Source organism: Coregonus lavaretus, assembly GCF_964263955.1.
Source record: "Coregonus lavaretus genome assembly, chromosome: 8".
In the NCBI taxonomy this organism is placed as follows: domain Eukaryota; kingdom Metazoa; phylum Chordata; class Actinopteri; order Salmoniformes; family Salmonidae; genus Coregonus; species Coregonus lavaretus.
This window is the reverse complement of record NC_139995.1, coordinates 43,224,752-43,296,840: the sequence shown is the minus strand read 5'-3', so window position 1 is coordinate 43,296,840 and position 72,089 is coordinate 43,224,752. Positions and strand designations below refer to the sequence as shown.

Genomic DNA, 72,089 nt, shown 5'->3' with positions numbered 1-72,089 from the left:
AAATAAAACCAAATAAAAACATCTGTCTTGTCCAGGACTTGAGTCTACGCAAACCAGTGCGCCATAGCCAATCAGAGCTATAGTAGGCCTATATGCAAATAAGCCATTTGCCACACAAGCCTGCCATCATTCACTTTGAACTGGACTGTGTGTTTACAGGCAGTAGCAACAGCGCGACTTTAGATCATTAGAACGCATTCGCATTCGCCAAAAGCAACAAAATAAACCTGAATGGATTTCTGCAAATACATAAATACCATGGGTCCTCTTACATTTGGGAACTTCAAAGTTATATTGATCAAACAACCATGAAAAGGTAGGCTCCCTCTCCGTCAGTTGCCCATGCACATCAACAACATCAAGATCAACAGCTAATACTAGCCAGAGCGAGATAAGCTAAAATCTAACGAGGGAACATTAGATAAACCCTCTCAAACTTTTTAAGCTAGTTGGCTGTCAAAATTGCACTGAAACGATGGGGAATAGTAGCCTGCTCATCCTTCTGCAGCTTGCCTGCCAATGCATGCTTGTCCCAACCCACGTTTTGGGTCATTAAAAGTTTTTCAACCACTCCACAAATTTGTTGTTAACAAACTATAGTTTTGGCAAGTCGATTAGGGCATCTACTTTGTGCATGACACAATTAATTTTTCCAACAATTGTTTACAGACAGATTATTTCACTTATAATTCACTGTATCACAATTCCAGTGGGTCAGAAGTTTACATACACTAAGTTGACGGTGCCTTTAAACAACTTGGAAAATTCCAGAAAATTATGTCATGTCTTTAGAAGCTTCTGATAGGCTAATTGACATCATTTGAGTCAATTGGAGGTACCACGTTCATCTGTACAAACAATAGTACGCAAGTATAAACACCATGGGACCACGCAGCCGCCATACCGCTCAGGAAGTAGACGTGTTCTGTCTCCTAGAGATGAACGTACTTTGGTGCGAAAAGTGCAAATCAATCCCAGAACAACAGCAAAGGACCTTGCGAAGATGCTGGAGGAAACAGGTACAAAAGTATCTATATCCACAGTAAAATGAGTCTTATATCGACATAACCTGAAAGGCCGCTCAGCAAGGAAGAAGCCACTGCTCCAAAACCGCCATAAAAAAGCCAGACTGCGGTTTGCAACTGCACATGGGGACAAAGATCGTACTTTTTGGAGAAATGTCCTCTAGTCTGATGAAACAAAAATAGAACTGTTTGTCCATAATGACCATCGTTATGTTTGGAGGAAAAAGGGGGGAGCTTGCAAGCCGAAGAACACCATCCCAACTGTGAAGCACTGGGGTGGCAGCATCATGCTGTGGGGGTGCTTTGCTGCAGGAGGGACTTGTACACTTCACAAAATAGATGGCATCATGAGGAAGGAAAATTATGTGGATATATTGAAGAAACATCTCAAGACATCAGTCAGGAAGTTAAAGCTTGGTCGCAAATGGGTCTTCCAAATGGACAATGACCCCAAGCATACTTCCAAAGTTGTGGCAAATTGGCTGAAGGACAACAATGTCAAGGTATTGGAATGGCCATCACAAAGCCCTGACCTCAATCCTATAGAACAATTGTGGGCAGAACTTGTGCGAGCAAGGAGGCCTACAAACCTGACTCAGTTACACCAGCTATGTCAGGAGGAATGGGCCACAATTCACCCAACTTATTGTGGGAAGCTTGTGGAAGGCTACCCGAAACGTTTGACCCAAGTTAAACAATTTAAAGGCAATGCTACCAAATACTAATTGAGTGTATGTAAACTTCTGACCCACTGGGAATGTGATGAAAGAAATAAAAGCTGAAATAAATAATTCTCTCTACTATTATTCTGACATTTCACATTCTTAAAATAAAGTGGTGATCCTAGCTGACCTAAGACAGGGTATTTTTACTAGGATTAAATGTCAGGAATTGTGAAAAACTGAGTTTAAATGTATTTGGCTAAGGTGTATGTAAACTTCCGACTTCAACTGTACATTTGATTGACAACTAAGAAATATACTAACTGTTCAAGTTCAGCATATCTAGCTAACACATTTCTTGCTAGCTAACTAAATGACACTTTCATCTCTAGCTGTAGCCAACGAAAAATTATATGAGGGAAAAAAGTTGGTCACTCACAGTGGCGTGTATTCATGGATGCTAAGGGAAGCCAGGCTTCCCCAAAAACTTGACAAAAAACCCCATAAACAATTATCTTTCGTCTCTGTCTTTCATAATTTTCCTTCAATTCACAAGAGGCTGAATGTATCTCACCGGAGAAAGCGTCCGAGCGAGTGAAAAAACGCCCCTCTGTCTCAGTATGTGTAGGCCATCTATCTGATGCTGTCTGGTTAAAAAGAGTATGACATTGTTGCCGCCCGTAGCATTGAATGCAACGGAAGCCAGCAAGCATTTGGCTTCCGTTGATAAAAAAATTAATAATAATAATAGCCAATTGAAGTTGAATTCACAGATACGAGCGCATCAGGCTGTAATTCCATAAAGTAGATTACTCAACTGTTGACTCATTTATACTTGCTTGTGTGTCCTATTCGGCCTGCAGGCCTTGTGTTTGACACGTGCATTAGCCTATTAGCCACGTTATGACTTGTGATAATTTCCCTTTGCCAGTTTGATTGTATTGACATTCCCAGCCTTAGTTACAGTCGTCCATTTTTGTTCAAAATATTGAGTCATTGAAACTGAAACAGTGCATCCCGAATGGGTGGAGGCAGCAAACAATGTACCCGGCCAGCTGTGATTTACAACCTGATAGCAATATCTTTTGGACTACCAAGAAATGTATTGGTGAATTATATTAATCATGTATTGAACTGCATCCATTTATTCTGCCAACAATGTCAAATATAACCTATTTTTAAAACTTCTTATTAATTGGTTTTGAAGCATAAACTGGGAATTTGATATTTTTTTACTAATATCTGCAAAGTAGTTAAAACGCTGTCAGTTCCACTTTAACCTTACTTTAATAATTTTACATTTCAACTTCAATGGGGTAGGGACGTCCCAAGGATCCCTGATAGCAAGGACCAAGACTCCAGAGCGAAGTGCTATCCCAACATGCACCGCGATATGTTTGGAGTTTGTGCAATTTCATACAAAATAATAGAGTGGCGTGCCTAATTGACACGTGTGTTGTTTGTGTCTGATTTCGAGGCTTGACACATAAAACAATGAAATACCTCCCAAATGAAATGTTTAACTATTTCTGAGGTTTATATCTTGTAAAACGACAGGGGAATTTGAATTTCATGCCCGTTTTAATATTTAAATGTGGAGCATCGTTCAAGTCACGAGTGTGTCCAGAAATTGATGGGTTTATTGATTTCCTCACCACACTATTGAAGTCACCCTCAAGAGTTTCGTCACCAACACATGACAACGGAGGGCCCCCTGAACGAGTTGGTAGGTGCCGTGGGGCTGGTTTGGGATTCACCGTTAATGTTACTGAGAAGAAGGGCTTGAGGGCTCACCAGTCACAGGGCACATTAATTGTACAACAAGTAGGGCAGTATGAAGACTAAATTACACAGTCAAACATAATCCCACTTTCACTGGATAGAGATAAGAATCTGTTACTTTCACTAGAGACCCATGGCACTAGAGACCAAGTCCTGGTTCTGGAGACCCACAGGGCATAACACAACACCCAGTACTAACACACTGGAGTCAACTAATCAAGGGTTTGATTAATAGTTGAATTAGGTGAGTTAGTACTGGGCTGTAAAAAAAAGCCTGCACACCCTGTGGGTCTCCAGCACTAGGACTGAGGAACAATGTGTTAAAGACAAACTCTCAGAGAGAGGTAAATATAGAAATGTGATAGATGGAAAATAATGGGGAATGGTTGATACGCTCAGTCGGCCTAAAGTTAATTTGGCATGTTGAATGGAAAGTAAAGAACCATATCTATTCCATATCTCTATCTGACACACTCCTAATGCTGCGTTAGAACAACAATTATCAACACAGAGCAGAGGTGGAGGGAAATTCAGTGTACCATATCATCAGTGTGTGAAACATTCTTCAAGTGAACACCACTCACTATTATCCTAAGACAAAAACAAGACAACGCATGACATGTCATGCTCCCTCCGTCCCACACAGTAACCAACAGCTGTCAATCATCCTGTCATCATCTTCAGGCTCCAGGGGCTGTTAAAAGCATCCATTTTGTTAGCATGTCCTCACAGAACCGTTTTAAAACATATATTATGATCTGTATTGCCTCATCGTAACTTGTTTGCCTTGGTAGTCTATTCTCTATTGGATTGACGCATGGCAATTAACTTGTTAGTCTTTGTCTTTATTGTCTCTTTAAGTGTAGCACGTCTGTCACTCATGTCACTGTCAGGGAGTTTCTGGTGACTCTTTTCTGTCTTTTCCAGAATTGAGCAACTCCACTGGGCGAGGCTTTGTAGGCTTTGCAGTTCCTTGTGCCCATATAGTTTGTGTGTGTGTGTCATGACAAGGATGTGTCATCAATCACACTCACATGAGCGTATACTATGATTTGGAAATGGGAGTGTGCGTCTATTGGTTTCTTGCACATTGACAGAGGTGGAGAGTGTAGACTACAACAACATCCTCTTGCAGGTGTGAAAAATTGTGTATTTCACAGTGCACAGACATTTTCAACTCTCTCTGCTACTTCCTCTTCATGTTCCTAACACGGTCATACCAGACACTTTTATCCAAAACGACTTCTAGTTAGCACATGTATTTAGTATATGTAGTATATTAGTATTAGTATATTAAGTACGACACCAATAGTCCCTTTGCACTGACTCTTCACACCTTAGCACACACACTTGCTCACACATTAACTCTCACACACAATATGCACAAACACATACACACACACACACACTGGGCGTGCGCAATCTCCGTACAGGGCAGACCAACAGGCACAACCAACTGACTGGGTGGGAGTGGAGTGCGGCAAACTTGACATCACGACGACTTGCGGGCAGTGGGTTCAGAACAACAAGGACAAAAACTGTATACATTTTTTAAAATATATATAGTGCTGTGAAAAAGTATTTGCCCCCTTTCTAATTTTCTCTACTTTTGCATATTTTTAATACTGAATGTTATCAGATCTTCCATCAAAACCTAATATTAGATAAAGGGAACCTGAGTGAACAAATAACACAACAATTACATACTTATTTCATTTATTTCATAAACAAAGTTATGCAACACCCAATGCCCCTGTGTGAAAAAATAATTGCCCCCTTACACTCAATAACTGGTTGTGCCACATTTAGCTGAAATTAATCCAACCAAACACTTCCTGTAGTTGTTGATCAGTCGCTGTGGAGGAATTTTGGCCCGCTCTTCCATGCAGAATTGCTTTAACTCAGCGACATTTGTGGGTTTTCAAGCATGAACTGCTCATTTCAAGCCCTGCCACAACATCTAAATTGGGATTAGGTCTGGACTTTGACTAGGCCGTTCCAAAACATCAAACTTGTTGCTTTTTAGATGTTTTCATGTAGACTTAATTGTGTGTTTTGGATCATTATCTTGCTGCATGACCCAGCTGCGCTTCAGCTTCAGCTCACAGATGGATAGCCTGACATTCTTCTGTAGAATTATCTGATACAGAGCATAATTAATGGTTCCTTCTATTAAGGCAAGTCGTCCAGGTCCTGAGGCAGCAAAGCATCCCCAAACCATCACACTACCACCACCAAATACTTTATCAAGGCACTCCTGAGTGGCGCAGTGGTCTAAGGCACTGCATCGCAGTGCTAACTGTGCCACTAGAGATCCTGGTTCTAATCCAGGCTCTGTCGCAGCCGGCCGCGACCAGGAGACTCATGGGCGGCGCACAATTGGCCCAGCGTCGTCCAGGGTAGGGGAGGCAATGGCCGGCAGGGATGTAGCTCAGTTGATAGAGCATGGCGTTTGCAACGCCAGGGTTGTGGGTTCAATTCCCACGGGGGGCCAGAATAAAAAAATATGTATTCACTAACTGTAAGTCGCTCTGGATAAGAGCGTCTGCTAAATGACTAAAATGTAATGTAAATGTATATACCACCACCCAAAAGGGCACTTGGTGAGTGGGAAGGCAAAGTGGCATGTGCTCGGCACAGCTAGACCCCTATCTGTGCACGTGCCCACTGATAGCTGTGGATCACGTGTAAAATCAAAGTGGCTGCTCCTTCTCTACCTGCCTGATCAAACATTCATCCCTCCCACACAGCACCAGTAATTGTATTCTATCCCAGACTTTATGACTGTTGACTTCAAGGGAGGCATTGAGCCGTGACCTAATTCATATATTGGTCCGGATGTACCTGAATGCCCATTTTAGAACAAGTAAATTAAGGGTTGGGAAATTAACTCTAGCTAAGTGCCAATATGGGTTAGAGTTAGAGTAAGGGTTAGGGGTCAGGGTTCAATGAAGCATCAGGAGAAACCTTGGTATATTTAAGTAGCCACGTTACTCCTGACAACAATCCAAGTTAAATGAGTACAATCAGGGTGTTCCTGCAGCTCATTCAGTTGACCTGAACGGGGGACAATCAGATACCAGGTAAACACACAGTGGACATAAAGAAAGATGAAGGGAGGCAAAGGACATCTGTAACCAGTGGGCCGGACAGGATATTGGGGCAGTAACCACTCACGTATATTGAGGTGTATTGCACATCTTTTGGCTGCTGGGGGGCAATGAGACCCTCAGCTCCGCTAAAACTATTGACAACTATTTTGCGGTTTCAAGGGATTGTTAAATTAGTTTTATAACTATTTGGTTTTAATATCACCACCTCTTGAAGAGCACATTTCTAATTATGATATGTGAGGGTAGCCAATCCATTTGGCACGTAGCAAGCTAGTTACCTAAGCAAACAACATGTGTCATTTAGGTCTGTGTATCATCCAATAATTGGTTATTTTATTTAAAAGATGAAGTGGAAAAGTGGAAAATGCCTAGATTTTCGTTTTTGGTTTCTGCATTTAAAAAACGAAAATCTGAAATTGCCTTGATTTCTTATTTATTGTGTCAAAACTGGACATGGAATAACAGAAAACAAATAACAACACATTTTATTCAATTTTTTATTTCTCGTTGGCTAAGATACAGAACTTATCATGAAGTTGGCATGCCAGTAGAACAAACTTAACAACAACTGAACAAAGTTGGCTGGCTACTGACTAGCTAGCATGCTGGCTAGCTCTACCTGGCTACTGGCTATAGTCATGCTAGCTAGTAGTAGCTAGTGGAAGAAAGTTAGTCCCTCAACATGCTACAAGATGAAGCTGCCCGGCCAGAGCTACTTGCTGAGGAAAGGTGATATTTCTCCATTACTTTCTGTAGCTTACTTTGCTAGACCTTCTGGCTGGCTGATGGTGCTTATTGACTGAGTAATAATCAACTACAGTTACTATCTGGCACTTTTACCTATCTGGCACAATGCATAGCTAACGTAGCTATTGCTTACACATGCAACAATATCCAATTAAGCTAGTTAGTGCTGATGTGTGTGTGTGTGTGTGTGTGTGTGTGTTCTCAATGCTCCCACAGGAGAAGGGCACAGTATGGCATCTGGGCAGATCATCATGAACTTCATGTAGTTACAGTAAGTTAAAATCAGCCTTTTTATTGGTATGGTATACTTCACAAACATCCTTTCCTGCTCACTGACAGATGTAGGCTACACTCTTCAGTTATGAACAAAATGATTGCTAAGACAATTGGCTTTCTTCTCAGAATGTACACTCTAAAAAGAAAAGGTACTTGGAAGATCTTTTAGGGGTTCTTCAAATTGAAACTGTGGGGGAACCTCTATAAGTTACTCAAAGAACCCTTTAAAAGGGTTCCTCAAAGAACCCCCTTTAATGGTTCCTCGAATAACCTTTTGGGGTTAATGTTTTACCCTCCCCCCATTATTATTATAATTAATCAGCATAACAACAATAACACAATCATTTAGTTGTCAGTGTTTATTATGATTTTAATGGCAAAGCAGAGTTCAAAAATCAAAATATGAGCTAAACTCCCATCAGAGCTCCAAATTCAATCAGTACATTCTCTGGCGTGTTAATGTGTTGATATCCTTCGTATCCATAGCCAGAATGATTTTGCAGTGCATGGTGATCGAACAGGTTTCCAGTTATATTAATCAGCGGTGTAAGGAGGGTGAAGTCTGTGAATACAAAAATAATTTAGATTTTTGATTAACAAAACGTGCACACACACACGCACGCATGCACAGGCACACACACACACACACACACACACACACACACACACACACACACACACACACACACACACACACACACACACACACACACACACACACACACACACACACACACACACACAGTTTCATTCACTATCCAGTGGACATGATGCTCTCAAGGTCCTGTACTACCGCCTCCTACAACACCAAGATGAGAAGCAGTAAGCCTGGCCCCATGACTGTAAGTCAGCATATCTCTGTAACCCTGCTGTACCATACTGTGCTGAAACAATATGACTCTAGAACAGTTTTACACTATTTTAAATGGAATGCTCAACAGTGATTATTGATCTCTTTCTCTCTATGTCTCTCTCTCTCTCGCTCTCTTTCTCTCTGTCTTGACCATCCTCACACTTCACTCACAGATGGTATGTAGGCTGGTTGGTGGCACCTGCAAGCCTGTTTGAGGGACAACTGGACAGAACATATCAGAATGCTTGGACCTCAGCTGAGACCCTCCTCTCCTTCCCTGTCCTAGACATTTTCAAATTGTTTGCCTGTGAATAGTTGTCCACATCAGGGTGGGTTTGGTTGAATAAACTATCTCTCCCCCTACCTCCCATCCTTCTCTTGACGAGTAATAAAAGTGAATATAATTGCTGCATTTTACCTGTGATCCAAGCTAAGACAAAATTAGATTTCATGACATTTACTTTCTTTACACATCTATTCACTCCTGCCCAAATGAATTCACCATCCAGCTAGCATTACCTTTTTTTTTTGGCCTGTTTGTAAGTCTTAAGGTAAAGCATTTTGGATGAAGTGTTAAAATATGATACAGACTGTGTTATTATGCTTATGTACGCTCTTTAAAAAAAAGGGTTCCAAAAGGGTTCTTCGGCTGTCCCCATAGGATAACCCTTTTTAGTTCCATGTAGAACCCTCTGTGGAAAGGGTTCTACATGTAACCCAAAAGGGTTCTACCTGCAACCAAAAGGGTTCTACCTGTGACCAAAAAGGGTTCTTCAAAGGGTTCTCCTATGGGGGCAGCTGAAGAACCCTGTTAGGTTCTAGATATCACCTTTTTTTCTAAGAGTGTACAAGTAACTGCCAAAATAAAGGAAAAACCAACATAAAGTGTCTTAATAGGGCTTTGGGCCAACACGAGCCAGAACAGCTTCAATGCACCTTTGCATAGATTCTACAAGTGTCTGGAACTCTATTGGAGGGATGAGATACCATTCTTCCACAAGAAATTCCATAATGTGATGTTTTGTTGATAGTGGTGGAAAATGCGGTCTCAGGCGCTGCTCCAGATTCTCCCATACGTCTTCAATTGAATTGAGATCTTGTCACTGAGACAGCCATTTACATCATTTTCATGCTCATTAAACCATTCAGTGACCACTTGTACCATGTGGGTGGGGGCATTGTCATCCAATGGGGGCATAGCCATGGTATCCAAAATAATGGTGTGCCTAGCATTTTTATACATGATCCTAAGCATGATGGGATGTGAATTGCTTAATTAATTAATTGCTTAATTAACTCACACCTGTGTGGAAGCACCTGCTTTCAATATACTTTGTATCCCTCATTTACTCAAGTGTTTCCATTATTTTGGCAGTTACCTGTATGTGTTGTTACTGTATGTACAATAAGGTATCCAATTTTAAATCTGAGATATGTTGAAGTTACATCATTGTAAAAAAAAAAAAGATGAATTGTAGTGTATGTGCAGAATACCGCTGTGTCGTACACATTTTCATCCAGTAGAAGGCAGTAATGTGCTACCACCTTCCGTTAAAGAATTGGCCTGGTACAGAACCTTTGTTCTTTGGGGCTAGTTTGCGTTAGCCTCAAATGCAGATTAATCCTGTAGGCCACTAGTAACCATACACAATATATTATAACCTAAATAAACTGTGTCCCACTGGGCCTTTTTGAAAGAGGTCTAATGTGAGAGGTTTTCTGCAGCTCTTTATGATTATGGAGTAGAGTGAAAGAGATTTATAGCCAAAGGCTCGAACCTACTAGTCTAACACCTAAACTTGAAGTCCTCCTAGCTTCAGAGCCTGGAAAGGCTGTTTTGATGTTGTCGGCACGATGCGCTGATAATGAAGGGGGCTGTGCTTTTACTGGTTGGTTCTCCTCAGTGTCTTTCTCACTCAAACACCCACATGCACAGTCACACACAGCCCCTGAGCTCCACCTCCTTCCATTACAACTATTGGATTTTCAAATCCAAACAACGATGTTGACAGAACCAATCAATGATTTTGAATCAATGTGATTTTCTGGATTTTTTTTCTTCTCATTTTGTCTGTCATAGTTGACGTGTACCTATGATGAAAATTACAGGCCTCTCTCATCTTTTTAAGTGGGAGAACTTGCACAATTGGTGGCTGACTAAATACTTTTTTTCCCCACTGTATGTGTTTTTTTTATTTATTTTTGTATAAATAAGATGGAGGGGAGTAAATTGGATTACAATGCCGGAAGTAATTTGAGGAAAAAAGCAGCAAAGAGGGTGAATCAGTTAATTCTGTCAGCCTAGAGAGAGGTCCTGGAAGGTGTTCTGGAAGTTGATGGCGCAGGTCAAGTCCCTAGCGTGGAAGATATGGACATGTCTGATGTAGAAGTGGCAGATTGTGAAGGGTCAGGTGTTGACAATTTGAGCCAACAGAGTCTGTTTATACCGAGTCAACAGATTTGAGAAGGTATGCCCTCTTTTCTGGAAATGTTGCACCAAATAAATACATTGGTCAATATGAATATGTAGGAACATGGTTTCAATTGACTTTTAACTTCATTTGAGAAAATGTATTATATGGCAAATCTATTGTTTTTTATTGCAGATGTATAACAGGTTAGTAAAAACGTTTTTGTTTTTTTCACCTTTATTTAACCAGGTAAGCCAGTTGAGAACAAGTTCTCATTTACAACTGCGACCTGGCCAAAATAAAGCAAAGCAGTGCGATAAAAACAACAGAGTTACATATGGGGTAAAACAAAACATAAAGTCAAAAATACCACAGAAAATATATATACAGTGTGTGCAAATGTAGCAAGTTATGGAGGTAAGGCAATAAATAGGCCAAAGTGCAAAATAATTACAATTAGTATTAACACTGGAATGATAGATGTGCAAGAGATGATGTGCAAATAGAGATACTGGGGTGCAAATGAGCAAAATAAATAACAATATGGGGATGAGGTAGTTGAGTGGGCTAATTTCAGAAGGGCTGTGTACAGGTGCAGTGATCGGTAAGGTGCTCTGACAACTGATGCTTGAAGTTAGTGAGGAAGATAAGGCTGAGATTTGCCTAGCAGTGATTTATAGATTGCCTGGAGCCAGTGGGTTTGGCGACGAATATGTAGTGAGGACCAGCCAACAAGAGCGTACAGGTCACAGTGGTGGGTAGTATATGGGGCTTTGGTGACGAAACGGATGGCACTGTGATAGACTACATCCAATTTGCTGAGTAGAGTGTTGGAGGCTATTTTGTAAATGACATCGCCGAAGTCAAGGATCGGTAGGATAGTCCGTTTTACGAGGGCATGTTTGGCAGCATGAGTGAAGGAGGCTTTGTTGCGAAATAGGAAGCCGATTCTAGATTTAACTTTGGATTGGAGATTCTTAATGTGAGTCTGGAAGGAGAGTTTACAGTCTAACCAGACACCTAGGTATTTGTAGCTGTCCACATACTCTAGGTCAGACCCGTCGAGAGTGGTGATTCTAGTCGGGTGGGCGGGTGCCAGCAGCGTTCGATTGAAGAGCATGCATTTAGTTTTACTAGTGTTTAAGAGCAGTTGGAGGCTACTGAAGGAGTGTTGTATGGCATTCAAGCTCGTTTGGAGGTTTGTTAACACAGTGTCCAATGAAGGGCCAGATGTATACAAAATGGTGTCGTCTGCGTAGAGGTGGATCTGAGAGTCACCAGCAGCAAGAGCGACATCATTGATATACACGGAGAAAAGAGTCGGCCCAAGAATTGAACCCTGTGGCACCCCCATAGAGACTGCCATAGGTCCAGACAACAGGCCCTCCGATTTGACACACTGAACTCTATCTGAGAAGTAGTTGGTGAACCAGGCGAGGCAGTCATTTGAGAAACCAAGGCTATTTAGTCTGCCAATAAGAATGTGGTGGTTGACAGAGTCGAAAGCCTTGGCCAGGTCGATGAAGACGGCTGCACAGTACTGTCTATTATCGATCGCGGTTATAATATCGTTTAGGACCTTGAGCGTGGCTGAAGTGCACCCATGACCAGCTCGGAAACCGGATTGCATAGCGGAGAAGGTACGGTGGGATTCGAAATGGTCGGTGATCTGTTTGTTAACTTGTCTTTCAAATACTTTCGAAAGGCAGGGCAGGATGGATATAGGTCTGTAACAGTTTGGATCTAGAGTGTCACCCCCTTTGAAGAGGGGGATGACCGCGGCAGCTTTCCAATCTCTGGGGATCTCAGACGTTACGAAAGAGAGGTTGAACAGACTAGTAATAGGGGTTGCGACAATTTCGGCGGCTAGTTTTAGAAAGAAAGGGTCCAGATTGTCTAGCCCAGCTGATTTGTAAGGGTCCAGATTTTGCAGCTCGTTCAGAACATCAGCTGTCTGAATTTGTGTGAAGGAGAAGCGGGGGGGGGGGGGGCATGGGCAAGTTGCAGCGGAGGGTGCAGAGTTGGTGGCCGGGGTAGTGGTAGCCAGGTGGAAAGCATGACCAGCCGTAGCAAAATGCTTGTTGAAATTCTCGATTATTGTAGATTTATCGGTGGTGATAGTGTTTCCTAGCCTCAGTGCAGTGGGCAGCTGGGAGGAAGTGCTCTTATTCTCCATGGACTTTACAGTGTCCCAAAACTTTTTGGAGTTAGTGCTACAGGATGCAAATTTCTGTTTGAAAAAGTTAGCCTTTTCTTTCCTGACTGCTTGTGTATATTGGTTCCTAACTTCCCTGAAAAGTTGCATATCGCGGGGGCTATTTGATGCTAATGCAGTACGCCACAGGATGTTTTTGTGCTGGTCAAGGGCAGTCAAGTCTGAGGAGAATCAGGGGCTATATCTGTTCTTAGTTCTGTATTTTTTGAATGGGGCATGTTTATTTAAGATTGAGAGGAAATTACTTTTAAAGAACAACCAGGCATCCTCTACTGACGGAATGAGATCTATATCCATCCAGGATACCTGGGCCAGGTCAATTAGGAAGGCCTGCTCGCTAAAGTGTTTTAGGGAGCGTTTGACAGTGATGAGGGGTGGTTGTTTGACCGCGGACCCGTTACGGACGCAGGCAATAAGGCAGTGATCGCTGAGATCCTGGTTGAAGACAGCGGAGGTGTATTTAAAGGGTAAGTTAGTCAGGATGATATCTATGAGGGTACCCATGTTTATGGATTTAGGGTTGTACCTGGTACGTTCGTTGATAATTTGCGTGAGATTGACGGCATCTAGTTCGGATTGTAGGATGGCCGGGGTATTGAGCATATCCCAATTTAGGTCACCAAGCAGTACGAACTCTGAGGATAAATGGGGGGCAATCAATTATCATATGGTGTCCAGGGCACAGCTGGGGGCTGAGGGGGGTCTGTAGCAAGCAGCAACAGTGAGAGACTTATTTCTGGAATGGTGGATTTTTTGAAGTAGAAGCTCAAACTGTTTGGGCACAGACCTGGATAGTATGATAGAGCTCTGCAGGCTATCTCTACAGTAGATTGCAACTCCACCCCCTTTGGCAGTTCTATCTAGACGGAAAATGTTATAGTTGGGGATGGAAATTTCAGAATTTTTGGTGGCCTTCCTAAGCCAGGATTCAGACACTGCTAGAACATCAGGGTTGGCGGAGTGTGCTAACGCAGTGAATAACTCAAACTTAGGAAGTAGACTTCTGATATTTACATGCAGGAAACCAAGGCTTTTGCGATTACAGAAGTCAGCAAATGATAGCACCTGGGGAGTAGGAGTGATACTGAGGGCTGCAGGGTCTGGGTTAGCCTCTACATCACCGGAGGAACAGAGGAGGACTAGAATAAGGATACGGCTAAAGGCTTTAAGAACTGGTCTTCTAGTGCATTGGGTACATAGAATAAAGGGGGCAGTTTTCCGGGCGTTGTAGAAAAGATTCAGGGCATTATGTACAGACAACGATATGGAAGGATATGAGTAAAGTGGAGGTAAACCTAAGCGTTGGGTAACAATGAAAGAGATAGCATCACTGGAGGCACCAATTGAGTCGGTCTCCGCGTGTATGGGGGGTGGGACAAAGGAGCTATCTAAGGTAGGTTTAGCTGGGCTGGGGGATCTACAGTGAAATAGTACAATTAGAAATAACCGAAACAACAATAAGCTAACCATATTGAGATGGGAGAGAGGCATAAAGCAATCACGGGTGTAATTTGAGAGAGCTAAGACAACAGCTGGTAATGACGACACAGTTTGGGCTGAGGCTAAACATAAACAGGATGCGGTACCGTAAAAAGGAACAGTCCAGCAGGCATCAGCTGTATAGCTGAGTTATCATAAGGTCCGGTGAACAGCAATAGGATAGTTCGGAGGTAGTTCGGGGGCTGCTAAAGCGCTAGCGAGCAAGAGGCCACGGCTAGCGTGTGCTAGCGGGCCGGGGCTAGCAGATGGAATCTTCGTGGTCGACGTGGTAACGGGAAGCCTGTTGTAATCACATCAGACGATTTCGTCGGCAGACCAGTCGTGTAGGATCGGCGGGGCTCCGTGTCAACAATAGGTGGTCCCGTCCGGTTGACATAGAGGTAGATAGCCGGGAGATGGGCCTAGCTCAGGATGATTAGCCAGACCACAATGTCCATTTTGTTGCAGCTAGCTGGTAGCGATGAATCCGGAGTTAAAGGTCCAGTGATTCAGTGATTCCGGCAGAAAAACTGATATGTTCTGGGTCGATAACGCGCTGTGCAGACAGTGCAGACTGGCCGAATAATAGTCCAGACTAGAGCTGGCTGGTGGGTGGTGCAGGCCACGGACAATGGTGAAAAACTGCTAACGGTAGCTGATAGCAAGCAGCTAGTTGGCTGGCTACTCCCGTCCAGTAGACCTAGAGGTAGATATGAGCCTGGCTCTAGGCTAGCTCGAGGCTAACTGGTGCTTGCATCGGGGGCAGTGGTGATTAGCCAGACAGCAACATCCATTCGGTTGCGGCTAGCTAGTTGCGATCCGGTGATTAATGTCCAGTGATTAAATTATTCCAGCAGAAAAATCCAATGTTCTGGGTGAAATACCGCTAACTGTGGCTAATAGCAAGTAGCTAGTTAGCTGGCTAGCTAGTTTCAACTGGAGATTCTAGATAAAAGGTAAGTCAATAATAGAATCCGTTCCACATTGAGTGAGGCGGGTTGCAGGAAAGTATATTTTGTAGAAGGATGAAAAGTCTGATAGGGAAATATGTACGAAAAATACAACAAAAAAAAAAACAGGGTATTTACAGGCTATTTACAGACACACGACAAAAACAGGACTGCACTACTACGCCATCTTGGATTGACACAAGCAACTTAACTAAAATAATGATGTGTGCGCTAGGCTCTCTCCAGCTCTCTCCAGGTTATTGTGCTGCTTGGCTGGCTAGCTGCTCAATGGTTTCCTCCAGATATTGCCACTGTTCTCGCTCACACAGCAGTGCACACTGCTACCATCAGCTGTGTGTCTGCGCCAGTTCCAGAAAGTCCTCTCCTTGATTGGCAAGGAAATCCTCTTCATCTTCACTGTCCAACTGCATTGTCACGGAGCTGGAACCAGCAGAAGACGATGGAGTGGCCTTAAAGCTGTATGCTGCTGTGGTGCCAAACTGCTGCAGAACTTCACTTGGTAGTTTATGCTGGTAACAGGTATCACCAGCCAGCTTCAGTCCATACCGCACCAGGAGTATGGAGTTGAGAGTGTGCAGTGACATTCTATTTCTTAACTTTGACTTGACCACACTCATTTGGCTGTACAGCCGTTCAACCTCCGCATTTGAGTGTGGCAAGGAGAGGGCAGCGAGTGCAGCTCTGCGCAGTTCTTCAAATGGATTTGACCCAGAAGAGTCTGTGTAGTTATTCACTACACTCCAAAACATGACTGTATTTTCAGTTGAGTCCCACCTAAACAGATGGATGTTTCTCCATTGGGAAACAATTTTATCACTTGTTTGGGGCTGGTAGCCCAGTAGCTCAGCTACTTTAATAATTTCAGTGGTGCCTTTATTGTGCTTTAGTGTTTCCTTAACACTGAACAAGGCCATGTTTCACAAGGCTTCTAGGTTGTCTGGGAGCCTTGCTTGCAGCTCTTTGCTTAAAGCAACAATGTAGTTGATGCACTGTCTCAGAATGACACTGTGCTCTCAAAAAGTTACCCAAGGTATGGTGATGGACTGAGATGTGAATAGGGTTGTGCCATAGGGTTGACTACTCTGCTGCAAATTGATGTTAAGAGGTGTACCAGATTTTCCAAAAGCTTGACAGGATCTGTTTGCTCTCCCTCAAATGACTTCACTGCAACTTGTACGTCGGACAGGATTGATTTCAAGAATGTCAGGTATACATAGTTGGTCTTGTTCATATACATGGCGTGGAGCACATCCGCCATGTAGCAATGCTCACTGGCCTTGGTCAACTCAAAGTGGAGTTTCAGTTCTTCCCACTGGCTCAATATATGAGTTACCGCAGGCTCAATCGATAGCCAACGTGTGGCACACACTTTGGTGATCTGCAGGGGTTTCTTGCCACAATTAATGGTGGCATACACTGCTTTGTATGCCTCGTGCCGCTTTGGGGAAATCGAAAATCAGTTGTAGGTTTCCCTGATTAAGTACTCAACACTCCTAGGGATGGTTTCTTTGGATGCTGCACTGACAGCCAATTGTAAAGAATGGCACACACAGCGGATGAGTACCACATTGGGCAATGCACATTCTTCCTTTAAAATCTTGTGCACCCCAGTCATCACGGACGCATTATCAGTGCCAATACCCTGAAGATTCTCTTTTTGAAGGTTACACTTCTCAAGAAACTCAACTACCGCCTTTGCTATTGATCTGGCATCGCCCCCTCCAATTCAACCAGAAATGTGGACACAATGGTTCTTTTTTTAGAACTGAAATACCGAATCACCACACCCAGGTATTTCGAAACACTGACATCAGAGGACTCATCCAAAAGAAGACTGAACTTCTCATCCCCCATATCTGATGTTACCCTTTTGAGAAAATAAGGAGCCAGTACTCCCCTAATAATTTCTGTGCACTAGGTAGTTTGTTGCTGCCACAGAATCTGAAAAGTCAGCTTTGCAAGCCATACCTAAATGGTCGCATGCTAGCAGCTAACAATGCTCCGCAGTGGCCATTGCCACAGTAGCTTCTGCGCTTTTGCAGTTATCCACTTTCTTAACCAACTGTGGTAATGTAGACTGTGTTGCAGGGTTGTACGGTTTTTATTTATTTATATGCTTTGCTGTAGCACAATGTTTTTTGATGTCATACATTTTTGCAAGCATATCTGATTTGCAGTACGCACAGTATGCCCGACAATCATTCCCAATTACTGGCTTCAGCCACCCTTTAAATTCAGGTACAGACTCCCACTCTTTTCTGATTGATGTTGTAAGTTCTGTTCAAGATCAAACATTCGTGACCAACTATATTCATTGGGTTTGTCTCGAACGCATACTGCTGCTGCAGTCAGCCAACAATGATTTGCAATTTTCTGAAATTGCTGCTGGCCTGCTGCTGCCTGTGCACGAGCTGAGCGCCTGCTGCTGACGTCACTCACAATACACTTTTGCAGCCACACTGAGTGTGTGACAGAGAAAATCGTTTTTGTGTCATTTAGAGGGAAAATGCTTGAATTTTAGTGTTTGAGTCACTTTTCAAAAGTTGCTAAAAGTTCCAATAAAAAAAAAAAGTAACTACATTTGTTGCTAGGTGCTGTTTGAAAAAAAAAAAAAGTTGCCAGGGTAGTCTGAAAAGTTGCTAAATCTAGCAACAAAATTGCTAAGTTGGCATCACTGCTTCTACCTCCTTCCAGTGTCAACAACTCCATCATGGAGAGGTGTGGCCTTCGGGACCAGGGGGCATGTCTTAGCAGAAACCGCTATATTTAATGATGACGTCAATATACTGTAGGTTTATGGGAAGGTGTGATAAACCACTGACAGGTGAGTTTAACATTCCTCTCCTGATTACCAGAGGTATAGTATGTATTGTAGGTATAGTATGTATTGTTGTGATTGATTACCAGAGATATAGTGATTGTTGTGATTGTGGAGAGATAAGACGTGATATTGAAAAAGGTCATTTAACAGAAACATTTATCAAAATAACAGACTGTGTGCAGTCTGTGTGGCCCATGTGGGTCTGTAGTGTCGAGTCAATGTTGCTAATCATTGCTGCTAAACAAAGGAGTCCGCCCATACTGAACTTTGATCATAAGTTTTATTCATATCACAAGATTTCAGCATGAGTTTACAGATGTCATGATCACCCGGAGAGCAGTGTCCTCCAAATTACAATGTCTGCTCTAACGTTTTTTGTCTCCAGCCTATACTTATAAGATATACAAAAATATGGGTGGCTCCCTCTACTGTCCAATCACCTGTCTCCAACGAACAGGCTTCTCTGTCCTATGTGGCGTCACACTAAAACAATTCCCTCTGACACTAAATAAACATCCTCTCAGGTTCCACTTAAAAACATTAACAAAGTCATAATCTTAATACACTACAGGTCAAAACCAATTGTGTATATAAACCCTGGATTGCTGATGCTATGTATTGGCCACTGAGAGGCTTTGAAGCCACAGGTTGGTCATATTGGCACTCCCCAGTAGGAGCAGTCCTCCATAGGAATTAATGGAGTTCTACAGTATTTAGGCCCTGTGTAGCTCAGTTGGTAGAGCATGGCGTTGCAACGCCAGGGTTGTGGGTACGTTTCCCACGGGGGGCCAGTATGAAAAATGTATGCACTCACTAACTGTAAGTTGCTCTGGATAAGAGCGTCTGCTAAATGACTAAAATGTATTTAAATTGAATGTTTCATGTTTGTCACACACGTTGAGATACGGGTCGGACCAAGGTGCAGCGTGAAAAGCGTACATGTTTATTAACTAAATAAACATTCAACAAAACAAGAAACAACGTAAAGTGAAGTCCAAAGGGCTATACACATACTAGCCTAACAGGAACAAGATCCCACAATACACAGTAGGCAATGGGCTACCTAAGTATGATCCCCAATCAGAGACAATGAGCGACAGCTGTGGAGCAGACTACTCTGACTCCGGAATGGAGTCGCTGACCGGAGCTGGACTAGGCACCGGTGGAGCAGACTGCTCTGACTCCGGAGTGGAGCCGCTGACCAGAGCTGGACTAAAAAACCGGTGGAGCGGACTGCTCTGACTCCGGATTTGAGCCGCTGACCGGAGCTAGACTGGGCACCGGTGGAGCGGACTACTCTGGGGCAGACTACACTCAATCATAGGACCTACTAAAGAGATGAGTCTTCAGTAAAGACTTAAAGGTCGAGACCGAGTCTGCGTCTCTCACATGGATAGGCAGACCATTCCATAAAAATTGAGCTCTATAGGAAAAAGCCCTGCCTCCAGCTGTTTGCTTAGCAATACTAGGGACAATAAGGAGGCCTGCGTCTTGTGACCGTAGCGTACGTGTAGGTATGTACGGCAGGACCAAATCGGAGAGATAGGTAGGAGCAAGCCCATGTAATGCTTTGTAGGTTAGCAGTAAAACCTTGAAATCAGCCCTAGACTTAACAGGAAGCCAGTAATATGATCAAATTTTTTGGTTCTAGTCAAGATTCTAGCAGCCGTGTTTAGCACTAACTGAAGTTTATTTAGTGCTTTATCCTGGTAGTGGGAGAGTAATAGTCTAATCTAATCTAGAAGTGACAAAAGCATGGATTAGCTTTTCTGCATCATTTTTGGACAAAACGTTTCAGATTTTTGCAATGTCACGAAGATGGAAAAAAGCTGTCCTTAAAATATTATTGATATTTTCATCAAAAGAGAGATCAGGGTCCAGAGTAACGCAGAGGTCCTTCACAGTTTTTTTTTTTGATGACTGTACAACCAACAGAAGATCTCTTTGTTTCTTGGGACCTAGAACTAGCATCTCTGTTTTGTCCGAGTTTAAAAGTAAAACATTTGCCGCCATCCACTTCCTTATGTCTGAAACACATACTTCCAGGGTAGGCAATTTTGGGGCTTCACCATGTTTCATCGAAATGTACAGCTGTGTGTCGTCCGCATAACAATGAAAGTTAACATTGTGTTAACTTGACATCACCAAGAGGTAAACTATATAGTGAAAACAATAGTGGTCCTAAAACGGAACCTTGAGGAACGCTGAAACGTACAATTGATTTGTCAGAGGACAAACCATCCACAGAGACGAACTGATATCTTTCCGACAGATAAGATGTAGACCAATTAAGGTTTCCAATCTCGCCAAAAGAATGTGATGATTGATGGTGTCTAAAGCAGCACTAAGGTCTCGGAGCACCAGGACAGATGCAAAGCCTTCGTCTGACACCATTAAAAGGTAATTTACCACCTTCACGAGTGCAGTCTGAGTGCTATGATGGGGTCTAAAACCAGACTGAAGCGTTTCGTATACATTATTTGTCTTCAGGAAGGCAGTGAGTTCCTGCACAACAGCTTTTTCTAACATTTTTGAGAGGAATGGAAGATTCGATATAGGCAGATCGTTTTTTACATCTTCTGGGTCAAGGTTTGGCTTTTACAAGAGAGGCTTTATTACTGCCACTTTTAGTGAACTTGGTACACATCCAGTGCATAGGGAGCCATTTATTATGTTCAACATAGGAGGGCCAAGCACAGGAAGTAGCTCTTTCAATAGTTTAGTTGGAATAGGGTCCAGTATGCAGCTTGAAGGTTTAGAGGCCATGACTATTTTCATAAATGTGTCAAGAGATATAGGATTAAAAAACTTGAGTGTCTCCATTGATCCTAGGTCCTGGCAGTTTTTTGCAGACTCAGGACAGCTGAGCTTTGGAGAAATATGCAGATTCAAAGAGGAGTACGTAATTTGCTTCCTAATGATCATGATCTTTTCGTCGAAGTAGAAGTTCATGAATTCATCACTGCTGAAGTGAAAGGCATCCTCTCTTGGGGAATGCTGCTTTTTAGTTAGCTTTGCGACAGTATCAAATATAACTTTTGGACTGTTCTTATTCTCCTCAATTAGGTTGGAAAAATAGGATGATCGAGCAGTAGTGAGGGCTCTTCGATATTGCAATGTACTTTCTTTCCAAGCTAGTAGGAAGACTTTCAGTTTGGTGGAGCGCCATTTCCGTTCCAATTTTCTGGAAGCTTGCTTCAGGGCTCGGGTATTTTCTGTATACCAGGGAGCAAATTTCTTGTGACAACAGTTTTTTGTTTTTAGGGGTGCGACTGCATCTAGGGTATTACGCAAGGTTAAATTTAGATCCTCAGTTAGGTCGTTAACTGATTTTTGTATTCCGACGTCCTTGAGTAGGTGGAGGGAGTATGGAAGGGCATCTAGGAATCTTTGGGTTGTCAGAGAATTTATAGCACGGCTTTTGATGATCCTTGGTTGGGGTCTGAGCAGATTATTTGTTGCGATTGCAAACATAATAAGATGGTGGTCCGATGGATTATCCCAGGATTATGAGGAAAAACATTTAGATCCACAATATTTATTCCACGGGACAAAACTAGATCCAGGGTATGACTGTGGCAATGAGTAGGTCCGGAGACATGTTGGACAAAACCCATTGAGTCGATGATGGCTCCGAAAGCCTTTTGGAGTGGGTCTGTGGACTTTTCCATGTGACTATTAAAGTCACCAAAAATGAGAATATTATCTGCCATGACTACTTGGTCCGATAGGATTTCAGGGAACTCAGTGAGGAACTCTGTATACGGCCCAGGAGGCCTGTAAACAGTAGCTATACAAAGTGATTGAGTAGGCTGCATAGATTTCATATAATAATAATAATAATAATAATAATAATATGCCACTTAGCAGACGCTTTTATCCAAAGCGACTTACAGTCATGCGTGCATACATTTTTGTGTATGGGTGGTCCCGGGGATCGAACCCACTACCCTGGCGTTACAAGCGCCGTGCTCTACCAGCTGAGCTACAGAGGACCAGAAGCTCATGACTAGAAGCTCAGAAGATGAAAACACAGTCATTTTTTGGGGGGTAAATTGACATTTGCTATCGTAAATGTTAGCAACACCTCCACCTTTGCGGGATGCGCGGGGGATATGGTCACTAGTGTAACACAGTAAATTCATCAGGCTTAAGCCATGTTTCTGTCAGGCCAATCACATTAAGATTATGATCAGTGATTAGCTCATTGACCATAACTGCCTTGGAAGTAAGGGATCTAACATTAACCCTTTAAAGAAAGTATCACTGCCTCCTTCTCACAAATGATCAAAAAAATATAAAAATTAAATAAAGTTGGTTCAACACAGTGGCGGGTCATTTTGACCCTAGGACAACGGGAGGGTTAAGTAGCCCTATTTTCAATAATGACAGGAATGGAGTAGGTCTTTATTCCAGTGAGATTGCTAAGGCAAACACTGCCATGTTTAGTTTTGCCCAACCTAGATTGAGGCACAGACACGGTCTCAATGGGGATAGCTGAGCTGACTACACTGACTGTGCTAGTGGCAGACTCCACTAAGCTGGCAAGCTGGCTAACAGCCTTCTGCCTGGTCTGCACCCTATCTCATTGTGGAGCTAGAGGAGTTAGAGCCCTGTCTATGTTGGTAGATAAGATGAGAGCACCCCTCCAGCTAGGATGGAGTCCGTCACTCCTCAGCAGGCCAGGCTTGGTCCTGTTTGTGGGTGAGTCCAGAAAGAGGGTCAATTATCTACAAATTCTATATTTTGGGAAGGGCAGAAAACAGTTTTCAACCAGCGATTGAGTTGTGAGACTGCTGTAGAGCTCATCACTCCCCCTAACTGGGAGGGGGCCAGAGACAATTACTCGATGCCGACACATCTTTCTAGCTAATTTACATACTGAAGCGATGTTGCTCTTGGTGACCTCTGACTGTTTCATCCTAACAACATTGGTGCCTACGTGGATAACAATATCCCTATAATCTCTACACTCGCCAGTTTTTGCCTTAGCCAGCACCATCTTCAGATTAGCTTTTATGTTGGTAGCCCTGCGCCCTGGTAAACAGTGTATGATCGCTGGATGATTCTTTTTAAGTCTAATATTGCGGGTAATGGAGTTGCCAGTGACTAGGGTTTTCAATTTGTCAGAGCTAATGGTGGTAGGCTTCGGTGGCTCAGACCTCGTAATGGGTGGAGGAAAGACCTGAGAATTCTCGGCCTCTGACTCCGACTTGTTGCTTAATGGGGAGAACCGGTTTCTGTCAGCTGAATGAGCGACACCGGTTGAGCATGCCGACAGCATTTATTTCCAGAAGCCTTGAGTAAATTGTCCGGCTGTGTGCAGGGGTAAATAATAGTATTGAGGCTATATACAGGGGGTACCGGTACAGAGTCAATGTGCAGGGGCACAAGTTAGTCGAGGTAATTGAGGTAATATGTACATGTGGGTAGAGGTAAAGTGACAATGAAAAAGATAATAAACAGGCCCAATAGACTCCCATTCACTCCTTGAAGGAGAGCACTTTTTGTCCCAGAATCACCCAGAATGCACCGCGCGGCCCACTGACATAGCATGGGCAACGTTTCCCATCTCCTCAAAAATATATCTGCCGTTGCGAATGTTAGACTCCACTCTGTGAGGCACATCGATCTGCAGGTTGAACATTGTGAGATTGTAGACTCCTAAATTGATAGTGCAGTTTTTTAAAGTGATTTTACAGCTAACTAGCTACGTTACATGCTGAAATTGTCTTTGGTATTATTGTGTGTAGCTACGTATGCTAGCTAGCTACCTAGCCAGCCAGGCAGCCCATAGAGAAAGCATTGCATTGTGGATTTTGTAGTCAACTTGAGCTGCACCAGATTTCCACAACGATTTTCCATGTTGCTACAAACCTTATTATAATGTCAAAATGAAACATTTGTTCACAAAAAATATTGTTCACATATTAGTGTTATTTAACACATTAAATTAAAGGAATGAGTGGTTTTGGGTGGAGTTTTCCTTTAACAACTGTGGGATAGTGCCAAGATGGAAGCGCGATGGCCTCAACACAGCGCCCCCTATCAGTCATCTAGTGTATATGTCAATCATTAGCTAAAACTCCAACTGACTCGGCCATTGGAAACCATTGGAATTGGATCCATGTCTGAGGTGTGATGTGTTTTGATGAGGGAATAAGACACAGACTTGTCATCTACTCTGGGTCTGCATGCATACAAGTTCATACAGTATGGGTCAGATAGAATCTACAGAGATTTTGTCTTTACCTGAGCAGTGTATTATGCAAATGAATCAATACAACAATGTTTATTCATGTTATGTTGCATGCACCAATATCTTACAGTGTGAAACAAAAAAACTAAAACTGCATTTTCACATATTTTCTCGCTGCACTGGAAGAATGTTATCTTGAACTTATCTTGAACTGGTTAATCAGTGGCCTGTGTGTGTGGGTGTGTGTGTGTGTGTACTGTATGTGTGGGTGTGTGTGAGTCCTTTGGAGAAAACGAAAGTTACTGAGATTTGTTTAATGAGTGATTTTTAGAAGGCCATAGTTGACTGACCCCTTCACCAACCAATATTCTCTCTCTCTCTCTTTCTCTCTCCTCTCTCTCTCTCTCTCTCTCCTCATCTCTCTCTCTCTCCTCTCTCTCATCTCTCTCTCTCTCTCTCTCTCATCTCTCTCTCTCTCTCTCTCTCTCATCTCTCTCTCTCCTTCCTCTCCTCTCTCTCCTCTCTCTTCATCTCTCTCTCTCTCTCCTCTCTCTCTCTCCCTCTCTCTCTCTCTCTCTCTCTCTCTCTCTCTCTCTCTCCTCTCTCTCTCTCTCTCTCTCTCTCTCTACTCTCTCTCTCTCTCTCTCTCCTCTCTCTCTCTCTCTCTCTCTCTCTCTCTCTCTCTCTCTCTCTCTCTCTCTCTGCTCTCTCTCTTCTCTCTCTCTCTCTCTCTCTCTCCTCTCTCTCTCATAAAAGCTGTGTCCCCACCCTCTCTCCATGGTTTTCCTGGAAGCAGACAGAAGCGTTCCGAGTAAGCTACGTGCTGGAGTCACATTTTGTCAGGCAGCCAATACACCTGCTAGGACAGGTATGTTTATCTAGCAGGGAGGTGCAGATACCCTTTGTCACCACACTAAGGTGTGGGAATGTGTGCTTGTGTGAGCCAGCACTGTTTAAGTACACAAGCCTGCTGTTGATGAATGAAATTATCCTTGACATTAGTAATGGATTGTCGTTTCTCTTTGTTTATTTGAGCTGTTCTTGCCATAATATGGACTTGGTCTTTTACCAAATAGGGCTGTCTTCTGTATATTGGGAATTGCTGCTGTCACATTCCTCTATGTCCTCTCAGAAAATACCTTTGAATTGAGTCTGTAAATGTACTGATGGATAATGTTTGAAGAGCCAAGCTCACTGTTGTGTTGTAGCGAACCAGAAGGGTAGTTGATGTTAAAAAGAAAACACAGACAATACCTATCAGTAATTACTGTCACCAGGACAATGGTGGTCCATTAATAATTACTGTCACCAGGACAATGGTGACTCTAAGAGGACTATAAGTTTACGCCTGTGCCAACCAGAGACAATTGCAACTGAGAGACAGGTGCAAAACACTGTTTCAATGTTACGTAAGAACTTTGGATATGAAAATGCAGTCTGTATTCATTGTCTTGTCAGATAATGGTTGGCAGGAGAAGAGTGACTAGACTGCTGACAGATTCACTCTCCAGATGAGATGTTAAGGCCCTGACAGAGGACACTGACTGAAAGAGTCTGAGTTTCCTTGTTATATTCCCAAACATCAGCCATGACCCTCAGATGTGAAGAGTAAATTGGATCCAAATTGTGTGTGTCCTCGAGTATATGCTATATATACAAAAGTATGTGGACACCCCTTCAAATTAGTGGATTCAACTATTTCAGCCACACCGTTGCTGACAGCTGTATAAAATCGATCACACAGCCATGCAATCTCCATAGACAAACATTGGCAGTAGAATGGCCTTACTGAAGAGCTCAGTGACTTTCAACATGGCACCGTCATAGGATGCCACCTTTCCAACAAGTCAGTTCGTCAAATTTCTGCCCTGCTTGAGCTGCCCCAGTCAAATGTAAGTGCTGTTATTGTGAAGTGGAAACGTCTAGGAGCAACAACGGCTCAGCCACGAAGTGGTAGGCAACACAAGCTCACAGAACAGGACCGCCGAGTGCTGAAGCGCGTAGTGTGTAAAGATCGTCTGTCCTCGGTTGCAACACTCACTACCGACTTCCAAACTGCCTCTGGAAGCAACGTCAGCACGATAACTGTTCGTCAGGAGCTTCATGAAATGGGTTTCCATGTCCGAGCAGCCGCACACAAGCCTAAGATCACCATGAGCAATGCCAAGCGACGGCTGGAGTGATGTAAAGCTCGCCGCCATTGGACTCTGGAGCAGTGGAAACACGTTCTCTGGAGTGATGAATCACGCTTCAACATCTGGCAGTCCGACGGACGCTACCTGCCCCAATGCATAGTGCCAACTGTAAAGTTTGGTGGAGGAGGAATAATGGTCTGGGTCTGTTTTCTATGGTTCGGGCTAGGCCCCTTAGTTCCAGTGAAGGGAAATCTTAACTCTACAGCGTACAATAACATTCTAGACGATTCTGTGCTTCCAACTTTATGGAAACAGTTTGGGGTTGACCCTTTCCTATTTCAGCATGATAATGCCCCTGTGCACAAAGCGAGGTCCATACAGAAATGGTTTGTCGAGATCGGTGTGGAAGAACTTGATTGGCGTGCACAGAGCCTTGACCTCAACCCCATCAAACAGCTTTGGGATGAATTGGAACTCTGACTGCGAGGCAGGCAATGCCCGACCTCACTAATGCTTGTGGCTGAATGGAAGCAAGTCCCCGCAGCAATGTTTCAACATCTAGAGGAAAGCCTTCCCAGAAGAGTGGAGGCTGTTATAGCAGCAAAGGGGGGACCAACTCCATATTAATGGCCATGATTTTGGAATGAAAGGTTCAACGAGCAGGTGTTCACATACTTTTGGTCATGAAAACACTGCTACTCCTACTGCTCTCTTCTCGTCTGACCATGTGTTCTCGCATACCCTGAGAGCATCTGGTCAGCGGGGTGGTGGCACAGGAATCCTCATCTCTCCCAAGCGGACATTCTCTCTTTTTCCCCTGACCCATCTGTCTATCTCCTCATTTGAATTCCATGATGTCACAGTCACTAGCCCATTCAAGCTTAACATCCTTGTCATTTATTGCCCTCCAGGTTCCCTTGGAGAGTTCATCAATGAGCTTGACGCCTTGATAAGTTCCTTTCCTGAGGATGGCTCACACCTCACAGTTCTGGGTGACTTTAACCTCCCTACGTCTACCTTTGACTAATTTCTCTCTGCCTCCTTCTTTCCACTCCTCTCCTCTTTTGACCTCACCCTCTCACCGTCCCCCCCTACTCACAAGGCAGGCAATACGCTTGACCTCATCTTTACTAGATGCTGTTCTTCTACTAATCTCACTGCAACTCCCCTCCATGTCTCCGACCACTACTTTGTATCCTTTTCTCTCTCGCTCTCCTCCAACACTACTCACTCTGCCCCTACTCAGATGGTAATACGCTGTCGCAACCTTCGCTCTCTCTCTCCCGCTACTCTCTCCTCTTCCATCCTATCATCTCTTCCCTCTGCTCAATCCTTCTCCCTCCAATCTCCTGATTCAGCCTCCTCAACCCTCCTCTCCTCCCTTTCTGTATCCTTTGACTCTCTATGTCCCCTATCCTCCCGGCCGGCTCGGTCCTCCCCTCCTGCTCCGTGGCTTGACTACTCATTGCGAGCTCACAGAACAGGGCTCCAGGCAGCCGAGCGGAAATGGAGGAAAACTAGACTCCCTGCGGACCTGGCATCTTTTCACTCCCTCCTCTCTACATTTTCTTCCTCTGTTTCTGCTGCTAAAGCCACTTTCTACCACTCTAAATTCCAAGCATCTGCCTCTAACCCTAGGAAGCTCTTTGCCACCTTCTCCTCCCTGCTGAATCCCCCCCCCCCTCCCTCTCTGTGGATGACTTCGTCAACCATTTTGAAAAGAAGGTTGACGACATCCGATCCTCGTTTGTTAAGTCAAATGACACTGCTGGTCCTGCTCACACTGCCCTACCCTATGCTTTGACTTCTTTCTCCCCTCTCTCTCCAGATGAAATCTTGCGACTTGTGACGGCCGGCCGCCCAACAACCTGCCCGCTTGACCCTATCCCCTCCTCTCTTCTCCAGACCATCTCCGGTGACCTTCTCCCTTACCTCACCTCGCTCATCAACTCATCCTTGACCGCTGGCTATGTCCCTTCCGTCTTCAAGAGAGCGAGAGTTGCACCCCTTCTCAAAAAACCTACACTCGATCCCTCCGATGTCAACAACTACAGACCAGTATCCCTTCTTTCTTTTCTCTCCAAAACTCTTGAGCGTGCCGTCTTTAGCCAACTCTCTTGCTATCTCTCTCAGAATGACCTTCTTGATCCAAACCAGTCAGGTTTCAAGACTGGTCATTCAACTGAGACTGCTCTTCTCTGTGTCACGGAGGCTCTCAGCACTGCTAAAGCTAACTCTCTCTCCTCTGCTCTTGTCCTTCTAGACCTGTCTGCTGCCTTTGATACTGTGAACCATCAGATCCTCCTCTCCACCCTCTCCGAGTTGGGCATCTCCGGCGCGGCTCACTCTTGGATTGCGTCCTACCTGACCGGTCGCTCCAACAAGTGGCGTGGCGAGAATCTGTCTCCGCACCACGTGCTCTCACCACTGGTGTCCCTCAGTTCTAGGCCCTCTCCTATTCTCGCTATACACCAAGTCACTTGGCTCTGTCATATCCTCACATGGCCTCTCCTATCATTGCTACGCAGACGACACATAACTAATCTTCTCCTTTCCCCCTTCTGATAACCAGGTGGCGAATTGCATCTCTGCATGTCTGTTAGACATATCAGTGTGGATGACGGATCACCACCTCAAGCTGAACCTCGGCAAGACGGAGCTGCTCTTCCTCCCGGGGAAGGACTGCCCGTTCCATGATCTCGCCATCACGGTTGACAACTCCGTTGTGTCCTCCTCCCAGAGTGCAAAGAGCCTTGGCGTGACCCTGGACAACACCCTGTCGTTCTCCGCTAACATCAAGGCGGTTACCCGATCCTGTAGGTTCATGCTCTACAACATTCGGAGAGTACGACCCTGCCTTACACAGGAAGCGGCACAGGTCCTAATCCAGGCACTTGTCATCTCCCGTCTGGATTACTGCAACTCGCTGTTGGCTGGGCTCCCTGCCTGTGCCATTAAACCCCTCCAACTCATCCAGAATGCCGCAGCCCGTCTGGTGTTCAACCTTCCCAAGTTCTCTCATGTCACCCCGCTCCTCCACACACTCCACTGGCTTCCAGTTGAAGCTCGCATCTGCTACAAGACCATGGTGCTTGCCTGCGGAGCTGTGAGGGGAACGGCACCTCCGTACCTTCAGGCTCTCATCAGTCCCTACACCCAAACGAGGGCATTGCGTTCATCCACCTCTGGCCTGCTGGCCCCCCTACCTCTGCGGAAGCACAGTTCCCGCTCAGCCCAGTCAAAACTGTTCGCTGCTCTGGCACCCCAATGGTGGAACAAGCTCCCTCACGACGCCAGGACAGCGGAGTCACTCACCACCTTCCGGAGACACTTGAAACCCCACCTCTTTAAGGAATACCTGGGATAGGATAAAGTAATCCTTCTACCCCCCCTTACCCCACCCCCCAAAAAAAAAGATATTGTAAAGTGGTTATCCCACTGGCTATAAGGTGAATGCACCAATTTGTAAGTCGCTCTGGATAAGAGCGTCTGCTAAATGACGTAAATGTAATGTAAATGTATATTTCCATTCACATTTTAGTGATTTAGCTTATGCTTTTACACAGAGTGAATTGCAATAAGTTCATTCAAAGGACATTTGTGCTCAATTAGTATGCTACGTGGCTTTTGTTTTCAGACACAAAAACATAATAATCAATTTCTACTAAATACACGAAGACATTTACATTATTTCAAACATAGTTTATTTCCGTATAAAGACTCTTAAGTACAAAATAAACAATATGCCGTACATACATGAGTTTAAATATATCACAAACGATACAATCTGAGATTTAATTCTCATACACATGATATTGAGTGATCTCGAAGAAGAAAGACCAGCTGAATAACATAATAAACAATCATACAGAACAGCAGTTGAGTCGTTGATTTGTTTTAAACTGATTATTAATACATACTGTATTGACGTAGGTCTGGTCTGGTGAGATACATAAAGATTTATATAGCTGTAAAGGACGTACTTTATAGACAACATTCACAATGAAACAGCGAAATACACAACTTCCTGTCACCGATAGTTTATAATGAGTATCCCTTCGTTTTGTTCCGCCTCTCTCTCCTCTCTCTTGTTTTTGTCCTCCAGTTGTCTCCTCCGTCCTTCATATCAGGTTTATCATTAAACACAAGCCCTTTAATACCCAGGTTAAAACACAACATGAGGCTCTTCTCTTTTTTTATCTTAAAAAAAAGAAATATCTTTAACTCTGCATTGTTCGAAATGGACCTGTAAGTAAGCATTTCACTGTTAGTCTACGTCTGTTGTGACTACTAAAATGTTATTTCATTTGATTCTAAACAATGGCTCATTTTAGAAGTCACAAGTTTGGCAACTAGCCGTCTTGCAAATAGACATATCAAATTATAGTTTTAAGTGCTACTTATAGACTCATACAATATAAAAAATTGAAACAAACAAACACATAAAAAACAGATCAGTGCTTATGTTGCCACAGTAAAAACTATAATGCCCATATACCCAGGTGGTTGTCATAGTGACACATAAGGTGAGTTACTCCCACACAATATAAAGCGCTTATATAAATGCAAACATAAATGCCTTTTTCTCGTTATCTATCCCAGAGAGAATATATCTGAAAACAGACACACCATCATGCGCACCCACTTGCAGGCCCAAAGCAGTGTCCACAACAATTCCTGTAAACATACAAACATAATAGGTACTGTAAAATAACAATATCGGTTCATAAAACCTACTGGAGCCAAAAACACTGGCTTTTCTGCAACACCTCCCCTGGAAGAAGAGAAGTAAGTGTCTTTATATTATTTCAGGTATAGGGCTGTCGACCAGAGAGTTGGTCGTCCTATCTACAATAGGACAGAGGGGACTGCTCTGTCCAGTTGACACCCCCACTACTCTTGTGCCTTGTATCTCACATGCCATGCAGCCTGGTCTCTTCCACCTTCCAGCCGGTGGAGTTCTTCCCAAACTTATAGACCAGCCGTCTACCGTCCACCCTATCCAGGATCTCTCTCTTGTAGTAGTATCTATAGGAGGGAGGGAGGAAGGAGAGCCACTGGTTAGTCTCATGACAAGACAATGGTTTATCATGGAGATTTTATCATTGTTCTATCAATCTTCTAACTTCACCCTCAACTGGTTAACTCTGTTTAGTTAGCTAGCACCCAAAAGCCAAGCCTGGTTGCTAGGATTATGGTGTCCATGGCTAGTTGCCATGACAGTGCTGCTATATCACCATGGTTTCCTACCTCATGGCACGGCTGAGCTTCTCGTATGTCATACTGCTGTTCTTCTTCTTCTGCCCCCACAGCTGGGCCACAGCCTCAGACTTGAGGAACTTGAAGACACCCTCGTGGCGGTCCTCCCACTTCATCAGACCCTGGTTCTGGTTCTGCTCTGGGTGGATCAGGATGTCCCTAATGAACTCCCACAGGTGAGTCCCACGGGGCGCTATAGGGGGACAGTGGAGAGGAAGAGTTAGGTGTGTGTGAACAGCACAGGTGTGTGCTAAAGCAAGCAAGGATAAGGTAGAGCAGGTGTGTTTATGTTTGTATGTGTGTGTGCATGCGTGTGTGTGTGCATAATGTATGTGTGCGTGTGTACAGCATGTGTGTGTGTGTGAGTGTGCGTGTGAGCGCACGTCCATGCATGTGTGTGGTTAACGGACTATGACCTAAAAACACCTGTGATGTTTTGACTGTGGCTGTTTTCAGTACCAGATGCAAAATGTATGCTAATCTCATGACTGATAAAACCGTGCTTCTACAAGGCACCATTGAAAACAGTTGTTGACATTGATGTGTGTGTGTGTGTATGTGTGTTAGAATGATAGGAGCCACTCACCATGTTTGCTCTTCTTGGAGGTCTGGTAGTGTCTGGGATCTTGGCTGTGTTTGGGAGGTCTTCCTCTGCCTCTCTTCATCATCTCTCCCCTCTCTCCCCTCTCTGTCCTCTCTGTCTTTATGTGCACTTCTGTCAAACACAACGGTTCAGGAGTTTAGAATAACAGACTGGCTTTCAAAGAGACATGCACTTTAAAGGCTCACCCATTATACTCAACCACCACCGGAAGTTCAAGATTGTGAAGTCCACTTAGGAAAAGTTGTACTCACTGGCTATCTGAGGGTAGGAGAACTCTGGGTCGGACTCACTGCTCCTGGATTCTGGAGAGCTGGGGTTCTGGAAGCTGAGCATTCCACCTGGGGGCAGTGAGAGAAGAGGGTAAACACTTTCAATATGGCCGCTCCTTCATCCTGCCTTGATTGATTAATAAAGCCTTGGGCTCAGTGATACAGGCCAGACCAATCACATACTGATCCAGTGATGTGAAAATAATTGAGGGAAGAGAGATGAGAGGAGTGAGACGAGGACAGGTGGAGGGATGACAAACAAGAAGAAGAGAAAAGGGGGACACCACTCACCTGACGAGGAGCTGTGCATGCTGTCGGACTCGTATCCGTGGTCGCTGAGCGGCTTCATGTTATTGAAGTTGAAGTTCTTGAAGACGTGTGAGAAGTCGTTGTAGCTTGTGTCTTTCACAACTGTAACAGTAACATCACAACGTAAGCAAATGTGTCCCTTTGACACTCAAAGCTTTGGTTAGTCAGTCTGAGATAGGAAGCTGTGAAGAAGAGACAAGAGGATGTATTTACCTTCGTTTACTTCTACTGTGCTGAGCAGAGGGAAGTCTGGGAACTCATGCAGGAAGTTGTCCAGGAGCTTACAGGTCTCGTTCAGATCTGGACCACAAAAATAAATTAAATGACTGAATCATTACCAAAATTCCTCATATGCATGTGTCTGCTGCCATTTTGAGGATCATCAATAATGTTTATTCAATTCACATCAGTCAGAACCTTACCGTATTTGGCCTTGAGTTCCACCAGGCTTTGGTAGAGCTGAGCCCCAAGGGACATTCCGAACATGTTTAACAGCTGATCTCTGGTCAGTTGGCAGAGCGTGGGTCCGTCCATGAAGCAGCAGGACAGGCTCAGTGTGCCGGCATCAAACGTATTGCCCTCCACGTAGAAGCTGATCCACTCCAACACGTTCTGCTTGCTCCAGTACTGAGGGTTCTGGTCATACCATTGTGCTAGAGGAGGACACAGAGGAGGAGGGGGTGTTAGATTTGTGCAGTGAGTGTGTGTGTGTTTGTGTGTGTGTGTGAGGCATGATGCTGTTGTTGTAAAATCACCATCCCTCTTTTGAGATTCAACGATCTGTTAATGAGCCATAAAAAACCTTGTCAATCTAACCACCCAGTTAAACCGCAAGACAATTACTAACTGAAGCCTTTCAACTAAGTGCTAACCCACACAAGGACCCAGATCCTGATCTGTGAAAACCTGAGTTTGTGGTTTGTGGGAGTCAGAACGCCTGTCTCTAGGTTATCTCTGCCCTGTGTCGTAAAACACTTTCAACTACATAAACAGTTCTAGTCACAACTTATCACTGGCTAGGCCAGGGAAAGTAAAATAAAGCTTGAGGCATCTGAAAGATGAAAAGACAGCATTCCTCAATTTAAGACAAAACATTGTCCCAGTTAATGATTTAACAGCCTTCTAAATTAGGTCATTGCAAAGTTCAGCCAATCCCCTGTCTGTCTGTGACTTTAGCTAAAGGACATATGTTTACTGTGGTCTTTGACTGAGTGTCTGTCAACAGGCTCAGACAACAGACACATCTCTTCCAGGGTGAGTCAATGGGAAATATCCACAGACTTCACCAGCCAACAAGGCGACCAAAACCAAAGAACCGCCAAAACTCCTGACTGAATAAAGATCCTCACAGAAAAGATTGCACACATCCACACTGTGGTTTCCCAGGTGATCAACAGAAAAGTACATATCAAGGACTAAAGTATCCCACATGCTGATAACAAAGCAGAGACAATTACATATCTTCCTTTTCTGTCAATAATCAGTTTGAGTCTATTGTTTTTTTCATCTATAGATATCATATAATGTTATCACCAGCTAGGTGATTATGAAGAGGCATTGGTATAAGACACCTATAGCGCCCAGGTGACTGCAGATGAACATTGGTAGTTAGCTAAATCTGGTGCAATGCATACATTTTCAGTATATTGAGACTTATGTTTTTGTTGCACATTGTCCCTCTCTAAATAAACGTAATAAAAAATTAAATTAAATACAAAATAAGTATAAATTAGACTAAGTGTTCTCACCCAGTATGCTCGAGCTGCATGTGGAGAGGTCTGAGAGCTGCAGCAGGTCTCCTGTGGCGGGCAGAGACACGGTGGTGAGGCTGGGCTGCAGCGACTGAGGCTGCAGGGGCTCGGAGCTTCCAGTCGGGTATATGGTCATGTTAGCGTTGGTCAGGATCCTACACAGCTCACTGGCAGATGACATGGGCTCTCTGCAACCAGGAGAGAAACAAATTAATGTACAGTTAGGATGCTGTTTATGGATATAGATTAATTAACATATATAATAATTATAGTAAGATGGTTGTTAGTATAGTTTCTGTAACCAGGAGACAATTGAGTGAGCCACTGGATGCATATACAAGGATGATCAACATTAAATATTTGGAAATGGGAAACTTTTCACCCATGCCTTATTGTATTCACTGTTTGAAGTGGGTCACTGTGGTTGTACTTTGCATGAATGCAAAATATTTGGCTGTGTGTGAATACAAACCAGTTTCTGTTTCCTTTCCTCTGCTGTGGATGAATTTAAACTGACTTTCCCCAATATTTTACAGATGTGTCAACATAAATTGGATCTTTCAATTGGAGGATTCTGCTAAACATGCTACAGCGGTTAATGTGACCTCAGACCCAAGAAACCACCCCATCACTCCCCAAAGAGCATCTCCACTTCCACACGTACCTGATTCTGAGGCAACCGACAGGCAGCGATGAGAAGGTGTCAGATCAATAATAATCCACTGTTTGATTTAGAGTCCAGTGTTTGTGATTCACTCCGAGTGTTCGTCAGTATACTCCACGTTTTTTCTCCTGCTCTTCCTTCTCTCTCTCCCTTTATCTCTCTCGCTCTAGTTTCATAGATGCACCTGCCGCTGAATATACCTGTGAAAGGCTTTATACCCTAGAAATACATGTGGGAGGGGCCAGGTGAGCGCTAACTCAGAGGGGGAATTCCATGCTACCTTTAAACCATGGCTCACCCCCCTCTCTCTCACCCCACTCTCCCTCCTCTTCTCTCACCCTCCTTCTCCCCGGGAACTGTGAATAACAAAACAAACCTACCCTCTTGCTATACTTTCTCTTACCCCATTCCCTCCTCCCTCCTTCCTTCTCTCCATGACAAAGCTCAGGAGCGTTGGTGGGTGTGTCGAATGGAAAGACAAGACAGAAGAATGGTGTGGAATGGAGAGGGAGTTGAAGGGTCGAGAGAGGACAAGAGGATGGGGTGGAATGGAGGGGGAGATGAAGGGGTGAGAGAGAGGACGAGAGGATGGGGTGGTGGTGGTGAGAGTGAGGGAGTCTAAGAACAGAACTACAGGATGATGCCACTGTAAACATTCCTAATTGATCAATAGTCATGGTTGACCTAGTTTGTTTTATTAGGTAATACTTTATTTATTAATTCACTTTCTCACACAGTACCTCTATTTCTTGACCCCCCCCCACACACCCAAATGCCGGGTCTAAATGAATTATTTACGAGGTTACCATGAATTAGCAGGAATTGTTTACGAGGTTTAATGTTTCATTTGTTACATTAAATCATTCAGTAATGACCTGAAAACATTAAAGCAATCATCCGGGAGTACAGAACCCTAGAAAATGGCAGATCGCACTCTACTGGCGAAAGTGAGAACTGCCAAAATGCACAGCCAAAGAGGAGAATAGGTGTTTTAGTTTTTTCGAAATAGAGGCAAAAGAAACGTGACACAGTGTGTAAATGATCACACATTAGTGCAGGAAATGAAGAAATTGATTAAAATGCAGGAAGTGAATGCTTGAATTAAACAAGTAACTATGCAAATGAGCAAAAGCTGTCTGCATTAAGGAAATAGACGCCTGGCTCAAATAGAAGCCTGTCTCTAATAAGTGTATTTTGTGTTCAGTGACTTAAGCAAATATACGCCCGTGCTATTAATTAAAGTTTTACGGTATACCAGAAATATTCCATAAACAACGTTGGGATCCTCATTGATACCGGACCATACACACATGCACACACACGTACACACAAACACAAATGCACGTACGTATGTACGCATATGCGCACGCACGCATACACACACACCACCATCGCTACCACCTCTTTGTTTATCTCTAAGGAATTAAGTAATTTGTTCCATTATTTGCTGTTGACACTGACTCTGAAGCTTTCACAGGCCTCTCAGTAACATTAGGTCCTGTTTCAGTTTGGCCCAGTGGACTGGTTCAGCCAGCTCCACACGTTTACCCAACGGCAGGACCTTTCACTGCAAGTGACTCACTCAATATGGTTAACATGACGCAGGTTCAGTGGCCAGAATCACCATTATTCACCAAGTACATTCACATGTACCAGGAATATGACCTGGTGAAATGATGCTGCCACAATAAACACAATATATTCACAATATAATGACAGACGACACACAATATATACAGACAGAGTATATAGACAAGAATTTACACAATCAACATACAGTATGTACACCATAAACACTGTAAACTAAAATACGACAGACTACATAGTAAACACTATAAACTACACTTTAAATTATGCATGTAAAAGGTGTATAAGCAAAACAATTTTGCAGAATGATGTGCAATGGGGGAAATATATATGTAAAGAGCTAGTCCGTGGCAGGGTGCAAATGGGCAGAGAGTGCAAACAAGCAAATGTGCCGTTGTAGGATAATAGTGCAGGGTCATTTTTGGTGATTGGCTTTGTTTGCAGGGGTCATGTGTTGTGGACTAGGCCAATAAGGCTGAGTATACTAAGCGTTGCCTATAGCTTGAAGAGAAATCTGTCAGTTCCCACAGTTTGCCTGCCTGGCTTTCATCATCCTAAAGGGGTGGAACTCCATTACACCCTGTTGCTGCTCAGTCTAAGCCCTACAAGATTTAGTACAGGGATCACTGTCATGCAACCTAACCCAAAAGCAATGCTCAGGTGATGCCATCTCCCTCAGGAAATCTAGAAACTCATGACCTTAATCCTATGTGATTTTCTGGTTGTGCATGTATAATATGTTGGGGTGTAGTATCTTGAGTACAGTCTAACTGGAAGCTACTGAGACGTGGAACTAAGGGTGAGAGGCACGGCCAAAGTGTAGCCTAATTAACAACTGGCTCCTGGTCAATGTGTCATTAGATGAAACTAGGTCTGGATCAAAGAGAGCTGAACCTAAGGTGTAATCATAATGATACATAAGAAACTCAAAATCACCGTCTTTGGTAAAGGAAAAGACCAAGAAGGCAGAATCACTTTCCTTAAATGTATCCATAATGGAAAGAAAGTTGCCTTTGTTAATGTGTATGCTCCAAATTCATATGATCCTACGTTCTTTGATTCTCTGAACAGCATATTGCTAGAATTAACTCTATTCCAACTGGTTATTGGAACAGATATAAATGCCATTCTTGACAGGCGGGACAAATATAATAAGACCATCTACAATCCACAGGCACTCCAACATTCAGTATACTCTCTGATTACAACCTTATTGATGACTGGCAAGCTCATAACCCTAAAATAAAAGAGCACACTTTCTGTTCAATCAGGCACAAAGCATTCTCCTGAATCAATTTCCTACTATTATCTACTGCTCTATTTTCTCGACATTTGAGCCTATCTGATCATCATGCTTATTACTGCCAGATACACATTTCAGAATCTCCTAAAAGAGCCACAAGATGGCACTTTAATGTTTCCTTACTACAAAACAGTGCAACTGAATTGGCATCTGGGCTGAATAAATCACAATTAAAGAAGATATCAGAATTGGAAAAGTTGTTAACGACGTTAGAGCGTTCTCAATAAACACCTTTTCTCAGACCAGGTAGCGACTACTCTCATCAAAGTCAAGAAATAACTACATTTATTGATAAGACAGAGCAGAATTTGCCATCCATCGAGTTAGACTCTTCCATGGTAATCGACTCAGTCATCTACTGGCTAACAAGCTTTGCGGTAATGATCAATTATCGGATATTGCAACTGTTGAATCTGAATCAGGTGAATTACTATCGGAACCTAAATGAATCAACTAAAGATTTTCACATTTCTATAAAGAACTATACACCTCTGATTGTAAATCCACACCAAGCCAGATCGAGTCCTTTTTAAAATATATTAAAACTCCTCTTCTCTCAACTGAGGGTGCCGGCTTGCTGGGAGCCCAAATCTCTCTCCACGAACTCAAAAGGGCATTAGATAACATGAATGAAGGCAAATCACCTTGGGACGGTATTCCTCCTGAGGTCTATTTAAAAATGTTGAACCAATTAGGTCCACTGTTACTTGAAATGATTAACACATCCATTCACATTTTCATTTGGAAGGGATGTAAATACAGTACTAATTTCGCAATTATAAAAAAAAAGGTAAGGATGCCACCCAGTGCTCTCACTATTGCCCCCTATCTTTGATAAACACAGATATTCAACTATTTACCCAAATTGGAACAACTGGACCAAAGCGGGTTTGTTTAAAAACGATTATCCTCAAATACCCTCCGTCGTCTATTACATATCTTACATGCTTCATCAGAAACAAAAGCTCCTTGGGCAGTTCTATCTCTCAACAAAGAAAAAGCTTTTGATAGACTATAATGGCCATATCTTTGGTCGGTTTTGGAACATATGGGGCTTGGCTCCAATTTCTTTAATATTATTAAAATACAATATGCCAATTCCTCAGCGACAGTAATTACATCAATAACTGCTCTGTTCCGTTCAGAATAACTAGAAGTAACAGGCAAGGTGATCCCATCTCACCTCTGCAATTTTTATTGTAGGGGGTTGGACAGGATGGGGAGTTGATCTCTTTTTGTTTATTTTTTTCTTCACATACCAATTGTATTATTACACAATCCTGTGTGATCGATATGGGTACTTGTGGTATAAACTAAGTGTGCAAATTGAAATGAATATTCTTCCTGTAACCCACTGCAAAAAGAAAATTACAAGGCAAATAAAAACTTGGTAAAAAAAAAAGAAAGAGAGCTTAACCGAAACTTGGGCACGGAGCAGAGACAGTTATTTGACTGTAGGCTGAATGGACCCTGGATCCTGTCTGCAATTAGTGGGACAATAAACCATTTCGCAAATAGATGTAATCATTTCTTGTGTGCTGTAGAGCCTGGTTAATGTGTGTGTTTAGTGTAGAGTCGGTAGGGGACTGTGGGTTGTTGTGGTTCACTGTCACCTCCTAGTTGCTGACAAGGTCAATGCATGGATGGGATTCTTCGGAGCAAAGACTGAGGCCTGAGAATCTTAGCTCATGTCATTCAAAGGGTGATAATGGTTTTAGTTCTACTTAATGCATGCAATCTTTTGTCTGTAATTTAATTTTTTTGGAAAGGGGAGAGGGGTCTTAAAGTACTCAAGGTTTGAGTGAGGTAAGGCTTTGACTTTAAAGGACAAAGGTTATCATTGCCTTACTGAGTAAACAGATAAGAGACTCTATAAATAGCATTTCCTGTCACAGTATCAGCATGTTGTCAGTATACAATGTTTTTTTTTTTTGAGTTTTATCAGAGGTTATAAAATCAATAAATCATCAGAGTGCTTCCAGTTAAGGGTATATGGTTATAACCGAACAGGTGTTGTGTTGTAACGGCTTTGACCTCCTTAATGATCTCACCTGCTAACCTCTACTATAATTTCCCCCAAATTTCATAATGCCTATTAGGTCCCTACCCTTCCTTTCTGATCCATGGTAAAATGGAAAACAGTGCTGTCGCTAGGAATGCTGTTGGACTGGTTGGTGTTGAGACACAGGCTTTCAAGCCTTGTAGTTTCATGCTTTGTAGGCTCACTGGCATGGTGTCAATCGGAAAAATTCCATCACTTGTTGTTAGTCTCCTTTTTTCTTGCCTTTGCCATTACTCACTGCTACTGTCACTGCTAGAGATGCTGGGTTGGGTGTGTGTGTATGTGTGTAAGTTCTCATAGTCTCACTGCAGAATTAGACATTCATCCACATTCTCCAAACGTCAAATTACGAAGTTAAGGGTTAAGTTTAGGCACTCATTGCGAAAGGTTAAGGTAAGGGTTAAGGTTTTGGATAAGGTTAAAACATTACATTTAGGCACTTATTCCAAATTATGTAGGTAAGGGTTAAGGTTTGGGATAGGGTTAAAATAAAAAAATAAAAAAACAGAATCCACAACTGGGATTGAACACACAACCTACTGATCCAGACTCATGGGATTAAGCCCATCCACCAACCCCATCCACAATGCTGTTAGTGACTGGTTTTGAAACCATTTCCCGATGTCCTCAGGACATGGATAGACATCCAATTTCGATGACCTGCCTGCGGGCTCTAGTTTTGTCTTATCTTGATTATTGTCCAGTCATGTGGTCAAGTACTGCAAAGAAAGACCTAGTTAAGTTGCAGTTGGCCAAGAACTGAGCGGCACGTCTTGCTCTTCATTACTGAACAAAAATATAAACGCAGCATGCAACAATTTCAATGATTTTACTGAGTTACAGTTCATATAAGGAAATCAGTCAATTGAAATAAATAGGCCGTAATATATGGATTTCACATGACTGGGCAGGGGCACAGCCATGGGAGCCAGGCCCACCCAATGGGGAGCCAGGCCCAGCCAATCAGAATACGTTTTTCCCCACAAAAGGGGTTTATTACAGACACAAATACTCCTCAGTTTCATTAGCTAATCATTAATGTTTTGAAAATTCAAAATTGTTAGCATAGTCAACGTACACACACCTATGACACACACACCTACCCCACCAGACATGCCACCAGGGCTCTTTTCACAGTCCCCATATTCAGAACAAATTCAAGAAAGCGTACAGTATTAGAGTGCATTTGGAAAGTATTCGGACCCCTTGACTTTTTCCACATTTTGTTACGTTACAGCCTTATTCTAAAATTGATAAATTGTTTTTTCCCCCCTCATCAATCTACCCACAATACCCCATAATGACAAAGCAAAAACAGGTTTTTAGAAATTTTTGCAAATGTAATCAATATAAAAAAACATAAATATCACAATTACATAAGAATTCAGACCCTTTACTCATTACTTTGTTGAAGCACCTTTGGCAGCGATTACAGCCTTGAGTCTTCTTGGGTATGATGCTACAAGCTTGGCACACCTATATTTGGGGAGTTTCTCCCATTCTTCTCTGCAGATCCTCTCAAGCTCTGTCAGGTTAGATGAGGAGCGTTGCTGCACAGCTATTTTCAGGTCTCTCCAGAGATGTTCGATCGGGTTCAAGTCCAGGCTCTGGCTGGGCCACTCAAGGACATTCAGAGACTTGTCCCGAAGCCACTCCTGCATTGTCTTGGCTGTGTGCTTAGGGTTGTTGTCCTGTTGGAAGGTGAACCTTTGTTCCCAGTCTGAGGTCCTGAACGCTCTGGAGCAGTTTTCATCAAGGACCTCTCTGTACTTTGCTCCGTTCATCTTTGCCTAGATCCTGACTAGTCTCCCAGTCCCTGCCGCTGAAAAACATCCCCACACCACCATGCTTCACCATAGGGATGGTGCCTTTTACTGAGGAATGGCTTCCGTCTAGCCACTCTACCAGATTGGTGGAGTTCTGCAGAGATGGTTGTCCTACTGGATGGTTCTCCCATCTCCACAGAGGAACTCTAGAGCTCTGTCAGAGTGACCATTGGGTTCTTGGTCACTTCCCTGACCCTTCTCCCCCGATTGCTCAGTTTGGCCGGGCAGCCAGCTCTAGGAAGAGTCTTGGTGGTTCCAAACTTCTTCCATTTAAGAATGATGGTGGCCACTGTGTTCTTGGGGACCTTCAGTGCTGCAGAAATGTTTTGGTACCCTTCCCCAGATCTGTGCCTCGACACAATCCTGACTCGGAGCTTTACGGACAATTCTGCACTGTCAACTGTGGGACCTTATATAGACAGGTGTGTGCCTTTCCAAATCATGTCCAATCAATTGAATTTACCACAGGTGGACTCCAATCAAGTTGTAGAAACATCTCAAGGATGATCAATGGAAACAGGATGCACCTGAGCTCAATTTCGAGTCTAATAGCAAAGGGTCTGAATACTTATGAAAATAAGGTATTTTATTTGCAAAAATTTCTTACAACCTGTTTTCACTTTGTCATAATGGGGTATTGTGTGTAGATTGCTGAGGATGTGTAGTTATTTAATCAATTTTAGAATAAGGCTGTAACGTAACAAAATGTTGAAAAAGTCAAGGGGTCTGAATACTTTCCGAATGCACTGTATATAGAGACATTATTGCATGGAACAGAGGAATCCCCCTGGCCAGAGAGTGGTTTCAGTGCTAAGAGGGTCTGTAGGGCTGAGAGAGAAGAGGGGAGAGGAGGGAGAAAGAGGTAGCAAGCAAGAGTGTGAGAGAGAGAGAGAGAGAGAGAGAGAGAGAGAGAGAGAGAGAGAGAGAGAGAGAGAGAGAGAGAGAGAGAGAGAGAGAGAGAGAGAGAGAGAGAGAGAGAGAGAGAGAGTGTAAAAGGGAAAAGGAGAGAAAGAAAGAGCAGTGGAAAACAGAAACTGTGCTGATGGGATGGGGAGGCTCTCTGCCCATCTACCCTACCTGGTTAATGTTCACACAGTGATGTGATGTCATGTCTAACAATCTGGGACCAGACTCTGGACCTCAGCAATGACCTCACCGTGTGTATATGACAGAGAGAGAGGGAGAGAGAGAGTAGTGGTAGTCAATGAAGCGTCCTCCTCTTGTTACTACACACACACACACACACACATTCACACTCCCCTCTGGTGGAACAAGAGTGAAAGTGCAGGACAGTGTCAAACTACCCACCTATACTAGAATCCTTAGTTGCTACATCCATTTTTGGACGTATATATTTATAATATATACCCATTGATTCTTTAAGAATATAACGTATAAATGCCTCATGAGCTTAGTTCAACTGTCGTACCCCATCAGAACCCAAAATATAAGCTTGTTTTACTCCGGTGTTCGTAAAAACAACGTAAATGTAAACAAACACTATATTGCCTCAAAACATGGTTAAAACTATACATTTGATATCATGGATGGCCAGTCCTTGCATCCGTAGCTCTGTATATGAATTTGAGAGTGGTTACATTTTTCCCTCCCCATCCCATAGCTTTTTAGTGAAACGGGGCGGGGAGAGGCTTTGTGATTGTTTCAATTAAGGATTCTAGCTTTAATACTGTAATGCCTTCATATCCCAAACTTGAAATCAAAGCAGAATTTAATGTGAGGATAATTTAATAATCATAGCATCATTGGTATAAAATAGAGCTGATCATGTCCATATTCAGTGGTTGACTATTTGACTGTATGTTTGAATGGTGACTGACCAGCTAATTCTATTTGGCATTTTGCAGCGCCACATATAACCGACAGAGATAACCCACAGAGAACCCTGTAGGAAGCTGGGAGCAGGGCAGGTGGTGCTGGATATAGGAAAAAACCCCTCAGCATTGAATTATACAGAGGAAGATTTACTGTAGACACAGATCTGTTTCTTTAAACATTATACTGTTTCTCTATACTGGGAACGGTTCACTGCAGTGGGTGGTGAAAATAGAGTATGTTCAATGGGCCAAGGCCGTGTAAGCAATTTAAAGTAAACTGGCTCAATGTTTCCTTTATTATTTTCACTGGCTAACTCATATTGTATACAACATATTTTATAATATTGTTTTACAAGTGCACAGTGACAGAGTGGACTGGTGAAGGTCTACAAGCACAGTGTGTCAGAGGTAATGCTATTAGCTAACTGTCATATTAGATGTAGATCATGTATCTGCAGGTATCATTGGCCTTTTCTATGATGACTGTAAACAAACGTTCAACCTGAGGTCCAAGGTATTGGATAGCATTGTGACCCCATTTTTAAGCCTTTGAGTAAAAGACCATCCAGAGCTCAAGCCTAAAGTGTTCCAGTTCTGCAGCCTCAGTACAGGGCCAGAGCCCGGTATCATTTATCTATTAACCCACTGACATGAACACCCTGAGCACCTGCATGCTCCGTCTTATAGCACCTTCCCTCCCCTCTCCCTCTCTCCTTCCCCCCCACCTCTTCCCCCTCCCCACCTTCCCAAACCTTATGTCAATCAGTCTGCTTTCTCCACTAGCTACCCTCCCATCAACAAGCACTTCCCTCTTCCCCCTCCCTACCTTCCCAAACTACAATCCCCCCCTCTCTTTTTACAACTGCAAATAACATTTCATAAATATCAAGGCTCTGTTGGGGTCCCTCCCCCTCCCTACCTTCTCTCCTGCCACAACAGAGGGGTATCAGGGGTGAGTCAGGGGGGAGTCAGGGCCGACCCCCTCCCCCCTGGGTCTTTTAATAGACCTGGATGGAGTTAGAGCAGCAGCTGCCTGTCTACACCACCTCTCCCCTGTCCCTGTCTGTCCCCCTTATCCCTACTCTCTCTCTGTCTCTCTCTGTCTCTTCCTTTTTCTCCCCCTGCCCCGTAACCCTCATCCCTCTCTCGCTGTGCTACCACTCCTCTCTATTTCTCTCACCTCCTCTCCTTGTCTCTCGCTTTCTCTCTGCTACCCCCTGTTCCCCTCTCTCTCTCTGTAACCCTCCTGTCTTCTTTCCCTATCTCTGCTTCAACCCCCGGACCCTAGCCACCTCCCCTTCTCATATATCTCACTCACACACACCTCATACTCACTCACAGGACTACCATTCCCGAAACGGTCACCATGGCCGACAAGAAGGGCGCTGCAGCCAACAGCAAACTGATGGTGAGGAAGATAGAGAGGACGACAAAGACAGCAGTGGAGGTCAAGAAAGAGATGAAGACCGAGATGAAGAGGGAGGTGAAGTCAAGTTTAGTGAAGAAAGAGGAAAAGGTCCTGGTGGTTGGGGAGAAGGTGGAGGGGAACGGAGAGGTCCCAATGGAGGAGGGAGCCACAGCTAATAAAGAAGCGGCTAACGGGGTGGCGGAGGCTAAAGCTAACGGAGCGAATGGAGAGTACGAACCCATTGAGTTGCCTCCTTGGGAGATCATCAAAGGGTGGGTGACAACAGATACTATGTGTGTGTATGTCTGTACTGGATGTCTCTGTCTGCTGCTGCTTTGCTTGCATTCTTTATGTTGGGGTCAAACATAAAGTGACATGGAATCACCATTCATGTATTGTTTCCAACTGTATATTAATCTGCAATTAATATGTATAGCTGAGTAATTCCATAGTTGTTACCAAAGTAGGCATAGAGAACTGAAGTGTTGCCAAATGACCTTTAGAGGGATGGTGAGGGCTGCTTCTCTCATTATGGAGAGAAAGATCCACGGTCATTCCAACGTGACAGAAGGAAATGGGTTTAGAATGCTGTGGATCACTGTAGAACTCTGTTGAACACTAGAACTCTGTGAAACACTGGAACGTCCACAGTGGTTTTGTTGTGACTGTCCATACGACTTAACATTGTGACAGCAGTGTCACTCTAAAATAAGTAGTCAAATGTCAGGCAGGAACAAAGCCACTGAGTTTTACCATAAAGTCAAATTAAATCCAAAATGAAGGTATACTGTTTAAGATAGTTTCAAACTCATTGATAAGGCCAGACCGAAAGTTTTCAATACCTTCACAGTGTTGTCTGCTTATCTAATCAATAATAGTGTATGTTTCCATGTTTGGTAGAATCTGGTTAAATAAATTCCACAGGCATTTATTTCAATGTATTTCTGGGGGCTTAAATGTGCTTCCACAAATTCCATCCGGCCCAGTCATTGGTTGACCACTAGAGGGCTGTAAAGTTGCACAGTCATTGGTTCATCCCCTGTGAGTTGGTGTGTTAGCGTGCTGGATCATGTTGCAGCAGTGAGGGGCTTGGTTCAGTTACCGCTCTGAGGGATTTTTCCATTCTGAGTTGATCTGTGTTTAGGATCCTATGCAGGGTGGGTGAGATGTGAGAGTCTTGGTTCAGAGGTCATTGGAGCGGCCCAGGGTATGGAAATACCATCTGGCTTTGTTTTTATCACCCCACCATCTGGTGGATTTGTTGTCATCCTTTGGGTGCAACTGTGTTGGGGGTTAAATTTGTTGACACTGCAACAAAATGAAATATGTACTGTATAGCACATAGTTACGAAATCAAAGGGATAAACAATGTGTAATACATGCCACTCACCACCTCTGTATGGGTTTTATCTGTGTTGTTGCTGATTTTAAAACTTCAGATCTGTTATTTTCTTGAAGGGGTCCTGAATTGGTCTAAACCAGCATGACAACATATAGGAAAGGAACAAGTAAATAATGAAGGATGAATTCCCTATATCTTTTGGGACAGGTCCACTGTGTCTGTCAGTGTCATGTCTGGTAGAACCCAGACTGACTAATAGGAGACCTGATCTTTTTCCCCCCCACTAATTGATCTTTTGACCAATCAGATCAGCTCTGAAAAAGATCTGATGTGAAAAGATCTGATGTGAAAAGATCTGATGTGATTGGACAAATGACCAATTAGTTGAAAAAATATCAGAATTGGGCTGCCTGTCTAAACGCAGCCTTAGGGGACTAATGGACTAAGACTCAAAAGTTCAAAAACATGACCCTCTTAAAACAGGACAGGCTCAATCAACAACCCTCAGCCTTCTCTGTGGACAGAGCCTGTGGATTACTAAATGATTACTGGAGGATTCAGTTCACAGTTGACTAGCCATCCATTGAAAGCCTCCATTAGAAAAACACATGACTCGGCTCTGCCATTTTCAAAATGGCTGTCTCATAATCAAAACATTTGTACTTGGTCAGGTTTCCAGAATCCCTGAACATACCTTCTTGAGAGTAAGAACGAGGCTAGAGTATGCACTTCTTCTAGTTTGTAGTGAGGCACTAAAACTACTGTATTCAAGTGACTGTTATCACCATCTGACCACATCACCAAATATAACTGCCTAGATGATTACTAGACAGGGAAAAAGTGGCAATATGTTCCAAACTGATGAGCACAAGTATAAGCTATTTGCTCTTGTTTTCGGCTTAGGGATAGGGCTATAATAAGGGTGAAGATCAGAGTTTGTGAATATAATTGTGTTTATAGCTAGATAGTGTAGTACTATACCTCTGTCCTGTGCAGTTAGTACTGACCATGTACTGTACCAGTGGGGTTATCTTGGCCGCTGCCGCAGGCCACACAAAGCCCTGCTGGGCCTGCCATGGTTAATGTTGAAGTGGGCCATTGAGTCAGAGGGCTAATAATATAGAGCTGGCATTTCACGCTAGGCAGCGCTTACACGCTAAAATTAGCCCTGTACTCCCCTCTTTCTGCCTGCTGTACCCTGCCCTGCCGTGCTGCCGGCTCTTTCATCTGTCTGCTGTTCCAGCCAGGCAGCCACCCCCTCTGCTCCCCTGTTTTGGTGTGTCTTTGTTTGTCTGTTTTTAAACAACACAGACAGTTAACTGATCCAGGGGGTAAAATGCCCCCAGGAGTGTACTTAGGGGCATCTTGCCTACAGGTTTTAGATTCCATTGTGTAAATATTTGTGGGAGAGAAGCAAACTGAAACACATGTTACAGTAACAGGGGTACTATCTAAGGATAGGCACATGTGAAGAGCTGTTATGACAGACAGATAGGTTGAGTTCTGTACACCTGAGGGTTTGGAAAATATTTCATATGCAAGCTATGGAGTTTGAGTGTCTGTCTGATATAGGAGTGTAATGACAACTGTATAACATTCTTATTGTTAGAATAAACACTTCATAATAATAATAAGACATACTATAACACAATCAATTACATTTGGGATGGCAAAATGTTCATAACCTTGAATAGTGAACTGACGATAGAGAACCCTTCTCCCATTCGTTAAACGATCCTCATCCCCCTATTCCCTCTCCATCCAGGGACCGCATCGACCCGTTCCAATTCAAGTTCCAGTTCAAGAATGTGGAGTACTCGTCAGGTCGTAACAAGACGTTCCTGTGTTACCTGGTGGACAAGGGGAAGGCTGATGACGGTCTGATGAGAGGTTACCTGGTGGACAAGGGGAAGGCTGATGACGGTCTGATGAGAGGTTACCTGGTGGACAAGGGGAAGGCTGATGACGGTCTGATGAGAGGTTACCTGGAGGATGAACACTCAGGAGCCCACGCTGAGCAGGCCTTCTTCCTCCAGACTCTCCCAGACTACGACCCTGCTGTTAAATACACTGTCACCTGGTATGCATCTCTCAAATATACGGTCACCTGGTACATATCTCTCAAACATACAGTCAAGTCACCTGATACGTATCTCTCAAATACACTGTCTGTTGGTACGTTTCTATAACCTGCTCCAATTCACTGTCACCTGGTATGCATCTCTCAAATACTGTCACATGGTTCGTATCTCTCAAACATACAGTCACCTGGTATCTATCTCTCAAATACACTGTCACCGGGTACGTATCTCTCAAATACACTGTCAACTGGTAACTGTCAAATACACTGTCACCTGGTAACTATCGGTCAAATACACTGTCACGTGGTAACTATCTGTCAAATACACTGTCACCTGGTAACTATCTGTCAAATACACAGTCACGCACATACATACATACATACAGTATCTACGCAGATAGCTGTGGCCCGTTTCACAGGAGGTTAGCAGCACTTAATGAAAAGATTAGAACCCTCTCTATGACCTCATCATATGTGCCTAATTCATCTTTACCCCCTCCCTTGTCGCAGGTACATGTCATCCAGCCCCTGTGCGGCCTGCGCGGCTAAGATCGCAGAGGCCCTCCGGGCCAGGAAGACCGTCAAGATGACCCTCTTTTCAGCCCGGCTGTTTGAGTGGGAGGAGCAAGAGATCCAAGCGGGGCTGAATGCTCTGTCTCAAGCGGGGTGCAAGCTGAGGATGATGAAGCCCATGGACTTCACCTACGTCTGGGATACCTTTGTGGAGAACGACGACCTAACGTTCACCCCCTGGGAGGACTGCCAGGACAACTATGAGTACTACCACGAGAAACTGGCCGACATCATGCAGTGATCACAGTGAGTGTAGGGGAGAGGAACACACATATGCATGCATGCCATAGGCCTACATATGCACACTTATGCAGGCTAAATACACATGAAGAGTTTCATTCCAAAAAAGCTAGATATCAATTTTCAGAAATGTTGGTAAATCAGCTTCTATTGTTTCAAGAAATTATTAAAGACATTGGTGTGTTTTTTCACTATCTAATCATGGCATGGGGTTGTTCAATTACATACACTGTTTAAAATCTGTTACTTCATGGTTTCATAGAGACAAATAATCATGTTTTTTTTTGCATAATGCTATATATCCGCCTCTCTCTCAGATATAAAAAGTAGTACTGCTAGGTTTTACACAGTGAAGTGTAACAAATAACTATTATATTACACAAGCATGAAGGTACCCATAAGCAATCATTTCTGATGAAAAAACACCATGTAAAAAATGTGTGGATATAGAGTTTTGGAAATAAACTCTTCACATGCAGGTATGTAGGGGTGCACATAGACACATGCAGTCACAAGACTGATCCCAGAGATGATCTCAGAGATGGAACATATTCTTATGCAAAGCCAGTGAGGGGCCAGCCCAATAGGCCAGAGCAATAAAGCTAATGAGGGTGACCCCAAAGAGAAAGACAAACAGATACAGTTACTGTTATTCCCCTGGCTGATGAACTGCTGCTTAATGAGGGCAGCTGCTAACATTCAGGAGAAATGGTGCTGAAGACTGGAGGCTTAGCTTCAATCCTGGGGTTCTGATCCTCAGAGAAAGTCTAAGGGCTCTATTAAATCTGTATCGCTGCAGCATTACAGATTGCACAATAGAAATGTAAATGTCAGATTGTGCCGGCATATGCAGCCACCGCTAACGTAGAAACATTGCCTTTAAATTTCAATCAGGCGATACGGATTGAATAGAGCCCTAAAGGCTAGTTAGAGTTCCTTTTAGGTTAGTCAGCAAAACATGAGATGTGTAGTATTCTTCTTATCTTTTTGATGAGGCGATATCAATTCATTTTGAGTTGCTGTTGGTGTCAATATTCTCTCTCTCTCTCTCTCTCTCTCTCTCTCTCTCTCTCTCTCTCTCTCTCTAGAATTCACCTGCCACCTCCACTATCCCAGCATCCTCAGTGATGTGAGCAGTTTGAGTGTCAAGCCATCCTGCACCAAATGCCTTTATGAAGCTCCTCCTCCTCCCTCTCCAAATGGAACTCTCTGTCCTAGTTTCCACTCTCCGTTCTGGAGTTGTCCTCACAGGACACGTCTGCTGGTTCATCTGTGGATTAATTGTCAACGTCAAGATGAAGGCTCTGCAATGATGCACTCGTGGGTTATAATTCAAGTATAAATGATCTATTATTTTATTACATTTGAAGTTGTAATAATTTGTCCTTCTCCTTCTGTGTCCTCGAAGGATGTTTCATACTGTATCTGCACAAATCGTTTTTCATATCTGCACTAATGTTGCTTCTTCAACGGCAACATTCAGGGGGCTAGAATGATATTCTTTGTATGAATATTCATATATATATTGTTAATAATGATAACCCAGACTGTTACGTTCTAGAGAATTAACAGAAATTTGTGTTATTGTTATTAGGAGCAATTTTACTTTTGTGAGTTTGGATGAGATACGTTCAATATCTTTGTTTTCCACGTTTTGTTTTAGCAAGAAAACATTCTTGTTTCTTGATGGTGTTCATTTTAAATCGTGATTGAATGATAAAAATTGTCATTTTTTACAGAAAGAATGAGTAACGATTGTAATGGTTCTTGAGCACACTATTTAACTTAAAGATTCTATAGACCTAGCTATAGAAATTGAAGCAAAGTATATTATTTATACACAAAGTGAAAATAAAGTGTGGAGTTTTAAAGTGTTATTTTGGTCCTACTAGTTGAAAGCCCAGTAAGAATCGATGGATCTCTGAGAGCAGGAAGCTTTGGAACTGAGAGCAGGAAGCTTTGGTTGTTGAGTTATCTAGATAAAGCCTAGCTCTAGCCTACTCTTGAGAGCACTGCTCTAGTCTCGCGTTCCGGACTCAGAATGCTGAGACCCAGTCAGCCTACATTCACGAGTAGAGTGGTTCTATTAAAAGACTGTGGATTGTTCATCACACAATAACAACTCATCAAGGCACTAAAACACTGGGTATATGTTAACGACCATCAGAGTCAGGGGATTCAAAGCAATCTGCAGCTATTTCTGTGTCTCGGTTCTTGTGAAGCCATATAATAGAATGTAAGAGAGCTTTGGAGTAAATTAAGAATCAATTAAGAATGACTGAACTCATCATCAGCAGATAAGGAAAATGTATTTGAATGAGACGACCATGCATTGTTGCACACAGCACTAGTTGACATTTACATCTCTGACTGTACAGTACATCTTCACAGAGATCTGATGGCTGAAAAACATGCCAAATCTAACAGGCTCCAAGCAGCTAGCCATAAAGAAGAGACATGGTCCATGTTACAGACTTTCAGTAGCCTAACATACTCATTGACATTCAAAACAGTGACACAGAATTCGAAATAGAGAAGGTTCTGAGCACCTTGACTATATTGATTATCATTTCCATTCAAATAATGAGTGTATGAGGTTGGGGAAGCATTGGGGTAGGTAACTGGGCATGTGTGCAGTGTAGTTAGGGAGTTGAGAGGTCTATGGTTCCCCTTCAGAGAGTTCCATGAGGTGGGGGTCGAATAAGTTTCTCATAAGTCTCTCCACTGACCCCTTGTGGTTGTTGCTGGTCTCCCCAGACTGAGAGCCAGCAGGGTGTGGGTTGAGGGCAGGGGAGAGGCCTGGGGTGTAGCCCTGGATGGGGTTGAGGGCAGCGGGGGACAGCAGGAAGGAGGAGCGGGTCTGGGCGGTGTGGAGCCCCTCTATGGCGCTGGACAACCAGATGAGTCTCTTCAGGCTCTTGATGGTCCTCCCACGGTCATGCAGCAGCTGGTGCTCTGTCACCGCTCGCCTGCTGGAGAGAAGAGGAGGGGACAGGGAAGGGGTGGAGAGGAGAGGAAAGGAGAGGAGGGGAGGGGTGGAGGAGGGCAGAGATATGAGCAGGGAGGGAGAGGAGTACAGTAATGTGTTCAGACAACAGTGTGATAGAAATATGATAAAGGAGATTATTTTATTTTCACGTCTCTCATTTCTCCATAGAATGAGTTTGACACCCCTGCTTTAGAGGAACCAGTCACATACCTTTCATTCTCCTGACAGCGACTGACTGTGAAGACTACGAGAACCATGACAGCGACCGACTGCACAGGCTTCTGGGATACCAGCATTTTCTGCAGGGATCAAACATTCACACACACAAAAAAATGTAATTCCTCAAAACTCACTTTGTTTTTCTTATTTGTATACCTATTATGTCTCTGCGTATTCTTTTGAAAACTAGCTAGCAAAGTTTCCGGTATCCATCATTCAGGTATTCATCTGTTCATCATCAATCAAACACTCAGACAACACAAAAAAGGCGTGTTGACTTTTAGTAATTATTGGAGTCGTTACAAGTACAGCCTAGAGTTTGTTTGCTTGCGTATCCCTTGTAGTACCCACAGTTTGGGAAACCCTTTTTTTAATAGATAAAATGATATCATGCAGATATACATGGTAATAGTAGATCATGTTTAAGTCGCTCTGGAGAAGAGCGTCTGCTAAATGACGTAAATGTAAATGTAATGTTAAATAATGGTTGAATTGTAATGATAAACAAATTACATTTAAAATGAGTTACCAAAGTAATTATTATGTAGTTACTAAAATCACACTTCACTACATAATGTATAACAAATTCCTGAAGCTAAGTTATTACAAACACCTGAAAATCAAGGACCTCTAGTCAGTGTCTTGGGCAATTCTAATTCCAGATCTCCAGCCAGTTTACCTGTAGGAAATGAGAAGGTGTCAAGGTGTACTTACATAGTCCCTGATACAGCTATAGTCTTCCCCGATTCCTCAGACACTTACTGTATTAGCCCCTAGAGAGGGTGACACTAGTCTATTATCCCCCTCCCTCCCTGACACACACACACTAGCTGACCTCACACACAAACCCACACCCTTCGTTAATTAGGCTACAGTCACGTAGACACACAACGTCACACTACTAAAGACAAAATGGCACTCTTTTTTCCCCCTTTCTCAAATAGTGAGACACAAATCATGCTCTGCCATTGACATGTTAATATATGCTCAAATCGCCAAGTCAATCTAACAATAAACTCCAATCCTAAAATCGATTTTTAAAGCGTTCTGTCTAGCGTCTATAGGCTTTTGACTGGTGTTTTTCCCATAAGAGGTAGGGATGTGAGGGGAAAACGTATGATTCATCAGATTATTTGTGTCAGTATAATTGAATTCCTCTGATGTTCAGGATTTGGGGTTGGGATAGCTTCCATCTGTTGAGGTATTGTCTACATTGTCTGGTTTATACACAGGTAGGGAAATTCCATTTTCTGAGCGATCAGCATTGTCCAACAATTCTTCTCAAAGAAACGATTTTGAAAGACCAATAAATGACAGCTTTGAATAGGGGTGCTTGTGTCATTCCAATACATACCAAAATCTATCTTATTTAGCGTGTTTGTGAAGCACAAGACAAAGGCTATTCAGTAACATCTTGATTCTTTGGGTTATGGGTATTGTGACGAGCATTCGGGTTCAACTTGAGTGACAGTCAACAAACTGTAACAAAAGCATGAAGAAACAGAGAAGAGACGTGAGTGGGCGGTTGTAGTGAGCAGGTTGAACTTATCTATTAGCATACCCACCTCTCCTCTCCTCTAGTTAAGATGCCTGGGCCTTAGAGCTGGTGGCCTTAGAGCTGTTCTGTTCTTCATGTCTGACATGAACCCCCTCCTCCTAATGAACCTCCCACAGTGAAGTCTCCCGTTACCATGACACAGAGAGTCGCCGTTGGAAATGCAGTCGTCTTGACAACATTTCTGGGCCAGGTTTCCCTAGGTGAGAAATGCAGTCTGCTGTTAAAGGTCTGTGGGCGTATAGCAGGGGTGGAGAGAGATACAGAGAAAGAGAGAAAGAGATATAGACAGAAAGAATAAGAGCAAGCGAGAGAATAAGAGCAATCGAGAGAGTGAGAGCGAGAGAGAGAGAGAGCGAGAGAAGAGATTACATTTGAAATGTCTTCATTCTTTTGGAACTTGTGAGTGTAATGTTTACTATTCACTTTTTATTTCACTTTTGTTTATCCATTTCACTTGCTTTGGCAATGCAAACATATGTTTCAATCAATTCAATCAATCAATTTTATTTTATATAGCCCTTCTTACATCAGCTAATATCTCGAAGTGCTGTACAGAAACCCAGCCTAAAACCCCAAACAGCTAGTAATGCAGGTGTAGAAGCACGGCAATAAAGCCCATGGCAATAAAGCCCCTTGAATTGAATTGAAGAGAGCATGGGCAGTTACAGTATGCATTTATAATGCTGGATTCTCTCACTGTTGAAGACCTCTGACCAGCAAACTAGATAAAAACTAGTGGCAATCTCCTTCAGTACATGACTACAGTGCAGAAGTATCTGCAAAGTAACGCTATAAAGACAGAATTCAGCAAACTTGGGTTGATGCTTAGAATTTCAATGGTCACCATGTTGGCATCCAAAGTTCCAACACAATGACATTGTCACCAACCCTGTGTTTTCAGATCAGGGTAAGGAGACAAAGACACTTTATTGAATTGCAGTTTATTGAATTGCAAACCTACTGCGCTTCACTGAACAAGAAAATGTTTTTCAGAGCATTGATTACTTCTAGGAAGAGAGGAAGTATGCAATATTCAAACAGGGCCCTGACTGGGGTTGCAAAGGGAGGGTATATTACTGGAAACTTTCTAAGTCTACCAGTAAACTACCAGAATTTCTGTAACTTTCAAGGAATATATAGAATTTTATCAGATGGCATCTAGTGGCCTTTTTGTGTACTTCAGATTATCACAGGTGTATGTAATGATCTCTGGCCCTCGGTGTGACCTTATCACAATTAAAGTATATTCAAAAATATAATAAGATTTTAAAATAAATAATAGAATGACAAAGCTGTAAAACATTATCCTAAATATAAAGTTTCTGCCTATAGGAAGGGAGGAGCAGGATGGAGTTGTGATCTGATTTGCCGCCCTCCCTTCGGCAAATCAGATCACGACTCCATTCTGCTCCTCCCTTCCTATAGGCAGAAACTCAAACAGGAAGTACCCCTGCTAAGGTTGTTCCCACTGTGACTATTAAAACCTACCCAAACCAAAAACTGTGTATAGATGGCAGCATTCGTGTAAAACTGAAAGCGCGAACCACCGCATTTAACCACGGCAAGGTGACTGGGAAAATGGTTGAATACAAACAGTGTAGTTATTCCCTCCGTAAGGCAATCAAACAGGCAAAACATCAGCAGAGACAAAGTGGAGTCGCAATTCAACGGCTCAGACACGAGACGCATGTGGCAGGGTCTACAGACAATGACGGATTACAAAGGGAAAACCAGCCACATCGCGGATACCAACGTCTTCCTCCCAGAGAAGCTAAACACCTTCTTCACCTGCTTTGAGGATAACACAGTGCCACCGATAAGGCCTGCTCCCAAGGACTGTGGGCTCTCTTCTCCATGGCCGACGTGAGTAAGACATTTAAGCGTGTTAACCCTTGCAAGGCTGCCGGCCCAGACGCCATCCCTAGCCGCATCCTCAGAGCATTTGCAGACCAGCTGGCTTGAGTGTTTACTGACATATTCAATTTCTCCCTATCCCAGTCCGCTGTCCCCACTTGCTTCAAGATGTCCACCATTGTTCCTGTACCCAATAAAGCAAAGGTAACTGAACTAAATGACTATCCCCCCATAGCACTCGCTTCTGTCATCATGAAGTGCTTTGAGAGGCTAGTTAAGGATCATATCACCTCCACCTTACCTGACACCCTAGACCCACTTCAATATGCTTACGGCCCCAATAGATCCACAGACGATGCAATCGCCATCACACTGCACACTGCCCTATCCCATCTGGACAAGAGGAATACCTATGTAAGAATGCTGTTCATTGACTATAGCTCAGCCCCCTCCTGTACTCCCTGTTCACCCATGACTGCGTGGCCATGCATGCCTCCAACTCAATCATCAAGTTTGCAGACGACACAACAGTAGTAGGCCTGCTTATCAACAATGACGAGACAGCCTACAGGGAGGAGGTGAGGGCCCTGGCAGAGTGGTGTCAGGAAAATAACCTCTCCCTCAACATCAACAAAACGAAGGAGCTGATGGTGGACTTCAGTAGACAGCCGAGGGCGCACGCCCCGATCTACATCGACAGGACCGCAGTGGAGAAGGTGTAAAGCTTCAAAGTTCCTCGGAGTACACATCACTGACAATCTAAAATGGTCACCCACACAGCGCCTCTTCAACCTCAGGATGCTGGAGAAATTTGGCTTGGCCCCTAAGACCCTCACAAACTTTTACAGATTTGCAACTGAAAGCATCCTGTCGGGCTGTATCACCAACTGGTACGGCAACTGCACCGCCCGCAGTCGTAGGGCTCTCCAGAGGGTGGTACAGTCTGCCCAACGCATCACCGGGGGCACACTGCCTGCCCTCTAGGACACCTACAGCACGCGATGTCACAGGAAGACCAAAACGATCCTCAACGTCATCAACCACCCGAGCCACGACCTGTTCTCCCCGCTATCATCCAGAAGGCGAGGTCTGTACAGGTGCAACAAAACTGGGACAGAGAGACTGAAAAACAGCTTCTATCTCAAGGCCATCAGACTGTTAAATAGCCATCACTAGCCGGCTACCACCTGGTTACTCAACCCTGCACCTTAGAGGCTGCTGCCCTATGTACATAGACATGGAATCACTGGTCACTTTAATAATGTTTACATGCTGCTTTACTAATTTCAAATGTATATACTGTATTCCTACTGTATTTTAGTCAATGCCATTTCAACATTACTCATCCTAATATATATATTTCTTAATCCCATTCTTTTACTTTTAGATTTGTGTGTATTGTTGTGAATTGTTAGATACTACTGCACTGTTGGAGCTAGGAACACAAGAATTTCGCTACACCCACAATAACGTCTGCTAAATATGTGTAGGTGACCAATACAATGTGATTTGAAATCATCAACTTAGTGAATACTATTGGATTTTAATATGAGCGTTTCAGCTTGAAATAAATAAATATATATATTTTTTTACACTTTTATTTATTTTACAATGTCAATATGTCTTTGGCGTAAATGTTTTGTGGCCAAATTGGTGGCAGTTGTCTGTTTCCCAAATATCAGTGTGGCGAATGGATCTATCATTTCAACAGTCCCTTTTCAGCTACAAAACATGGTACAGTTATTGTGGCTACAGTCCGTTTACTCTATAGATATAATAAGGAATTTGATGGATTGATTGAATCAGTACGCTACTGTTACAGTTCAGCCACGCCGATTGATGGCTGTAATACCAACGTTACCCACAACGTCGCGCTGTTGGACTACTTATTAGATCATAATGAAAGCATTTCTGACCTTGACATAGAAAGAAAATGATATTTCCGAAAATGAGCAAGATCCAAAATGAAAAGAGGTTGATGAACATGAAAAGAATAGACAAAGAGGATAAATAAAGGTCTTTCTCACACTCTTCGAGAGGCATCTTAATTCTTGGAAAATCAGGTTCATGGACCTCAAAACCAGAAGGCCTAGAAGATCATCTGAATGATTTGGAGAGGAAGGATCATGTGGAAAAAGTCATAGACATTCAGTGAAATAGTGGTTGAACACAGGATTAGCAGACTTGAATCACAAGACAACGAACCATCACACAAAGAATCACCCTGAAACAAATGTATTTCAAATCCCAATGGCTTTATTTTATGTATATAGATTTGTATATATTTATATATATATTTATAATAACTTTCAACTCAATTCCTTGATTATCATTTTTTGTTCTGTTAAATTCAAACTACAGGACATAAAGACCAAGGCATTCCACATGATCATATATTACAACAGAGAAAATAACAATTCAGGGTGCGTGCACATCGTGTACACACAGACATACATTATACACTTGTGTTTCTGTTAGTAGAAAGAACTCAAATATGGGAAACAACTGCATCCATTGAGATGTAGACAAGCACACGTAGACAGAGAAAGAAAGAGAGAGTGAGTGTGTTGAGAGGAGAATTGAGGAAATAAATCAACCATATTCTAAATCGGAGAATTCTGTTGCATAGTTTGAAGCAAACAGGTGTGACATTTTGACATGATAATGAATCTTATTTACAAAAGAGGAGATGGAGGGAGAGGACAGAGAATGAATGTGTGTGTTGTGTGTCTGTCAGGTGAGACACAAACTGAGGAGACGCTGCTCAAAAGGCCCTTCCAGAAGAAAACATACAGTTACTGTACCCACAGAGAATGAGCCTCAATACAAACACTCACATTTACTATTATGCACACACACACACACAATTAACAATTTCAGCCAATTTAATTCCTCCCCTTTCTCTGATTTTGCTGTTGTTTCTCCAGCGTCAATCAAATCAACAGGCTTGCCCGTTTCAGTATCTCAGCGCTGTGGTGACACGACCATGAAACAAAAACTAATTTCACTTGTAACACCAAACCATTTTGAGTGCCTGTCAGAATTAGTCCTGATTGCATTAACATCGGTGCAGGTCAGGGCGATGAAACATCTCATCTTGAGTGAAATGAGCAAAACAAATTTCAAAAGCTGTCATTGTTAACACAGTTCAATTTAACAAAACAAGACCGCGCTCTTTGAAATGGTTGTACAATTATGTTCAAACCAAGCCAACCAGAATGAGCGATGGATCTCCAGAATGACCTATGGTCACTTCAACATGCTCAGATCAACCAATCAGCTGCCCTCTCGGACAGGTCTCCCTGGGAACAGAGAATCTGAATATCTCTTTCTCTATAGAACTTCCTGGTTTCAACAACATAGCTATGAAGAAAGACACCAACTGAAGGCAGTGATTAAGTTGAGGCACACCTGTGATGTACATAGAGTCACAGTAACTGGTGATATAAACATGTTGAGAGGAAGAATAGAGGGAACTCTTTCTTTCTCTCTTTTATATCTTTCTCCTCTGGACCAGCAGCAACCCATAGAGAGGAGAAGAGACAAGCTAGGCTGTCTTCTCCTCTCTAGCCATTCTGTGTTACTGAGATGGAATCCTTCTCTGATACAATAGCAAGTTGTCAATGTGTGTTTTTAACTAGACAAGAGACATGCAGCCTCTGAAACATCTCTCTGCTCTCCCCCATAGCACTTGGTGACCACACACAGACGCACACATGTGATCTGAGCCCTGGTAATCGAAGCGAGTCTGGGCAGATGTTGTAGGACTGTAAACATTGGGAATCTGAATTGGGCATCAAGACACACAGAGACATACACACAGGTCTCACTCTGACAGAGCACAGCCTTATCCAGCCCTCTCTAGAATACAACTAGCGAGATCGAAAGAGAGCGAGAGACAGCGGCAGAAAAACGGGGGGATTTGTGTACGAGCCTTAAAGCGTCAACTAGAAGGAACTACCAAAATGGATAGAGCCGTTGAATAAACCATTGAAGAATCTCATCCATCTGAGATGCGGCTGCTAGAAGAGAGGTTGACTGCTGTTTGACAGAGCAGCACAGACGAGTTCTGTCCTTGGATGGAGGGAGATGGAATGAGAGAGGGAGTTGAGGGAGTGCAATGAGGAAATTGATTGATGTGATAGATGTGAAATGATGAGCTGAATAAAGAATGCCTACCATGTTAGAGTGATTCTCCATGGCTTTGGCTGGATGATGGAATAAGCAAGGAACAGCATGGCATCATCATTACTTCTCATTCAGTGGTGAAAGAGATTAAGCATGGGGCTAGTGATAAGGATTGTTATTTCTAAATTCCAAAAATAAAAATAAAACAGTATTCATGGATAAATAACAAAATGTGTTTGGTTTTTAAATATTAATTTACTGTGTTACTATGGTGTTATATAGTTGTTGTATGAAGCTTTTGTTGAGCTGGTTTTCACATCAGTCTGCTATGGTGAGATGGGGTAAAGTCAGATGGTAGACTGCATGGTTGCTGTGAGTCCCTTATGAATGAACAATGACACAGGATACAAGTACCTTAGTTAATATCCAGGTAGTAATCGTTCCACACTAGCGATGAAGTACCCGCAGGGACCTGTTACCTATAGAGAAAGCCCTTTATTGAACTAATCTTTGTGAAATTGAATTGAAGTCCCATTCACACATCCACCCATCCCATCCATCCACCCCACCCCTCCTCCATCCCATCCTATATTTTCAAGGCAGCATCCTCTCAGTGTATGTTTCACCAGGACAGCAACTCAGTCAAAATGTGTGTGTGTGTGTGCGCGAGTTTTGTTTTGGAAGCAAGTAAACATTTGGGATGTCTCATTCCATACATAAACATGCAGAACATTGAACACATTGAACAGCTAGCTTTTTTTCCAAATGACTATTTTTTTTCTCTAGTACAGTGTGGTTTAGGCTACACAGAACACGAAAGTACCAATCCTACCAGGTTGGACATATTGCTTTAAACCACCAAATTGTTTATACGTCATGCATGCCACATAGATGATATTATGTTTATACAAAAATAACACCAGTGCCTATTACTGTGTATTATATCAATTACATATTTTCGCAATTAGATACAATTGAAAATATATTAAAACACAAGAATTGGTTCGGGTAAATATCGGCCTATGTAAAATAAAGGAGTTATGACTTTAAAATGTGATATTCCAGTTTTCTAACTTAAAATTTTTTTTTACAACTGAGAAGCTGCTCCAAAAGAAATCTCCCAAACCCAAAGAAAATAAAGCTATCTAAGACGATGCTTTAGAGAAGCAATGCAGATCATTACGGTCAACAGTTATTGCACAACGCCTTAGCATGTTCATTTTGTCATACATGAGTCATAATTGAGACCTGTGCAATAAGAGGAAAGGTCTTACAGATTGGTCAGAAGCCGCAATGGGCTTGTCCAACAGAGAAACAAACTTTGTCAGGACTGTCTGTCTGACTGTCTGGCCGTTCTTTAGTTCTCCATCCACCTCAGACATACGGACCTGTTGGTCTGCTTCTGTTGTACAGTTGTGCCAAGGTTAATAACAAAACAGCAAACAAACAAAAAGATTGGGGTGTGTCTAGCGGATGGAGTATATTTTCACCTGTGGAATGGAAGGGCATCCAGTTCAATAAGAGATCACAACAGCACAACCATGGCAATAGAAGAGGGACAATCTTAGCGACGCTTCAAGCTCTTTGTATTCTCTGTCCACGTTTACATGCAACAACATTTGCTATTTTGGGGAGATGGAAAATAAGGAAACACATTCACCTGACAATAATCGTTTTAAACAATCTGGTCAAATTTTTTACGATTGTACAAAACAAGACTTTGGCAGAACCTTCTTAAAGCTATGATGGGTGATCACTGACTGACTGACCCCTTTTCATTACCTAGAGTTCAAAGTTCAAAATCATCCCATGGCTATATTTACACAGTATATTGAATGTAGAAGTGCAGTCTTCCAAATAGATTATCGCAGAAGAAAAGAAAGGATTACCATTGAAAAGGAGTCCCAAAAATGTGTCCCCAAAATGAGACTGTCTAACATGCTGACCAAACCGTCCGCGTTGTGTGCGTGAGTGTTTGAAAATAAATATCCACATACATGTTATTCAATCATTTCATCCAAACTGCTCATGCGCATCAACAGGCGTCTGCGTAGCCAGGCGCTAAAATAGAACTTGGTTCTATTTTAGAACTTGGTTCTATTTTAGACGTTTGACGAGCTGTAATAGAACTTGGTTCTATTTTAGACGCTTGACGCGCTGCAAGTCCCGCCTTTCCCATCTACTCATTGGTTTTTACGAGCATATTCCCACGTGGGTGATTGAAAGATGAAGGTCCACACTGCCATATAAAATCCACAGAAGAAGAAGAAACATGAACAAGGAGAGATTAATTTTAAAAAACGAACTAAAAATGAACTCGGTTTCCCCTTCTTTATCTGTGGATTAATTGTCGGAGTAGAGAACACACGATTTTGTATGACTCAAAATGGGTAAAATAGCAACCCAATGTTTATCTCCCAGGATAAATTAGCTAAATGTCCATGAATGTTTCATATGTGTTTCGACCTGTCCCCAAATTAATATAGTTAATTAAAAGTTGGTTTTGGTATTTTGACCTGCATGTCATGAACGCGTCTGGTGGGGATAGACAAAATCAACATGCGCACAATGACGCACGTGTGGAGCCGGTTTGGTTAGCATGTAATGGACGAACGGACACCACAGCAAAGGCATTTAGTTTCTGTTTACGGACACAAACAGGAAGAGGAAGTGATGTCACTACCGGTTTAACAGTTCTACTCGAAACAGTTTCCTAACCCATTAGAATAAAAAAGGTTAACGCTTGATTTGGATGACATCGAAATTCATGCCCTCTTTTCGACAAGTCGACTAACGTCACTACCCAGTTGTGTAAGAGCACCGATCCTCTCAAAAAATAAGTTAAACTCGCAGTCATATTAGTCTGAAAGAACAGACACAACATAACAAATATATTTATATAGAGAAAATAATATATACTCCCAATTCATTTAGCATGACTTCAATGTTCTGTTTACTAACGTGTTCTATTTCACTCGCTTTCATTGGACCCCATTTGATTTAAGTTACTGAGAGAAATAGCAGAATTGAAGCTACTGTCTCTTTAAGAATGTATATCGTGAAGGGAAAGGGGTGGTAAGACTAGATTGTTGAAAGAGTATGTCCAATCGCATGGCCTAAAGTGAGTAAACAGTTTATTTTAGCTTTGTTAGCCCCAGCATCGGACAACCAATCATGGTTTACAAATGCCGCATTAATATACTGTATATAGAAACATATTCCCCTGTTGATTCATCTCATTCATGGACTGTACTCTCACCAAAACACTTCAGCCTATACATATATATTCCAAAATATTAAAAAATACTAAATATAAAAATACAGAAGAATTGTAAAAAATGAACAAAACATTGAGTTTATATGAAAATCATGCAAGAAAGCTTCCCAATAATGATGCACTAAGCAAGGAGACCAGCCAGAAGAGGGAGGCGCAGCGCGAGCAGGCTTACGGTGGCAGGCTTACGGCAGCAGGCTTACGGCAGCAGGCAGACTATGTTCTGTAAACATCGTTGTAGTCCATGACACATATAGTCGGCAGTGACACGTTATTTTGCTTCCATAATTTTTTGGGTCAGAGTGGAATAGAAAGGAAACCTCAATAACGATGGGGTACAAAACAACAACGACAACCTATAAAATATGGCTCTGAGTAAGTAGAAAAGGTGTATCATCAGAGGGTTCTATCGAAGTAAGTAACCTAGATATGAAAATAAGGTTGAAAATATGGCAGTAGTACATCGATAGCACATATCCTGTTGAGGGTGTCACACTCTGTCACAGAGTTGGTGGCCGGAGTGGGAGTCTGCCCAAGTTTACACTCTCTCTACCATCATTTAAAACAACGACATACACCACTGAATACAGGAGCTCTCATGCACATCTCTGGTTGAGTATAGTTTTTTTCTTGTTAGAGTATTCCTCTTCTTGTTAGGCTATTATCTGTGGTTGGTGGGTTGGTTGGTAGGTGGGTTGACCCGAGAGGACATGTGGGGATGTGTTGTGTCCCTATGCTAGCAGGCCGGGGGAGGTAGGGTGTAAGGGGAGCAGGACAGGGTGAGGAGGGAGGGGGTATATTGGATTCATATCTGGGCCTCTAATGGTTGCTTCTCCCAGAGGCATGGCGGGAGAGATCGATAGTCCTGTGTCACTCTGAAGCCGACACAGTGACACTCGATAACGACACACACAGTCAAGCTGCAGCTAACAGGAACAAGCCCAACGCTTGTCAACAGTGTAAAAAGAGTAGTACATTTGTCTTGTTAAGGTATAGATCAGAATGTATTAATTGAGTTTTTTTATGTGTGGAAAAAAGGAGTGACAGACTAAAGAAAAAACAACTACCAATTTCTGTCTTGTACACAAGGTAGGTCCTAACCCCAACCAATAATGACCCCAAAAACCATCTCTAAATTCCCATTCTATTTAACACGGCTGAAACCTGGATCAAATACGTTATGCATACGAGAGATGGGGGTGAACTGGTCCTTGAAAAAAGATCATTCACTTCACTCGGACGTTCTTATTCTTACTCCATATTGAGGCAGTATCGTAAGCTGTCAACTTACTCTCAACGGGCTAGTGAAAACCAGAACCCTGATTGAGATGAGGTCATCAGATGAGGGCATGTCTTGCTATGACGCCACTCCACAGAGAGGGGGTTCCCTCTGGCTCTAGCCTGCTGCTAGCTTTTCTTTGAATGTGTTGTTTTAAGAGAATTCACTTTTCTGTTAAAATAGACTAGCATCCTTTGCACTTTCCTTCCATAAAAAAAGGAGAAATCATAATAAAATCATGTCAAATGGACCCAGAAGAAAAAAGTGAGAGATGTTTAGACGGTTGAACCTTCATCATTGAAAATATGTAGTTTATCAGAATGAATGAAGACATGGGTTCCTGGATTGAACTGAATAACCAATTAGTACATCTTGCTTCAAAACAGATCAAATGCATACACACTGTACAGTTAAAACACAGATTGAGAAATGGAGAGGCAAAACTCAGTAGCTGAAAGCTGTTAAATCACATGGCCCATGTTCATTTGATCATCAAATCAGCTTGGAGCTGTGTTGAAGAGCCTATAAAGCATATATACTGCATGTACACATACATGAATGTACACATGGATATACTCCTAAAGTTCTGTGTCAGTTAGTGTATGCAGGGTGTAATAAGCACGTACAGGAGGATAAACATGTTGTGTTTCAGTTCTGAAAACTGATATTAAAACTCCAAAGATGGACAGTAGGACAGGCTACAGCCTTCGACAGAGCAGATTGGTGGACCCCACATGGCCCCTCCCACCCATGAGTTTGGGGCGCGATGTGATCGGATGGTCTGCATGTCACTCTGCTGCACATACTTAAAGGGCACACGCATCACAGTCCGTGCAAGCCGATGGGAATGGCAAGGTGGGGTGGGTGGGGGGGGCAGGTGAGAGGTGGGTGTAGGGTTCAGAAAGATGAGGGAAGAGGAGGCGGAGGAAGAGGAGGTGAAGAGGGGGAGGCGCTGGGACCCCTTGCCTGCTCTGGGTGTACCCTCTGTAGGATGAGGGGCGTACTGCATGTCCTCCTGGTGTTTGAAGAGAGGAAGTGCAGGAGGGTAGCCAGCCGGCCGACGGGGGGGATGGATAGAGCAGAACGGAAGAGAGGAGCAGAGGAGGTGATCAGCAGGAGGCCTCGTGGCTGACGTCTGGAGCTTCTGCCCCCCCAGAGAAGGAGCTGGGGATGTGCTGGATCTCCATCTCATCACTGCTGCTCTCATCGATGTCAGGGATCCGCGCCTCCTCCTCAGACAGGGGAACAAACTCAGGGTGGGCCATGAAGTTATGGATGGAATTTTTTGATTCTCGGTTCTCTAGCCCCGGGTAAAGGGAGCTACGGAACGCATTGACCACCTTAATCTGTTACAGAGAAAAGGTGGTGGGGGGGGAGAGAGAGAGAAATAAAAATAGCAGTTAGTATGAGGGTCCTGGTTCGGTCTTCCTGTGTTGATGGTGATGAGAGGAGGCAGGCAAGCAGGCAGGCAGGGGCTTATGGGTAATCTGCTAGGGGGTACAAAAGGTGGTCAGTGAGAGTTGAGAAGTGAAGGATTCTGGGATGGCATGGTTGCTCGTCGCAGTGTCGATCACTTGCCCGATCATCAAATCAAACAGCAGGCAAAAGGAAGACACACAGGGGCCCCAAAAAAACAAATCAAAAACCCACAGTCCACTACAACATACAGTACGGCACGAGGGTGAGTGGAAAATACAGGAGCACTGCAAAACAAATACACAAAAATACAGTACGATATGCAAACAAAACCACACAAATAAATGTGAAAATAAATACCAACTTATGAGGTGGGAACACATGATGATGACAGTGTACGGATATTGAGCAAGCATCGGGACAAAAACCACACAGCTACTTAATTCTACAGCACACCCCCCAAACACACTGACACATAAAGTACAGCATGCTATCTGAGGCAACATGCTGCAGGTTCTAATCACTGTGACGCTAGGACGCACTCCAACACACCAGCCTACACACAGCTACAGAACAATACAGCTAGCTGGCAGCACCTCAATGTTCTATAATGAATAAAGGGATGGAAGTTGTCTGTTGGGCTGTTTGGTTGGCGACCAAAGATGAGTCCAGTTCGGGGATATTTTGTAGGAAAGGCGGGAGTGTGGAAAGGGAGAGAGGATGAGAAGAGAGGGAGGGAGGCAGAGGAAGGAAGAGAAGAAATGTAAAGAGGTGAAGAGGATAAGTACGGGTAGTAGAAGAGGGGAAAAGGATGACAGGTTGATGCTGCAATAAAACGAACATGCACTTATAATATGCCATTTAGCAGACGCTTTTATCCAAAGCGACTTACAGTCATGCGTGCATACATTTTTTGTGTATGGGTGGTCCCGGGGATCGAACCCACTACCTTGGCGTTACAAGCGCCGTGCTCTACCAGCTGAGCTACATGTACAGTAGACACACACACCCTTTCACACACAAACACAGTCAAACACACACAAACACACACAAACCACACACAAAACACTCACACACAAACCACACTCACAGACAAACCACACTCACAGACAAACCACACTCACAGACAAACACACTCACACACAAACACACTTCTAAAGCTGATGGTACTCAACACTTTCTACAATTCAGAAACAAATTAACTAGCTTGTTTATAATCTGAAATACACCACAACATGAGCGGACATTCTTTTCTCTCTAACTACTTGTCTGTATTTAACCTCCCACCTCACCATCTACTAAACTACATCATGTTAGACCAACACAGCTACTCTGATGAATGTGTAGGACATGCACAGCCTATCTCCAGCCCAGGCATGTCAGCCACACAGGACAGGGTAGGATGCAGTATGTCAGGCAGGCAGGCAGGGGTGGTTAAGAGGAGCTGACAGGCGTTCTGCTACAGGCCCTCAGCTCTCAGTCAGGCCGGTGAGGAGAACACAGCGTGCCAGAGAGAGAGAGAGATGACTGTGCAGACACCCATTCATCAGAGGTGTGAAAATGAGCACCTCTGGCTGGCAGAGGGACTGTGTGTGTGTTTGTGAGAGAGTGAGTGAGTGAGAGAGTGAGAGCATGAGTGTGTGAGTGAGAGAGAAAGAAAGAGAGAGAGGACCAACAAAAATGGAAAAAGGGTCAAATCCAATCATTTACATTTCCATAGCATTATCTGGCTTGATGCTGCTTATTATGAAGAGAAATTAGCTCTATTTTGTTGGGCTGTATGTAGGCCTCATCTCTACAGCCTATCCAATCAGCATCCAGCCTCTGTGTTTGTACTTCTTATTCCAGGCAGGCTTCTCTGGCCGTGTGTGTGTTTGAGAGAGCATTGTGATGTCGAACAAAAGCTATTTCCATTTCCATGCCAGGAGGAAATAGCCGTACACACACACACCACAGTACTGGTCCGATTCACTCCTTTGGTCTTTGGTCTGTTATTGTTACCCTGTAGTCAGAATGGAGAGAGTCCTGGGAGGAGAAGACGGAGAAAGAGGAGAGGAAAGAGACAGATGATTAGGATAGGATGGAAATATACAGCAGAGAGAGAGAAGCAACAAAGATTCCGAGCTAGAGATAAAGGAGTGAGACACGGGGAATAGTATGAGAGAAAACAGAGCGTGAAAGACCGAAATAATAAAAAGAGGTAAAGGGTGGGAAACAGGGCCTGCAGCTGGATCAGAAAGCGGGAGTGAAAGGAGAAAAGGTCATGGGTGAAAAAAAGAGGTGATCACATTAAACGACCACATTCCAGCAGCTCTAACTGTGCACATATACTGGGTCAGGGGTGAGAGGTCAAAGGTAACAGCTTGACCAAACAGTTTTAGTCCTAGAGCTATTTTAAGTCCACTTTGTACCATGTTTTGTGCTGCTACAATGTTGTGCTGCTGCCATGTTGTGTCGCTACCGTGTTATTGTCATGTTGTGCTGCTACCATGCTGTGCTGTCATGTGTTGCTGCCATGCTGTGTTGCTGTCTTAGCTCTCTCTTTATGTAGTGTTGTGGTGTCTCTCGTCGTGATGTGCGTTTTGTCCTACATAAAAAAAAATGTTTTGCCTCTTGGTAGGCCGTCATTGTAAATAAGTATTTGTTCTTAACTGACTTGCCTAGTTAAATAAAGGTTAAATAAATAAAAAAATTCTAGTCTTACATTACTTATTTATATAGTGTTATATATTTTCCATATCCTTCAGTCCTAATCGTCTTTTCTTTTTATAATCATATTCAGAGTTTTCCCAGAGACTTTAGTTAGCTATGTAAATCCGTTGCATGCACCACCTCTTCCTTTCCTCTAGAACCTCAGTGTGTGACGAGTGACTCTGCAACCCTGCCTCTTTAAGCTCAGCGTTTTAAGTCCTCCTATATGTGTGTGTGTTTGTTTGTGTGCGCTTGTGTATTTGTGTGTGTGTGTGCTTCACTGTGTTTCTAAGTCCTCTTGTGTCTGTCTGTTTGTGTGTGTGTGTGTGTGCGTAATGTGCATACTGTATGTCGGTGTGTGTGTGTATTTTTGCGTGTTTTTCTATGTCTCAAAGTCCTCTCATATCCATCTGATCTCTGCGTTCCTCTAGTGTGAGTGTGTTGACGGTTGCCAAGATACACCAATGTACTGCAGGCATCCATAACCCTTTTTACATAAAGAACTGTGGAAGAAATATATGGCTATCTTTTTTCTCCATAAATCTCTTTTAGTGAGAAAGCATGCTGTCATGGAGGAACAAGTCAGTGCTGGGGTCGCCTGCCAAGCCTTAAAAAAACAAAAAACATACTGAGTCATAAGTCCTCCCTGAATAGTGGGACTGAGAAAGAGGGAGGAGAGAGAGGGACAGAGAGGGAGGAGAGAGAGGGACAGAGAGAGGGACAGAGAGAGGGAGGAGAGAGAGGGACAGAGAGAGAGACAGAGAGAGGGACAGAGAGAGGGACAGAGAGAGGGACAGAGAGAGGGACAGAGAGAGGGAGGAGAGAGAGGGAGGAGAGAGAGGGAGGAGAGAGGGACAGAGGGAGGACAGAGAGGGAGGAGAGAGAGGGAGGAGAGAGAGGGATGAGAGAGAGGGAAGAGAGAGAGGTAGGAGAGATAGGGAGGAGAGAGAGGGACTGAGAAAGGGGGACAGAGAGGGAGTAGAGAGAGATAGGAGAGAGAGGGATTGAGAAAGGGGGACAGAGGGAGGAGAGAAAGGGGAGAGAGAGGTAGGAGAGAGAGGGACTGAGAAAGGGAGGAGAGAGGGAGGAGAAAGAGGTAGGAGAGAGAGGGACTGAGAAAGGGGGACAGAGGGAGGAGAGAGAGGAACAGAGAGGGAGGAGAGAGAGGGAGGGAGGAGAGAGAGGGAGGGAGGAGAGAGAGGGAGGGAGGAGAGAGAGAGAGGGATGAGAGAGAGTGAGGAGAGAGAGTGAGGAGGGAAGAGAGGGAGGGAAGAGAGGGAGGAGAGAGGGAGGAGAGGATAAAATGATAAAGACAGAAAGAGTAAAGAGGCGACCAGAGAGAGAGAGAAAAAAAAGAGAGCGAGAAAGAGCGCAAGGGAGAACGAGAGATGCATATGAAGTAGAGAAACAAGACAGAGGGTGTATCATCCATACATATGAGTTATGGGGCAACTGGAGGATCCAGACTGGATGTGAGAGAGAACGAGAGAAAAGGAGGAGAGAGGAAGAGAATGACAGAAAGGGAGGAGAGAGAAGGAAATAGCTGCAGCATCTATCTTCTAGCAGCTCACTGAGGGATGGGAAAAAGGGGTATGTGTCTGTGTGTGTATTTTTGTGTGTGTGCTTCTCTGAGTTTCTAAGTCCTATTTTTTCTGTCTGTTTGTGTGTGTGTGTGTGTGTCTCTCTCTCAGGACTCTGTTGCTGGGCAGACGGCGTGTGTGTCTCTGTTTGGAGGGAGAGGCAGTGCTGTGTCGTGGTGCGAGGAACGACACACCTCTCCCCCTTTTCTCTCCTCTCACCTCTCCATCCCTCCCCCTAGCAAAGGACAAGGTCATCCCCCCATCACTTCGTCCCTCCAACCCTCTCACACTACTTAGCTCATCTCTCTTAATGTATACAGTCCAACACCATCACCAGAACTAATGGACTCTATACACTAACAATACAAATGACTACATCACTTCTAGTCACAGAATCACTCACACAGTCATACATTCACTCTCTCCTTTCCCACACATGTATTCTCAGGGCTGGAGATGGACATGGAGATGGCTGAGCTGTCAGCCAATGAACTGTGACTAGCCCTTTAAGATTCCCTATATGTCCTTGGTGCCAGTTGGAGAGAAGGTAGGAAAGACATGCTTTCTGAAGTCACAGCATATAGCCACTGGAAGTAGAAAAGAAGACTGACAAATACTAATACCACGTGCACACATACACAGAGAAGTGCGGAAGCAGCTCAGGAAATGGAGAGTGATGTTATTAGAAAACGCAATTAACCCTTCACTGTTAACCCTGCCTCATATAACAGCATCTCAGATTAGATCTGTCTGCAGGATTTAACCCTTTCAGATTATACCCTGTGTGAGATTATCCTCGCCTGGATCACCAAAGTCATGGAATTTTCATCAGTCAGGAATAAGATGGATTTGGCTCTGTATTTCCTGCCCATTCCTTTAGGTTGATCTCACCTCACTGAGAGGTCTCACCAGGGTTAATACATGCAGATCATATTAGGAGTTTGGAGAACTGCAGCCCCCACGATGCACTGGGAGAAGCCGTAGGAGAGATGCAGAGTGAACCGAGGATGCAGGACGGTCTTTCTGTGTATTAGCAAGGGGTGAGTAAACGAGTGCAATAGAGGAGAGAGAGAGGGAGAATGAGTGAAAGAGTGGAAGAGAGAGAAATCAAGAATATGCGATAGAAAGGTAGAGAAAAAGCGAGAGACTCAGTTAGAGAAAGTAGTCAGCAGACATCGGCAGGCTGTGGTTGGGGTAATGATGGCACGTCAGCCAATCATTCAAACAAACAGCTCAGTCATCATGCAGCATTCAGCATTCTGATTGGAGGAGAAGGAGGAGGCGGCAGAAAAGACAGCTT

The 72,089-nt window shown here is 43.3% G+C and overlaps 4 protein-coding genes across 4 annotated transcripts in view; 1 reads left to right on the top strand and 3 right to left on the bottom strand.

Annotated features, from left to right (window-relative positions):
- Positions 1-30,384: 30,384 nt before the first annotated feature.
- On the bottom strand, positions 30,385-35,905 carry LOC311133154 (ETS-related transcription factor Elf-3-like). Its single transcript, XM_084166594.1, has 9 exons — positions 35,546-35,905; positions 34,879-35,069; positions 33,553-33,783; positions 33,344-33,430; positions 33,113-33,232; positions 32,804-32,890; positions 32,535-32,663; positions 31,940-32,141; positions 30,385-31,717 (listed from the first exon to the last, which is right to left on the bottom strand). Exons 2-9 carry the CDS (start codon positions 35,060-35,062, stop codon positions 31,603-31,605), a joined length of 1,155 nt encoding a protein of 384 aa, XP_084022720.1. The 5' UTR covers positions 35,063-35,069; positions 35,546-35,905; the 3' UTR covers positions 30,385-31,602.
- On the top strand, positions 35,496-51,498 carry LOC311133155 (C->U-editing enzyme APOBEC-2-like). Its single transcript, XM_084166595.1, has 5 exons — positions 35,496-35,581; positions 45,500-45,838; positions 48,674-48,988; positions 49,499-49,807; positions 50,890-51,498. Exons 1-4 carry the CDS (start codon positions 35,574-35,576, stop codon positions 49,800-49,802), a joined length of 966 nt encoding a protein of 321 aa, XP_084022721.1. The 5' UTR covers positions 35,496-35,573; the 3' UTR covers positions 49,803-49,807; positions 50,890-51,498.
- Positions 51,499-52,460: 962 nt separating this feature from the next.
- LOC311133646 (parathyroid hormone 4-like) lies at positions 52,461-53,086 on the bottom strand (the record flags this gene model as incomplete). The annotated part of the gene is made up of 2 exons (XM_084167175.1): positions 52,461-52,773; positions 53,001-53,086. The coding sequence occupies 2 exons, from the start codon at positions 53,084-53,086 to the stop codon at positions 52,461-52,463; spliced, it is 399 nt and encodes a 132-aa protein (XP_084023301.1).
- A 12,299-nt stretch (positions 53,087-65,385) lies between these two features.
- The window catches only part of LOC311133504 (plasma membrane calcium-transporting ATPase 1-like), a 182,613-nt gene continuing 175,909 nt past the window's right edge, over positions 65,386-72,089 (bottom strand). Inside the window, exon 22 of the mRNA XM_084167000.1 lies at positions 65,386-66,448. Coding sequence (XP_084023126.1) covers positions 66,212-66,448 — 237 coding nt within the window. The 3' untranslated portion in view covers positions 65,386-66,211. The remainder of the gene's footprint in view (positions 66,449-72,089) is intronic.

Bases quoted from the DNA above. Each gene is read 5' to 3' on its own strand.
- LOC311133154 (XM_084166594.1), bottom strand. From the start codon at position 35,062: ATGTCATCTGCCAGTGAGCTGTGTAGGATCCTGACCAACGCTAACATG. The intron at 32,664-32,803 runs GTGAGTACAACT...TGTGTTTGACAG, and splicing joins CTCCTACCCTCAGATAGCCA to AAGTGCACATAAAGACAGAG. The intron at 31,718-31,939 runs GTAGGAAACCAT...TCCCTCCTATAG, and splicing joins AAGCTCAGCCGTGCCATGAG to ATACTACTACAAGAGAGAGA.
- LOC311133155 (XM_084166595.1), top strand. The intron at 45,839-48,673 runs GTGGGTGACAAC...CTCTCCATCCAG, and splicing joins CCTTGGGAGATCATCAAAGG to GGACCGCATCGACCCGTTCC. The intron at 48,989-49,498 runs GTATGCATCTCT...CCCTTGTCGCAG, and splicing joins GTTAAATACACTGTCACCTG to GTACATGTCATCCAGCCCCT.